Raw genomic sequence first — 72,089 nt, forward strand, 5'->3', positions numbered from 1 at the left:
GGTGCACAGCCAAACAATATAACACATACATACAAAATTTAAAAGTAGAATAAAATCAAATTAAATAATTTTGGCCCCGACAAATTTAAAACCCCAAACTATTTAAAACCAATTTTAAAATTGAATGTATAAAATACTAAAAGATATTTAAAAATTAAAAAACTTTTATAAAACAGGGAGAAAATTAGGCCAGGCCCGCCTGGTGAAATAATAAGGTCTTTAAAGCGCGGCGGAAGGTGCGCAGATCCGGGATCCTCCGTATCTCTGGGGGGAGCTCATTCCAGATAGTAGGTGCCCCCACAGAGAAGGCTCTCCCCCTGGGGGCTGCCAGTCGGCATTGTTTGGCCGACGGCACCCGGAAGAGCCCCTCTCTATGGGAGCATACTGGCCGGTGGGAGGCTATTGGTGGTAGTAGGCGGTCCCGCAAGTACCCAGGTCCTAAGCCATGGAGCACTTTAAAGGCAGTAACCAAAACCAAAACCTTGAAGCGCACCCGGAAGACCACTGGGAGCCAGTGCAGCTCGCGCAGGAGAGGTGTTACATGGGAACGCCATGTCACTCCCATTACCACCCGCGCGGCCGAACTCTGTGCCAGTTGGAGCCCCCGGGTGCTCCTCAAGGGGAGCCCCATGTAGAGAGCGTTGCAATAGTCCAGGCAGGAGGTGATAAGGGCATGAGTGACCGTGTGTAACGAGTCCCGATCCAGAAAGGGACGCAACTGGTGAATCAGGCAAACCTGATGAAAAATCCTCCCGGTCACGGCCGTCAAGTGCTCTTCTAAAGACAGCCGTGAATCCAGGAGGATGCCCAAGTTGCGTGCCCTCTCCGTGGGGGCCAATGATTCGCCCCCAATAGTCAGTGATGCCACCAACTGACTATATCGGGACGTCGGAAACCACAGCCACTCGGTCTTGGATGGGTTGAGCCTGAGCCTATTCCTCCCCATCCAGATCCGCACGGCCTCCAGGCACCGGGACATCACTTCAAGGGCATCGTTGGGGTGGTCTGGGATGGAGATGTACAGCTGGGTGTCGTCAGCGTACTGGTGGTACTTCACCCCAAAACCACGGATGATCTCGCCCAGCGGCTTCACATAAATGTTAAACAGGAGGGGTGAGAGGACCGACCCTTGCGGCACCCCACATATGCAGGGCCTCGGGGTTGACCTCTGCCCCCCTGTCAACACAGACTGCGACCGGTCAGAGAGAAAGGAGGAGAACCACCGCAACACAGTGCCTCCCACCCAGGGCCGGATTTTCCTATAGGCTAACTAGGCTTCAGCCTAGGGCCTCAAGATCAAGAGGGGCCTACACAGTGGTGGGATTCTGGGGGTTCTAGGGGGTTCGGCTGAACCCTTTGTTAAATTGCTGGCTCGCCTGCCCCTCGCCTCCCACCCGCGCGGCGCCAGCCTACCGTAGCCAGGGGTGGGCAATTGTGGCTCTTTTACAACCTGTGGACTTCAACTTCCAGAATTCCTGAGACAACTCCCAATTCTGGGAGTTGAAGGCCACAGGTTGTAAAAGAGCCACAATTGCCCACCCCTTCCCTAGCCTGAGTTCCGCTGCCTGGGATCCACGTGGGCTGCCACATGGTTCCCCACCGGCTCCGGATGCAAGAGAGCAGGATGGAGAAAGCAGCTTCCACGCCTTCACTCACCCTCACTCTCTGCTCTGTTGGATCACCGGCCGTTCGCTTACCCCGCCCACTCCCCATCTATTGCTGCCTCCGATGGCTAGAGGAAAAAAAAAATTCAAATTCTTGCCGTGGAGCTTCAAAGGGCCGGCCTAGAGCCAGTGGTGCAGCCGAACCGTTTGTTAAATTGCTGGCTTGCCCCGCCCCTCCGCACCACTATTTATTGCCAATAAATAGTGGTGGGCGAGGGGCGGGGGAGCCAGCAATTTAACAAAGGGTTCGGTGTTTTTTTTGTAATTTTATTGGCCCACGGAGCTTCAGCATAGGCTAATTGGCCTCCCGGCTCTCAGCTGATTTGTCTCAGCTGTTTTGCTCAGGGCTCTTCTGCTTCCGTGCAAAGAGTGCTGATTTTTTTCCCCCTAGCTATGCTGAGAAACGAAAGTGAAACTGCTTTGCTGTTGCTGCAAGGTTGGAAAATTAGGCAGGCAGAATTCTTTTCTTTTTCCTCACCAAAAAAGGTAGGTGAAAACAATGGGAAATTTAGGGAAAAAGAGGAGAGTTCAGGATTTTAAAACACAAAAGAAAAAAAGCTCTATTTAACTAGGGAATTGTAATAATTGAGATACTATTAATTGTATATTTCTGAAAGCAGAAATGGTTAAGTTGTGGTTTGGAGGAATATATGGGGGAAATTATTTGGTTTATTATTATTGGTAAATATAATTAATGGATTTGTAAGAAATTGGATTGCATGGAAATAATTGGAATATTCATGTTCATATTGATTAATATACAAAAAAGGCAGTTATATAACTAATTGATTTATATTAAAATGTTGAATTTGTATTAAACAACTAATATTACATAATTAACCAATGTGAGGATGGATATAAAAATAGATGACAATGGGAAGGGGTATAATATAGAATAGAAGAGAAAAATTGAATTTGATTAAGATTAGAGATGAGGATGAAGGGTAATATTGGTTTTTTACAAAAATAGATGAGGAATAAATATGGCAAAAAGGAAATATAGAAATTGTAAATTTAATTGAAATGACTAAACACTGTTTAAATTTGTGAACCGGCCAAATACTCTGTTCAAAGAAAATACATTGTATGTTTGTATGTGTGTTTCTAATTATTGTTATTTATTCATATTTGTTCTCTTTTATTCTTTAAAGTTTAACAATTCATTCTTTATCTTAATATCTTTATATTTGTTTGGGGTTGGCTTTCTTCCCTTTCATCTTTTTTATTGTACAGCAATCTTTCTCCTCAAACCTACCACCTCTCTCTTTTCTTTCCTTCTTACTTTCTCTTCCTTCCCCTTTTCTTCTCCTCCCTACTTCCTCTTCCTTTCTCCTTCTCCTCCTCTCTTCCTCCCTCTCTTACCCTCCCTCCTATTCTAATTTCCCTTCCCTTCCTTCATCCCTCTCTATTGCTGTATCCTTTTATGCATATGGACTACTCAGAGGGCTGAAAAAGTTATTTCTGACTGGTCCTCGCACTTTTGACCAGTCCTCGAACTTACGACTGTCCTCACATTTTACGTTTTTGCCCTATCTTGTCACCATGGTGAAGAGAAGCAGTTGTGAAATGAGTGACATGGTTGTTAAGAAAGCTGCATGGGCATAAATGTGAGGATGGTCATAAGTGTGAGGACCGGTCAAAAGTGCGAGGCCCAGTCAGAAATGACTTTTTTCAGCCCTCTGGGTAGTCCTTTTGTGCATATGGACTACTCAGAGGGCTGAAAAAGTTATTTTTGACTGGTCCTCGCACTTTTGACCAGTCCTCGAATTTACGACTGTCCTCACATTTTACGTTTTTGCCCTATCTTGTCACCCTGGTGAAGAGAAGCAGTTGTGAAATGAGTGACATGGTTGTTAAGAAAGCTGCATGGGCATAAGTGTGAGGACCGGTCAAAGTGCGAGGCCCAGTCAGAAATGACTTTTTTCAGCCCTCTGAAAAAAGTCTATGCACATAGCCACGCCCACCCGGTCACATGATGAGCTACCCACGCCTACACAGTCACGTGACCAGCTAGCCACGCCCGCCCAGTCACATGATTGCCAAGCCACACCCCCAACTAAGCCACGCCCACAGAACCTGTTGTTAAAAAAATTGAATCCCACCACTGGTGAAAGGGCCTCATAAGTGGAATAGCCTAGGGCCTCTTTTCATCTAAATCCGGCCCTGCTCCCACCCCTAACTCTTCCAGCCGGTGCAGCATGATACCATGGTCGATGGTATCAAAAGCCGCTGAGAGATCTAACAGGACCAGGACAGAGGAGCATCCCCTATCCCGAGCCCTCCAGAGATCATCTACCAACGCGACCAATGCCGTTTCCGTGCTGTACCCGGGCCTGAAGCCCGACTGGAATGGATCTAGATACGTCGTTTCATCCAGGTGCTGGGGGAGCTGTTGCATGACCACACTCTCAACAACCTTCGCCATGAAGCGAAGGTTGGAGACCGGACGATAATTTACCAACATTGCCGGGTCCAGGGAAGGCTTCTTGAGGAGAGGCCTCACCACCGCCTCTTTCAAGGCGGTGGGAAAGTCACCCTCACCCAGCGAAGCATTTATAATCCCCTGGAGCCAGCCTCGTGTCACTTCCCGGGAAGCCAGTACTAACCAGGAAGGACACGGTCCAATAAACAAGTGGTCGCGTTCAGTCTACATCCTTCTACAACAGAGGTGTCAAGGACCGCGGGCCAGATCTGACCTGCAGGGTGCTTAGATCTGACCCACAGGGCCACCCTGGAAACAGTGACGGAGCTCTGTTTTCACTGGCAGAAGGTTGCAGGAGGCTATCACAGCCGGAAACGGAGCTCGGGAGCCCATTTTTGCTGGCAGAACACTCGGGCTCCCACAACTCCCTTTAACACAAGTGACATCGAGCTGGCCACGCCCACCCTGGCCATGCCCACCCCAGCCCCCCGAGGTCAAACACAACCCTGATGTGGCCCTAAATGAAATCGAGTTTGACACCCTATTCTACAATGTGGTGGAAAAATCAGTTTGAACATTCAGGAGCCACCCCCCTCCAACAACCTGGTCGCATTGCTTTCCGCCTCTGAAATCTATTTCCTGCTCTTTGATAAAAACATCAAAATTTCTCTAAAAGGGAAGGGAAAAGAGTAGTCCAGTGGAGGAATCTGGCTTTGGTTAGGATACCTCAACTGAATGGCTGTCATAATCCCCATCCAGATATATAGCTGATGACATATTGATAGCAATTGCTGGTTTGGAAGGAATAAACAGAAAGCTTAGAAAAAAATCCACAATCTTCAGGGTCAGCCAACTTCATCTGAGCATCAGCACTTCCAGAATCATTTTGCTAGGGAGCCAGGCATGAATAAAAAAGTACCGAGCCTCTGGAGATATTGGAGGGAAGGGCCTTGGCATTGTCTAATGATTTAGGCAGCACTATTTCACACTTCATTTAGTTAAATGATTGAGCCTGGAAACAAAAAGTGAGGGAAATGTGCCAATCTCTTTTTAATGACTTACTGAGTGTAGTTTTATTTTCATCTCCCCCTTCTGGAGCAAGAGCAAGTTTCTAGTGATCTCCAGATCTACAGTACTAGCCCATCTCCATAACCCATTACAGCTAGTTGCTGTTGTTATTTTCCAGTTAGTGTCAGAATATGTCCTTTCAGCACCATTACGAAATGGGTTACATTGTTTTCTAATGAGTAGGTAGCTGTTTTAATCTGTTCAAGGCAGCGTGGTGGTTGCAATACCATGGAAAGCTTCAATGAAAGCTGGAAGGAGCTGAAATCTTATATGTCGCTGCATCTATCAACTCTAGAAGAAAGGGAAGGACTTATAAGGGAAGTGTGGGAAGGACTGCTTCATATACAAGCTCTTCTGTTTTCTGTGGCTTTTGCTAACTACTTCTAAGTGCGAATAAACATGACAATAATTAAGCGCATCTTGCACGATCATAGAAAAGACCCAGGAATGAGTTCAATTTCAGTTAAGTCCTTGTCTCCAATTGCATCCTTTTTAGAGTTGTTCTTCAAAAGCTGCTTAGGATGCCACAAATCCTGATTATGAAGCGGTCTCACATCTTATTCCACCCCTCATGAGGAGGTGGAGATGGACCCTGGAAAAGTGAAAGCCATTTTAGAATGGCAAGCTTCATGGACCCGTAAGCAGCTGCAAAGCTTCCTGGGCCAATTCATCCCCTCCATTGCAAAAATTGTCTTACCAATCACAGAACTATTGAAGACTGGGGGAGGGGGGGAACCCCAGCCCAGACAGCCGCTAAACTGGACTATGGAATGCCAAAAGGCAATTCTGGTGGCCAGGCAGGAGTCGAACCTACAATCTTTTGATCCACATTCAGGTGGGTTTGTCAGCAGGAACGTTGACAACAGGGCTCAGCGAAGTCAGACATGACACTGTTTTCCAAATCATCAAACTGGAGTCCAAACCAAGCCAGATATGAATCATTAGACCTTCCACTTCTTCCGGTTTGCCCATAAAGTACCATCTTTGGGCTCAGTTATACCTCCCTTAAACACTACTGATCGGCTAAGCCTAAACTAAGAGGGCAGTTTCAATCTGCCCATAGAGTAGTAATCAGCAACATGGAACAGGCCAGGCTTGGGGATAGAACATATCTAAAAGATCCAAGTATAATACATTCGTATCTAAAAGTTCCAAGTATAGTATTGACCATTTCCAGGTAAATCAAATCAGTTTGCAAGTATAGAAAAAGACAAGCTGGATAGAATGGACACTGGCTAACAATTGGATCCTGAGGTAACCAGGTAACTATAATATTCTTTCCCAGATGAAATGGAGCTAGAGGAAGGAGAGATCTTGGATTTGAGTTCTGTTTTTCCTCTTCTGATTCTTCTAAGCCAGTTTGACTGTTTATATATTTCTAAGAATTCAAGTGCTTTCTGGATTACCTAGAGAAAGTCTGCATAATTACTTCCAGCAGAAGGCATGACATGAGGTAGCTTAGCAACTGTGAAAACTCTCCACCTTTTCTATGCAGAAATATGGCTGTTCAAGCCATGATCAAAAGGGGGGCAAAGGGGGGCACTTTTAAACAATTCCTTCTATTGCACACACAGCATTGCATCCCAACTTTGTAGAACAGGGATTTCCAGCCTTGGCAACTTTAGGGAATTCTGGGAGTTGAAGTCCGCCAGGCTTAAAGTTGCCAAGGCTGGAGACCCATTGTAGAAGATGGTATACTCCGCCTCTAAGACTTGCCTCAGAATCTGAACAGAGTAAATATCCGAGCTGAGATTCTCTGACGAAATGCAGTCATATGTATTTGATAATATTGCATTTGTCCATCAACACTCACACAGCTCTACTCATGCAAAATCTTCAGATGTCTTATGAAAATGAATATATATATGAAAACCTACAGTTTATTTTTTTTTATTTATTTTAATTTAATTTGTATACTGCCCTTCTCCCAAAAGGGACTCAGGGCGGTGAACAGCCAAAATTAAAATACATACAATACAAAAGTTAAGATAATTAAAAGAGATTAAATAAATCGGCCTCCCAATTTAAAACCCCAAGTCTATAAAATTTAAAAATCCCATTAAAAACCATTTAGGCTAGGCCGGCTTGCTGGAATAAATAAGTCTTCAGGGCCTTACGGAAGGTCTGGAGGTCCGGGATCAGTCGTATTCCAGGAGTAGCTCATTCCACAGGGTGGGTGCCCCCACAGAGAAGGCTCTCCCCCTGGGAGAATTAAAGAAGCTTTTGTGGACTATTATACTAAATTATATGCTAAAGAGGAGGTGCAGAATGGACTTATAGAAAAATATTTAAACGATAAAAGAGTTACAAAAATTACTGATCAACAAAAAGAAAGAATGAATTATCCTATAACAGAGGAGGAGATAATAGTAGCAATTAAACAGTTAAAAACAGCCAAAGCTCCTGGCACGGATGGTTTGACTGCAGTGTATTACAAAACTTTGCAAGCTGAAATGGTGGAACAACTTAGAGATTTATTTTGCAATATTCAGCAAGGGGGTAAAATACCCCCATCGTGGACAACAGCTCATATATCTTTGATACCAAAAGAACAAATTGGTCCTAAAAAACCAGAGAACTATAGACCAATATCTCTTTTGAATACAGATTATAAAATCTTTGCGAAAGTACTAGCCAACAGGTTGATGCCAGTAATTCAAAAGGTGATTCATGATGATCAAGCGGGATTTATCAAGGGCAGATACATGAAGGACAATGTAAGGCAAGTAATAGATTTATTGGAATATCTTGAGAAGAATAAGCAGATTCCTGCAGTGCTGGTCTTCTTGGATGCAGAGAAGGCCTTTGATAGAGTGGATTGGAATTTTCTACTAAAGACTTTAAAAAAGATGGACTTTGGGGATCAATTTATACAGGCGATTTCAGCAATTTATCAAGAGCAAAAGGCACAGATCATTATTAATGGAAGTCTGACAACAGAGTTTAAAATTGAAAAAGGAACAAGACAGGGATGTCCGTTGTCCCCACTTTTATTTATTTTAACACTAGAAGTCTTGTTAAATACAATAAGGGACTCTAATATCTTGAAAGGTATAAAGATTAGGCAAGAGGATTACAGAATAAAGGCATTTGCAGATGATCTGGTTGTTACCCTATCACAACCAATGGAATCAATAATCCTGATGAAGGACATTATACAAGACTATGGTAAAGTTTCAGGTTTTAGACTGAATCCAAAAAAGACTAAAATGATAGTTAAAAACATGACACAAGATCGTAAACATGAGCTTGAAAGGAGGGCAGGTTTTGAGACTGTACCTAAGGTAAAATATCTAGGAGTTCAGGTTGCAGAATCAAACATGAAATTGTTTCAAAATAACTATGAGGTGTTGTGGCGAGAGGTGCAGAAAGACATGGAGACTTGGAAAAAACTGCAGCTGTCTCTACTTGGAAGAATAGCAGCAGTTAAGATGAACATTTTGCCAAGATTTCTTTTTTTGTTTCAAATGATTCCGGTGCTTAAAAGTGATAAACAATTGAAAGTTTGGCAATCTGGAGTGAATAAGTTTGTCTGGAACGAGAAGAAGCCGAGAGTGAAATTGAAAATTATGCAAGATGTTCCAGAAAGAGGAGGTCTTAAACTTCCAAACCTACAGCTATATTATGATGCAGCAGCTTTAACTTTAACAAGTGATTGGTTTGGAAGGAAAAAGACTGGAATATTGAATGCAGAAAGTTTTGATCTTGAATTTGGATGGCATGCTTACTTATTCTACGACGACAAAGTAGATAAAGTATTTAAAAGTCATATACTTAGAGATTCTTTGATGAGAGTTTGGAAGAAGCACCGACTTAAATGGGATTATAAAATACCGCTATGGCTGGATCTTGGTCATACTTTGTGGAATACAAATATAATGTCACTCGGGGGGTTTTTATATAAAGAGGTTCTTTTTACAGATGCGGGCAGATGGCAGCTGAAGACATTGCAGACACTGTTGGATGAAGGGATTAATTTAACTTGGTTACAATATAATCAATTACAACTGAGATGGAAAGAGGACCAAAAAACTGGTATTATGTTGCATGAGGAAGAATTGGTTAGACATATAAGAGAGAAAGGTCCAATGCATATCAAAAGGCTTTATAATGTTTTGCTAGAAAGAGATTCAGAAACTGAATTAGTTAAAGACTGTATGATTAAGTGGGCACAGAATTTTGAAGAACCAGTGATGTTGGAAACATGGGAAAAAATTTGGGTTCAGAATGTTAAATTTACACAGTCGCAGAACCTGAGGGAAAATTTCTACAAAATGTTTTATAGATGGCATTTAGATCCTAAAAAGTTGTCATGTATGTACCCTAATGTTCAGCCAAAATGTTGGAGATGTGAATGTTTGGATGCTACGTATTATCATGTTTGGTGGACCTGTAGGAAAGTTAAGGCTTTTTGGATAAAAATTTGGTGGGTCATGCAGAATGTTTTGAAGAAAAAAATTCAATTTTCTCCACAACTGTTTTTATTGGGTATAGTTAAGGGTTTTACATTGGGTGAAACAAAATTGATATTGTATATGATAACAGCAGCAAGATTGTTGATAGGTAAATACTGGAAGAATGAAGTTTTGCCCACGATTGAGGAATGGACTTTGAAGATGGCCAGTTTTGCAGAGATGGCGAAGATTTCAGCATATTTAAAAGATTGTTCACAAGAGACTTACGAATGGGAATGGAAAAGATGGATAGAATATGTTCAGAACAAATATCAAACTAGAAAGTATCAAATAGCTTTTATTTGAAAATAATGTATTGGATATATTTTAATGTAATGAGGTAAAGAGAAAAACTATACAGGGGAGGGAGGGGTTTAAGTTTATATATAAGTGTTATATTAAGGGTTTTTTATGAGTATGAGTATATTATAGGGAAGTCTGGGGGTTGGGGAGGGTTAGGGGGGGTTAGGGAGGTTGGGAAGTTTGGGGGGGAGGTGGGGGGGGAAAAAGGGGTGAAAATGTAATTGTAAAACTTTTGCAATAAAAATATATATATATATATGAAAACCTACAGTTTATTTTTTTTTATTTATTTTAATTTAATTTGTATACCGCCCTTCTCCCAAAAGGGACTCAGGGCGGTGAACAGCCAAAATTAAAATACATACAATACAAAAGTTAAGATAATTAAAAGAGATTAAATAAATCGGCCTCCCAATTTAAAACCCCAAGTCTATAAAATTTAAAAATCCCATTAAAAACCATTTAGGCTAGGCCGGCTTGCTGGAATAAATAAGTCTTCAGGGCCTTACGGAAGGTCTGGAGGTCCGGGATCAGTCGTATTCCAGGAGTAGCTCATTCCACAGGGTGGGTGCCCCCACAGAGAAGGCTCTCCCCCTGGGGGCCGCCAGCCGACATTGTTTGACCGACGGCACCCTGAGGAGGCCCTCTCTGTGAGAGCATATTGGCCGGTGGGAGGTTATCGGTAGCAGCAGGCGGTCTCGTAAGTACCCTGGACCTAAGCCATGGAGCGCTTTAAAGATGAGAACCAACACCTTAAAGCGCACCTGGAAGACCACCGGGAGCCAGTTCAGCTCGCGCAGGAGAGGTGTTACATGGGAGCGCCATGTTGCTCCCATAAACACCCGCGCGGCCGCATTCTGGACCAGTTGGAGCCTCTGGGTGCTCCTCAAGGGGAGCCCCATGTAGAGAGCGTTGCAGAAGTCCAGGCGAGACGTGACAAGGGCATGGGTGACTGTGCATAAGGAGTCCCGATCCAGAAAGGGGTGCAACTGGCATATCAGGCGAACCTGATAAAAAGCCCCCCTGGCCACAGCCGTCATATGCTCTTCTAAAGACAGCCGTGTGTCCAGGAGGACACCCAAGTTGCGAGCCCCCTCTGTGGGGGTCAATGACTTGCCCCCAATAGCCAGCGATGGCACCAGCTAGCTATATCGGGATGCCAGCATCCATAGCCACTCAGTCTTGGAAGGGTTGAGTCGAAGCCTGTTCCTCCCCATCCAGACCCGCATGGCCTCCAGACACTGGGACATCACTTCGAGGGCATCATTGGGATGGTCTGGGGTGGAGATGAACAGCTGAGTATCATCAGCGTACAGATGGCATCGCACCCCAAAACCACGGATGATCTCACCCAGCAGCTTCACATAAATGTTGAACAGGAGCGGCGAGACGACCGACCCTTGTGGCACCCCGCAAACAAGGGGCCTTGAGGTCGACCTCTGCCCGCCTGCCAACACGGACTGTGACCAGTCAGAGAGATAGGAGGAGAACCACCGCAGCACGGTGCCTCCCACCCCTAATCCCCCCAGCCGGCACAGCATGATACCATGGTCGATGGTATCAAAAGCGCTGAGAGGTCTAACAGGACCAGAACAGAGGAATCTTATTTGGAAATGATTCATAAACATAGAATAAGGCTTTCCTATTTTGGGCAGAGAGAGATGAAGTCATTGTTTTTTATTGTTAAGGAGACTTGGCAGACGTGGTTTTAAAACTGGAAATGATAAAATCACAAATAGCCACTTCCATTTTTAAGAAAAAAACATTCAAAAGACAAAACACACATACACCCCCATTTTACCCTTTTTCTCCATATTCTTTTCCAATATAATGTATCACTAATTATTTCGTATCTTGTCATGTTCTACAGGAGGCTGCCCTTTGAAGACCATCCCGCAGCTATGGTTGGTCCAAAACTTTCTTATTTTATTTATTTATTTATCAAATTTATACCCTGAGTGACTCTGGGCAACTACCATAGCAGTGGTGAAATCCAAATTTTTTTTACTACCGGTTCTGTGGGTGTGGCTTGGTGGGCATGGCAGGGGAAGGATACTGCAAAATCCCCATTCCCACCCCACTCTGGGGCCAGCCAGAGGTGGCATTTGCCGGTTCTCCAAACCACTCAAAATTTCCGCTACCCGTTTTCCAGAAATCCAGTCAGAACCTGCTGTATTTCACCCCTGCACCATAGATAAAAGCCATTAAAACTATAGAAAAAGGCATAGTTAAAAAACAGAATTAAAAGCATAATTAAAAGCAGAGTTAAAAAGGCAGAGGGAGCACCTTCAAACCACCAACCACCCCCAAGGTTGCATACCACTCTTAGATCCTCATTCATTTGGCAGTAACCAGATCTTCATGGTCTTCCAGAAGACCAGAAGAGTCTCCGGTGGGGTGTGTGTGTTCCATAGGACAATGGCAGAGAATGCTCTCTTCCTAAACCTCACCAGTCAAAATTCTTTAACTGACAGGATGTATAACATACCCTCCTTGCCTGACTGGGAGATGGTAGTTTAAATTGCAATGGAGCAGAAGCTATGAGCCTAACTAGTAACACCCATATAACACCATATCATAAACTCTGTTGGCTTCTTATAGACTTCTGGATGCTATTCAGAAATGATGATTGCCACAGATGAAGGCATAGGGCTGGGTTATGTGTACGACCATCTCTCCCCAATGATATTTGCCTGCTTCACACACTCCAATTTAATCTTAAAACATCTGCCTATATTGGATTCGTGAGGGAATTCTTTTGTTCTAGTCATTTTGGCTGAATCACGGCTTTTGATGAGGCTAACAACGTGTTTGCGCACGTTTATGTGGTACGATTTATGTTTAATGTAAACATTTATATCTTCTTTCATCTTTCTTTTACATTCTCCTCATCTTGGGATCCGTAGCCTTTATTTGTATCATACCCAGTACTAGATTTGCTATGATTATAGGTGAGATAACTGAAGGATACACCGGAAGATGATCAATAATATACCAATATGCTTTGATTAGATGTAATTTCACAAATAACTTTCCTCTGATGATGATAGCCGCTCTCGTGACACTGGAGGTGCCCTCTGACATGGATCAGATCATTTTAAAATTATTTTTGTGGTAAGCATCATTAAAGAAGAAAGGCTGTACACCTGGTAAATCTTTGTATAAACATATGTGTCTCTCAACAGATGGGAGAAAGAGCTATCTGCGACTGATCTTTTTAATAATGGCAGTCATACTCTTGAGTGGTAGCACTAATATCTATATATCTGTATCTGTATCTGTATCTGTATCTGTATCTGTATATCTATCTATCTATCTATCTATCTATCTATCTATCTATCTATCTATCATCTATCTAGCTATCATTTATCTATGCAGAGAGTGAAGGGGAAATGGGGAGAGGGAAACAGAGACAGAAACAGAGACAGATTTTTAAATTAAATCCAGGGCTTCTGATTTATTTATGTTTTACCCAAAATGTCAAATAATAATTGCATCTTTTCAGTTTAATTTGACAGTGGCTATGTCTGTGAGATGTAGATTTAAGTACAGTGTAATTTAGTAAACTGCACTGTGCTTTGAAAAGCAATAACAAGGTCAGCTCTTGACAATCAGCTCCAAAAGCATCCTGCTGAATTGAAAATTTGCTTGGTATATCGGTCTTCCATCCACATAGCTAAGGTCCTGTTCTGCCTCAGTAAAGAATATCATTATCTGCTCTCATCCGGCGTTGAAAATCTAGCCTGTCCTATAATAACAATAGAAAGGGAAGAAAATAGTACAGTGGGCAGAATACCTGTTGTGCCATATTTATGAACGCTGAGCATCCCTGTCTTAGCCTACAAAAAGCCCAGTTACACAGATTTGACAGTTGCTGATGGAAGCGCTTCCGTCACCAGGATAAAGAGAACACGATTCCCTTTCCACATTTTCCACAGTGCTCACAAAACACATTGAAAGTTTGTGAGGAAAATTAGCAGTCCCCTGAAGTAAACTTGGACTGGATTGGTGCTCTGGAGAGAGAACGGCATTAGTCTTTGTTCTTAGAATGGCTTTAAATGCAAATCCTCTGCGCTTAAACTCCTGTTTCTTAATCACAATAGCAACCTCTTTGACAAGGACCCATTCTTTCTGTGCTTGCAGGATTCTCTGAGAGTTTACAACAAGTGCTCACTTCCAGGGACAAAGCAATGAAAGATCTGATTTGTTCCCTATAGGTCTATTTTTATCCCATTATGAACCAGCTTCAGCAAGTCGGAACATTATCATTAGGTAATATGCAATATTCACATGACATAATTGTTTGGGATAATCTTGAGCTATCATACCTGTTTAAGTAAAACAAAATCTGATTTTCCAAGAAAGTTTTTTTTTTTTTTTGCTTGTCTCATAATCTTTCAAAATACGGTTGGATTGGACAGTTATGCGGGATCCCAGGAATGCTTAGCAAATTCAGTATCTATCAATGTCAGGACAGAGATTTCTTTAACTTCCTGAATGCTTTGGAGCTTGAATTACCGTTATTCTTCCTGAAATAAAATGCCACGGACAGCATGAATTAAAGGAGAAAATGTAGTGCTGTAGAACATGTCTTGTCTGTTGAGAGGAATTGAAGCAGGTTTAGATACTTAACTTGTTCAGAGGAATAACATACAATGCAGTCTTTAAGATAGTGAGACATTCTGAAGGTAGAGATATTTAAAAACCATTTTCCTCTTCCAGCAAGTACATTTCATTCCATGTAACAATGATTGTGCTTCTAAGAATAGCAATATTAGAACATTAAAGAGCTGAACTTCTGAGGTATTATAGAGGGAGTTAAAGTTACTCTATTATGCTTCCTGAGTACAGTATTCTCAGATGCAGTGGCTTAAAGACACTGGAGACGGTCTTTGCTCTGGCGGTTCGAATCCTAACACCGGCAGAGTGAGCTCCTGTCACTTACCTAGGCTTCTGCCCACCTAGCAGTTAGAAAGCATGCTACATGCTAGTAGATAAATAGGTACCACTTCGGTGGGAAAATAACAGTGTTTTGTATCGTAGTGTGAATCCAGCTGGTGCTGGATCTTCCCCAATGCGACTCCGGAGTGAGAGGTGACATTAGTGGAGGGACAAGCTCCAGATGACCCTGTAGAAAGCCACTAAACCTTTCTGAGTGTGGAGCTAGTCCGCCACCTGTGGAGTATCCTGGATAGCATGCAAGCATGAACTGAACACATTAGCAATTGTCAGTAGCCAAACAAATACTTTTTACTAATACTGCAGTCTCCTGGCTAACGTAACATCACCATACACTAAACAAACAAATAAACAAACAAGTAAATAAATAAATAAATAAATAAATAAATAAATAAGTACAGTTGCTTCAATAATGACTATATTGTTTCAGTAAAGGCCAATTAAAACTTCCATCCCAATTAAAATGCACTAAAATCACCAATACAATTCAAATCAAACTAAAAATTGGTGATAGTCCAAAATTAGAGCACATTTCTATTACCATCTAAACAAAATAATAATTATTGCTAATAGTTGCTTATTATTATTTCCAGGGAGAAAAGGATATTCTGTAATAAAAGCCAATTTTAAAAAGGGGGGGAGGGAAAGTAAGAGTAGGGTGGGGGACTTAGGAAAAAGCACAGTTGTGAAAATATTACACTAATTGTGCAGAAGTAAATATGAACATATAATTAAGAAGAAAAAAGATAAAGAGGTCTAATGGTCTGAATATAACTCAAAGAAATAAAAATATTAGAAATATATTAATATAATATATAATTATTACATGCATTTTATAATACTAAATTATAGTTAATCATAATTATAAATACAATATTAATATAATTATTTTTGTAAACAATAATAATTAATCTCCTCTTCTGTTAACAGGAATTTGAAGAATAAAATGTTTTCCGCTTCCATTTGATAATAAAATGATTTCTGTGTACCATTTGATAATTTCAGAACACAGAGAGAGTGGTGGTTGCTCCCGGTTTGGTCCGGTTCTATAGAACTGGTAGTAAAACCAGTGGGAGGCTCCACCCACCACGACATCATCATGGGTGATCTGCACATGCACAGAAGCACATGTGTGCACTCCCGCTGCGAATCGGTAGTAAAGGTAAGTGGAACCCACCCCACACAGACCAACAGAAACCTCATAAAATGTTGAAGATTCTTCTCTTGAGTTACATTTATTACGTTAATTTAACATTTTGCTGCACTGTTGAATGGTTTCAGTAAAACTGGATAAATAAAATATGAGACTTTTCATCAGATGCAGAGATTGGGGTATGTTTAAAATTTCATTCCTCATGACAAATCTAAGGAACTGCGCCATAAATGTGCAGAATTCATCAGAAACACCAAACAAATGGTTGGAAACTTTGGAATATTTTCAACCTTAATCTTACAATCACCTGGCAAAGCCACCATTTCCAAGATCAAAGCTTCAATAAAACAAATGGTCTAGTTTTTCTCAGTTTCTTCCAGAATTTCTAAGATCTGTACATTAGCTTGGCAGGAATGAGATTCCAAAGACCTTATCTTCATCATCTTTAGTAAATCAGTTGTAAATATTTCCACCCATGGCTTTTCAACAGAGATACTCTGTTCTTAACTGCATCTATGCTGGAATCTATAATATTAACTGTGTCCTTAATGTCTGTTATAACCTCACTAATCTCAAGGAGAGCAGTCGGCTTTCTCAGTAGCTGTCAACATTATGGCTTCACCAGGGGAAGAAAATGGCAGAACTTTCTTGGACGCTATCCAAGCACATAACAAATTCTCTCTGATAAAACATACTATTATCACCATTGTATGATCCCAACAGTAGCAAGTAATACATTAAATAAGCAATGATAAATATAATATCAATTGTAGCAGCATGTTAGTCCCACAAGGTAGACCAGATTAGGAAATCAATTCCATGGAAAGGCTAAAAGTATTTTTTTTTTTACTGAGAGTGGTTAAATATTTCTCAACTTACAGCCACAATTGGGATCAGAGTTTCAGTTGCTAAGCAAGGCAGTTGTTAAAGGGATCACACCTAATTTTATGACCTTTTTTGATCAGCAAATCACTGCAGCTGCTAAGTGAATCATCCAGTCATTAAACTAATTTGGCTTCCCCCAATGACTTTGCTTGTCGGAAGTCAACTGGGAAGTTGCAAATGACAATCATGTGACCTCGGGATCCTGCAAAACTGTCATACATACCAATTACCAACTGTCCAGATTTTGATCACATGACTGTGGGAAAGCTGCATTGGCCTTAAGTTTAGGGATCAGTCGTAAGCAGTGGTGGGATGCTGCCGGTTCAGACTGGTTTGAGCGAACTGGTAGTTCCGATGATCAGATGGCCCCACCCACTCGCCCCCACCCTATCCTGTCCTATATTTCCTTCTTTCTGGCTCAGCTGGTTCACACGGCACAGCTGATTTCTGTGCTGCTGCTGTTTCACTTACCGGGGCTGCCTTAGAAGCTAAGCAGCTGAGCTTCAAATTGCTGTATTTTGAACGCTGCATGCAAGCACGCTAGGTGCGCGCACTCACAGAACCAGTTGTTAAACTGGTTGCAGCTCACCACTGGTCGTAAGCCACTTTTTTCAATGCCACTGTAACTTTTAATTGTCACTAAAAGAATGGTTGTAAGTTGAGGATTCCCTGTAACAGAATCTTGCAAGTCAAACCATGTTGTATCTTCTTCTCCTTCTTAAAGTTCAACGAAAGAGGGAGATATTTGTCTGAGTTACTTCCAAAGGTTATCTCATAGTTTTTAGCTTTAAAAAAAATGTTTAAAAAAATGTTTTATTTAGGCAATGGTTCCTGCCTATCTCTATCAAGGCCGTCACAGTACGACCTTTTTTGTTATTTTTTTCCTTCATGGTTTATGGTGGGTGGGGCTGTTCTTTTGGACATAATTTGCATATGAAATGGATGGAGGGGATTTATGCTTTTTTCCCCCTTGCTCATTGTTTTCAATATTAATAGGATCAAATGAGAGTATAATATGGCATAATATAAAATTATCAAACTCAATTTCATTGAGGGCTGCATCAGGGTTATGTTTGACCTTGGGGGCCCTGGAGTGGGTGTGGCTTGAGTGGGCGTGTCCACCTTGATGTCACTCGTGTTGTGGGCGCCTGTGGTGGCCCGAGCGCTCTGCCAGAGAAAACGGGCTCCCGAGTTCCGTTTTCGGCTGTGACGACCTCCTGCAACCCTCTACCAGCAAAAACAGAGCTCAGGAGGGCCGCTCACTGGCAGAGGCACCACGGGCCAATCCTTTCTGTTTCCAGGGCAGTCCTATGGATCAGATCTAACCACCCCATGGGTCAGATCCGGCCCCCTGGGCCTTGAGTTTGACACCCCTGTAATATGGGGTTTTGATTACCGGCTATGTGAGGCAAATTAAGTGAAATGGCTTTTCCTCAAAGACTTTTATTTTGCCCCATGACAAAATACATTTAAAAAAAATACTTTTTTTTTTACAGAAAACCTGTGTAGGTGAGGTTTATGTAAGCGACAATTCTTTTGGCATTAACAATTAGTTGATGATCTAAAGGGATAGTTGAAAGAAAAGTATCAGATGGAGAAGGTTGCTTCTTAAAACCTATTGTCAGATTGGGTAATGAACATTTAGCATTCCTAAATGTAGATGGTCCAATTACAGTTCCTTCTGATTGAATACATAATGACTTTCAACATTTGCATATGAAGTCAATGGACCATATAATAGGTGCAGGTGACTTGAATATAACTTTGGATCATTTTTTTTTTTAGATTGTAACACCTACCACTTCAGTTGTATGCTCCGATTCATAATGTTTTGTTAGATTAATTTAATTTAATGATAATTGCTAGAATTTAATTTATTGTCTTTTAGCTCTTTTTTAGTCATTCCCAATGGAAAGCATGGTTTCTTAACTGACTTTTTGGAATAACGAGCTTCAGTGTCCTATACTGCTAAAGTAATGGAAAATTACATTAAACAATGGAAATTAATTTCCTATGCTGTCCAAGCAACAAATATTTTGTGTATGCTGGATACCTCAGAGAATGTTTAATAAGGGATGGCTGCAATTCCCTTGTTACTGGGGCATGTAACTGGACAGTTAGAATATTAAGCAATTGGTCTTATCCTTATATTGTTGCATTTTGGGCTGACAAAGCCTGGATCAATCATGGAATATTAATGAATGAATAAATGAAAATATCAAGAATTATGGATTTTTCAGGCACATAAATTGACTAAAATTATTATTCTTCCAACATCAGGAAATCACACCTGATTTGTCTTAATAGATACCTGATATATGTTGATTATCCACATTTGAGAATTAGTCTTTTTTCTTTCTATAAAGAAGCATAGAAGACAACTTTTAAGTAATACAATAAATATTTCTGTGTTTTTCTGTTGATGAGTTGCACTGTTTATACTTCATTTTTTTTCCTTTTGTGTTGGTCTTTTAATGTTATGGTATACATTTGTATCTTCAAAATTAGCTTGCAATGGACAGCAACCAGACAAATAATCACACCTGCCTGTTTAAAGACATCTGCAATTTTGACTAGGTTTCTATCTATAGATCTTTTCTTCAACTTGCAAAAATAGGAAGGAAGGAAGGAAGGAAGGAAGGAAGGGAGGAAGGAAGGAAGGAAGGAAGGAAGGAAGGAAGGAAGGAAGGAAGGAAAGAAGGAAGGAATAGCTATGTGAATGAAGCAGCTCACATAACCACCAGTGGCAAGAGTTAAAGCTGAAGCTCCATAAAAGTTTATTTTTTCTATCTTGGCTAGTTTGGAACTCTGGGGTGGGGCAGGGAGAAAGATCAGTACAGGTCATGGACAAACTTCAAGGCAGTCCATAGACATTTTTCATAGTGCTTCATATTGTGTTCACTGGCATTCAAGCTCATTTGCTTTTCTCACACTCTCATAAATCACCATGGCATAGTTCAGGTGCAGCAGAAACAGACGTGCCTTTTTCATTTGCAAGTCACATCATACTGGAGCGATCACCTGTATCGCCAAGCTTTAGCCTATCTACTCCAAATGCAATAGCTACATATTGGATGCATGCACTGGAGGTTTAGGGAACTTTCCCACAACAGAAGAATGGATGGAAAAAGTGATGGAACTAGCAGAAATGAAAAGATCAACTGCTTTAATTAGAGAAAAGAACATATCCAGCGTGTTTCTGCTTGGAAACCGCTTCTGGACTTTGTGCTCAAAACAGAAAATTCTTGAGTTTGATTTTTGATGATTAAAATAGATCAGGGGTGTCAAACTCAATTTCTTTGAGGGCTGCATCAGGGTTGTGTTTGACCTTGGCATGCCGGGGTGCTATGGCCAGTCACTCGTGTCGGGGTTGCCTGTGGTGGCTTGAGAGCTCTGCCAGCGAAAACAGGCTCCCGAGCTCTGTTTTCAGCTGCAATGGCCTCTTTCAGCCCACTGCCATGAAAAATGGAGCTCTGGGGTGGGGTGGGGGGACGCAGGCAGCAGGCCTTCTGCAGCTCTCTACCAGTGCCCCCCCCCGAGATCCATTTTCACTGGCAGAGGCACCACAGGGCAGTCCTTCGCTGTTTCCAGGGTGGCCCTGTGGGCCAGATCTAAATACCCCATGGGTTGAATTCAGCTCATGGGCCTTGAGTTTGACATCCCTCAACTAAATGGTTGTTATAGCTTGGAGGGCTAACAGCAATCAACAACCAGTAATGTAATGTTGGGACGCTTGTCTGTATATTGTTGACCTGCAGAGGCCAGAAATTCGTTGGCTGCCTTGCCCTTTAGAGCAAGTGAGCCGTGAGAACAGTGAAAAGATGGAACAGGATCCTCGACTCGTTCTTCTCTTTCTCTTGGGCAAAAGAATGAATTGCAAAAACAAGAACGAAAGATGGCGAGATCCATTGAGATCCACTGCCTGAAGCCTGCATGAACTAGTTCATCCCAAAGAACAAGTCTCCCAAAGCTCTGATTTATTAGAAAGAAGGTTATAATGCAATTGTACCAAGTACTTTACTTTCAAATGAAAAACCAAAATATAGGCTAATGAGGATGGCAAAATTTCAATTTCTTTGTTTCAGTTTTCTTTTTTCAAGTTTGTTGGTGATGAAGGGGAGGAGCAGTCTGCATCTGTTGATTGTTGTCAAAATGGCTATCGTATTTGTTATGTTCCGTAAGCTTTTTGAAATCCTGGTGGGGAGAAGAATCCACAGTCTTCAACTATAACTTGCAACACCTTGGCACCTGATTTCCAACAACCTTCTTTCTGATAGCATTGTGTTATATATAATGTTGAGAAGGCCTCTGTTGTGTTCGGCGGCCCCGGCAACTGGGGACGCCACCCTGTGATTGGCCAAGAGGCGTGGCCTCCCTAAAGCGGGAGTATCTGTGGTTGCTGATTGGTTATCGTTTGACAAGCTAAGGAGTATAAATAGGCTGTCAGTTCTCCTCAGCCTGGTTTGTGTTTTCTCAATGCCTGTTGCTGTTTAATAAAGTGTTCTGTTTAAACGCAACCTCGGCCTAGTTCATGCCTGAACAAACTATTTAACACTGGCGACGAGGAAGAGGAAGAATTCCAATGGCTCCACCAACTTTTGCCCCTTTTGACCCATCCACTGAGGTCTGGGAAGCTTACATGGAACGCTTCGAATGTTTCTTAGAGGCAAACGACTTCACCGACCTTTCTGGAGGTAAAAAGAGAGCTCATTTCTTGAATTCTTGTGGCCCTGAGGTTTTCGCGACCGCTCGGGTTTTGTTTGCCCCTACCCCGGTGCACACAGTTGCCTGGGATGTCCTGCGCCTTAAGTTAAAAGACCACTACTCCCCTGCAACTTCCCGATTTGCCCGTCGGTTTCAACTGCGACAGGTGTTACAAGAGGAGGGGGAGTCTATCAATTGTTATGTGGCTCGTTTGAGGACAGCTGCCCTCGATTGTGAATACCGCGACCTTGATGACGCACTGGTGGAACAACTGGTGTGTGGCGTTAAAGACATCCGTCTGCAAAGACGTTTACTGGCCAAAAAGAATTTAGATCTCCCGACTGCGATCGAGGAGGCACAGGCGGCTGAAATGTTGGACAAATCTACTGCTGACATTAGAAAGTTCTACCCTTCCAGGGGGTTGTCATCTACTACTGTTAACCTGCAAGACGTTGCCTCTGACGAGTCTACGGATGAGGAGGCCGATATTAGTCGTCTACAAGCTTCTAAGCCTAGACCGAAGAACAAACGTTGGCCAATTAAACCTCAGCCCTCTCTATGCTTCAGCTGCAGTGAACAGCATCCAAGGGCGACCTGTCGATTTAGATCTGCAACTTGCCGCCATTGTGGGAAACTGGGCCACATTGCTCGAGCATGCCAATCTCTGCCCAAACCTGCTGTTTTACCGAAGTCTCACCGTCCTAAAAAGGAGGAATGTTTCTCGATTTCGCACGACTGCCGTATCACTGAAGTGACTTCCCTTTCCAGACTACCCAGTAACAACAAACTTTCAATGACAGTGCTCATCGAAGGTGCCTCCAGTTTGGTGTGAACGTAGCCCCGGGCCTCTTTCAAAATTTAATGGAGCGTCTTTTGCAGGGCCTGCCGGGGGTAGTGCCTTACTTTGACGATGTGCTTGTCTCCGCTTCATGTTGGGGCGAGCTCATCGAACGAGTAAGGGCTGTCCTCCTCCGTTTCCGTGAATCAGGCTTAAAATTAAACAAGAGCAAGTGCAAAATTGGTGTTTCCCAAATTGAATTCTTAGGCTACTTAGTGGATGGTAAGGGGATCCGTCCCACCCCATCAGACGCTGGGGACAGAAGAGACCCAAGCGTAGTCCTACAAGATGCAACACCACCCAGATATGCCCCGGTGGCTGTCACACTTCCTCCTACCCCCCGGGGGCCGAGTCTCGCCCTAGACTTACCAGCACTTCTGGATGTCCCCATTGGCTATGACGGCTCGCCGGCCATGCCAGCTCCTGACACTGATCTGCCCCCCTCCGCCGCTGCAGCCGTGCTGGCGCTGAGACGTTCATCTCGTCTGCGCAGGCGCCCAGAGTACCTTAAAGACTACGTCTGTTCAAGCCAGGGGTGAAGGAGTGTTGTGTTCGGCGGCCCCGGCAACTGGGGACGCCACCCTGTGATTGGCCAAGAGGCGTGGCCTCCCTAAAGCGGGAGTATCTGTGGTTGCTGATTGGTTATCGTTTAACAAGCTAAGGAGTATAAATAGGCTGTCAGTTCTCCTCAGCCTGGTTCGTGTTTTCTCAATGCCTGTTGCTGTTTAATAAAGTGTTCTGTTTAAACGCAACCTCGGCCTAGTTCATGCCTGAACAAACTATTTAACAGCCTCTGATTGAGGGGGCTTTTCCATGAGAGCAGGATGAAAACCAGGATGATTTTTCAAGTTTTATCTCAATATCAGGGGTGTCTAGAGGGGGGAATTGTAAGAGTCAAAATGGCCACAACTACTTAATTGAAGCCTCTCCCTTTTTCCAACTGTGCATCCCAGAAAGGTGGGGCTTCAAACACGCTTTTGTTAAATGCCATCAGGAATGTGGACATCCACTCCATATCCCACCTTCCCATGTTCGTGCTCAGTACATGGATACTGGGCTTAGAAAAGACACAAGGATATAATGAAACCATATCATCCTTCACCCTTCACAGCTGGAATGAAATGAAGCATGAAAGGGTTAAGGAGACAGGAGGCTCTTTCTTCAACATTAGCCTGAGCGTCTTTATAGATTATCCCTGCCTTTTTTCTTCTTTCAATTGATCCATTGATAGTGCTATGGACAATTTATTGCATGACAGCCTTACTGTAAGTCACTGTAGCGCACAAATCAAATATTCTGATAAATAAATCAGAACAAGGGGGAAGTAATATCCTTGGGGGGGGGAGGGAAGACAAGCCTTAAAGAGGCTTTGTCTTTCTCTCAGGTGATATATGAGGCATAATCAAGAGGGTACAGCAGCCTTCTCCATCTTAATGTCCTCCAGAAACCTTGGACTTCGGTTCCCTGTATTCATCCCCAACCTGGCCACTGAATTAACATAAAGACAAAAGCAAAACCTCTAAAAATGCATGTTTATGATATTGCTGCAATTACTCTGTTGCATTTTGCAGTCCTTCACATTTTTGAAAAATGTTGCGTATAAATCCTTTCCACTCTAGACCACGGGTGTCAAACTCGATCGCGTCACGAGATGCATCGTGACGTATCATGATTTTTTTTGCCTTTGCAGTGCCGGGGTGGGCATGGCCTGTGCATGACGCATCTGGCCCGCGGGCCACCAGTTTGACACCCCAGCTACAGCAATGTTGTTGTGATCTAGGTCCAAGTAGTTATTACCAGACACAATCAGTCCTAAACAAACATATTTTATTAGAACAGCTGAGAATTACTTCATTCTCAGCTTAGTTCAAATTAAGTCCAAAACAAATCCTTCATAAACAGTCCTTCGGCCTTATCACAAACCTTTGTCTTCTTTGGCACCCTACTAAAGGCTTTTCTTGGCAAAAACCCAAGAAGTTCAGAAGCCAGAGATGCCGACAAGAAACAAATGTAGCAACATTGCTTTCCTATAAAGATCCCAAGAGCCGTTGCTGCTCTTTTAAGCCTTCTGGCAGGGGCCAATCATCTCCTGGCCTTATTCCCAAGTTGTCCTTTTTGTTTTAGCTGCTCTTGCCTTCTGGCAGCTCTTCGCATGCGTGCACTAGGAAAAGGCTTCTCCTGTTCCTCTGCCTCTCTGCTGTCTGCCTCTGGAGGCTCCAGAGTCCGTGCATCGTTCCCAGATGGCCCTGGCCCCATCTCTGCCTCTGATGCAGAGCCCTTGTCCAGGCCTTCCCCTGACTCCAGGACTGGCCCGTTGTCCTCTCCAGCCTCCTCACTGTCCGACTCCGCTGCCAGCTCTGCAAACTGCTGGTGGACCACAACAAATGTTTCTCAACCTTAGCAGTCTGAAGATTTGTGGACGTCAACTCCCAGAATTCATGCTGCCTGGGAATTCTGGGAGATGAAGTCCACACATCTTCACTTATAAAGGTTCAGAAATTTTCAACTAAGGGCTTGCTCAGCTCTGCACTATATTAAAGGTAACGAGCTATGAATGGGTCCAAATTAGGCAGCTGTATATCCATATAGAGTCAATTTGGTCTAATGGTTAACCTGGATAGAAAGCAGAGGACTGTGAGTTCAGGAGTTAGGGGTGGGGGGAGTTAGAGGAGTTAGGGGTGGGGGACACAGTCCTACGGTGGTTCTCCTCCTTTCTCTCTGACCGGTCGCAGTCCGTGTTGACAGGGGGGCAGAGGTCGACCCCGAGGCCCCTTGTATATGGGGTGCCACAAGGGTCAGTCCTGTCGCCCCTTCTGTTCAACATTTATGTGAAGCCGCTGGGTGAGATCATCCGTGGTTTCGGGGTGAAGTACCATCAGTACGCTGATGATACTCAGCTGTACATCTCCACACCGGACCACCCCAACGATGCCCTCGAAGTGATGTCCCGGTGCCTGGAGGCCGTGCGGATCTGGATGGGGAGAAACAGACTCAGGCTCAACCCATCCAAGACCGAGTGGCTGTGGTTTCCGACATCCCGATATAGTCAGTTGGTGCCATCACTGACTATTGGGGGTGAGTCATTGGCCCCCACAGAGAGGGTTCGCAACTTGGGTGTCCTCCTGGACCTACGGCTGTCTTTAGAAGAGCACATGACGGCCGTGGCCATCTGATTCACCAGTTGCGTCCCTTTCTGGATCGGGACTCGTTAAATACGGTCACTCATGCTCTCGTTACTTCCCGCTTGGACTACTGCAATGCTCTCTACATGGGGCTCCCCTTGAGGAGCACCCGGAGGCTCCAGCTGATCCAGAATGTGGCCGCGCGGCTGGTTATGAGAGCGACGTGGCGCTCCCATGTGAACCCCCTCCTGCACGAGCTGCACTGGCTCCCCGTGGTCTTTTGGGTGCGCTTCAAGGTTTTGGTTACCACCTTTAGAGCGCTCCATGGCATCGGACCGGGGTATTTACGAGACCGCCTTCTGCTACCAATACTGCTCTCACCGACCAGTACGCTCCCATAGAGAGGGGCTCCTCAGGGTGCCATCGGCCAAACAGTGTCGACTGGCGGCCCCCAGGGGGAGAGCCTTCTCTGTGGGGGCACCTACCATCTGGAACGAGTTCCCCCCAGAGACACGGAGGATCCCGGACCTGCGCACGTTTCGCCGTGCTCTCAAAACTTTTCTATTTCAGCAGGCTGGCCTGGCCTAACTCTCCTCTTTTAAATTTTTTAATTCGTGATTTTATAAATTGGGTGTTTTAATTTGTGTTTTGGCCAAAATATTTAATAATTTTAAGGGACTTTTTAATGTTTGTATTATCTGTATTTTATCTTGGCTGTTCACCGCCCTGAGTCCTTCGGGAGTAGGGCGGTATAGAAATTTGATCAATAAATAAATAAAATAAATAAGTCCCAATTTAGCCAGGAAAGCCAGCTGGGTGAAATTGGGCCATTCACTTCCTCTCAGCCCAACACACCTCACGGGGTTACTGTTGTGGGGAAAATAAGGCTGAGGAAAATATGTTGGATATGTTTACCACCTTGAGTTATTTGTAAAAATAATAAAGACAGGATATAAATAAAAATAAATATCACTTGGATTGAGTAAGGAAGGGCAGTGAAGCAAGTTTGATTAAAAAAAAGTAATACAAGAATGTAATAATGTATCATGCACAAACTGGCTAAAGATTTTCTTTTGTTTAGTTATTTTTACTCTCTCTAAAAAAAATGGCAAATGGAAGTTATTACTTGACATTTTTGTCAATTTTGGAAAGTAGTTTGATAGAAGACCTGAATTACCACTCCTCTCTTGACATACATCTGAATTAAGTTACTCCTTGCTCAAATGAAAGTGACTGGCTGTTTTTCATACAAAATGCCAAGGCTGGCATTTCAATTTTTATTTTTATTTTTTTGCTATTTGTGGTGGAAACCTTGAACAGTCCAAGTAGATTCAATTATCTACCAGAGCAGTTAAAACATTATCTTTTGATTTAAGACAACCCAACCACACCAATATGGGATAACGAGAGACATGTTAAAGTGGATACTTAGCAAAACTTTTTATCAAATACTTGTCATCTTTTTCTTTTGGCACATTTTGTAAAAACAACATCCTGTATCCTGACTGGGAAACAAAAAATGTGGTTTGATTCTCTCCTTCAAACCCAACATTTAAATACTAAATCTCAATTAAAGCTATGGTCATAGACCACAATCTAGAGCAGTGATGGCTAACCTTTTTGCCATCGCATGCCAGGACGGGGGGGCGGAGGGTTGTGCGCATGCATGCCCACACCAATAATTTTATGCGCCCCGCCTCCATGCATGCACGCCCCGCCCCCGCTCCTGGCACACGATGGCCCGTTAGGCCCATTTTTCTCTCTCACCTGGCTCCAGAACCTCTCTATGAGTCTGGGGAGGGCTAAAACAGTCTTCCCCACCCCCCCGCAGGCCCTCTGGAGGCAGGAAACAGCCTGTTTCCCTACTTCTGGTAGGCCCAGAAGGCCCGAAAATCAGCTGGCCGGTGCGCACATGCACACCAGAGCTGAGTTCACGTGCCCACTGATATGGGACAGGTGGCACGCGTGCCATAGGTTCACCATCACAGACCTAGAGCATTCTATGCTGTTAAAGTGCTGTGAAAGATTTTACTCCAAATATATTAGATTTTGAACCCATTATTTGGAAAAATAGACAATACTCTTAACATAACTCTTGCTTTCTCCTTGTATAGGACACCTTTATGTCATGACTATAATATTTTAAGTTCTCCTCAGTTTGGTGTATTGATTAAGAAATCTGGCAAGACCTGGGAGATCCCAAGTCCCAATCTTGATTTGGCTATGACTATTTGGGTATCAGTTCTTTGAGATATACCAGACAAAAAACCCAAAACTTTGAATAATACTTTTATTATAAGATTACAGTAAAAGATTTTTTTTGCAAGTCTGAATATGGTTACCACTCCCCTTCCTTTATCTTTGTGATAATTAGAGAAGGTCTTATATGAGACACTTTCTCAGGTTACATTTCTGCATGACGCTCAGATTTCTTTTTCCTGCCTAGTGTCTTGATTGTGACTCTTCCTCCTGTTCCTCAAGGTTATTTCTTCTTCCCATTATACTAGGTGACCATGGTCCAGTCTCTCTCAGCCCTAGAAAGCAGGCAATGAAAAACCTTGCCAAAAACCCATGCAGTTCTCAGAAGTCAATAGTGAACTGAATTTGTTTTACATTACACTGATACAGGGGTGAAATCCAGCAGGTTCTGACAGGTTTTGGAGAACCGGTAACGGAAATTTTAAGCAGTTCGGAGAACCAGTAGCGGAAATTTTGAGTAGTTTGGAAAACTGGCAAATACCACCTCTGGCTGGCTCCAAAGTGGGGTGGGAATGGAGATCTTGCAATATCCTTCCCCCAGGAGTGGGGTGGGAATGGGGATTTTGCAGTATCCTTCCCCTGGAGTGGGGTGGGAATGGAGATTTTGCAGTATCCTTCTCCTGCCACGCCCACCAAACCATGCCCACCAAGCAACACCACGCCCACGAAGCAACACCCGCAAAACTGGTAGTAAAAAAATTTGGATTTCACCACTGGAAGAACCTTTGTATTGGTCAAGTCGCCACTAACAAGGAACACCAGACTTGCCACACAGAAAATCCATGGCTGAATCCCCAGAATGTCTATTTAAAGTATCAGGAAGGAAGTGATACAAAAAAAGGCATTTTATTGGACTCTGGAGAGCTGCTATCAACTTGAAAAGAGGTCATCATCTGCTGTAGTGGGAGACAACTTCTGGTTGTTTCCATTTGTATTTTTATGCTTGAAATACTAGAAAGTATTTCTTCTGAACAGGACTGTATTGAAGCATGCAAAAAAGTTGAGAAACTTATTTCCCCAATGCTTTATATGATATGCTCTGTGGACCAATATCATTCTATTGCACATTTTCAGCTCTATCGCAGCTTGCACAGCACTGACAATACAATGAAATTCTGACCTGAAACAGGCAATTCCAAGACAGAAGACATTTATGGAGAAAAGCCGATATGGTATAACTGCTCCTCGGTGTGCCATTAGTATGCAGCGTGCACGTTTTTGCAGGCTGACACTTTGACAAGATATGGAAAGATGCTTGTCTGACCCTCTTCTTCTCCCTCTCCCCCCCGCCCCACTAAGATGGATGAAATGAGCCAGAGCTAGAGCAATTACATCTTCCGACTGCAACAAATTAAATCAATCCCAGATTTACTGTCTTCTAAAATACCAAGTTAGATGTTGCATTCTTGAGAAAAACATAGATAGCCTGGGGGATGTGTTTAGAAATGCAGTTTCTGAACTGGCATTTCTCAAAATTTTAAATGGATCTGTTTTGCCCTGGAAATTTGCATTGAACTGCAGAAGTTTCCCAAAACAATACACAGGAGAGGCTAGATCTTTAGTCTTCAATTCCTTAAATCCTTAGCAATCCACATTAGTTAGGAAGTCTTGGAGAAGTCTACCTCATCAAGACACGAGATTAGGAAAGGCTGATATGTAGACAATATACTTCTCCGTTTAGCTTTGTTTTCTTTTTGTAATGTGGTGGGCTGTTCAAGGAAAGATTGAAGGCAAACGAGGTCCAGGCAGAAGAAGAACATCATGGCTTCAAAATCTAAGGGACTGGTTTGGACAAAACTCAGCAGCACTTTTTCGTGTGGCTGCTGATAAAAATAGGATCGCTAACATGATTGCCGACGTCTGATGACAGATATGGCAGACAAAGAAGAAGAAAAAAGAAGAAGAAGGAGGAGAAGGAGAAGGAGAAGGAGAAGGAGGAGAAGGAGAAGAAGGGCTGTTCAGAAGAAGGGAGCTGGCCTTTAAATACTCTGAAAGGTCTCTATGTTTTAGAAACATTTTCGGTGTGCTTGACGTGTCTGAGATGACCAACATGTTGAGGCATGGATGGAAGAAATCTAGAAAGCTAGACTCTTGCCAAAAGCCCATGATAAAATTATATTTGGGGGTGAGGCTTTACACGCACTTATGAAATGCTGCCCACTTTGAAGTACGGTGGAAACCAAACCTTTTTTGAAAGGCCCTGTTCATGTGAGGCCTTTGTATTTCCTCAAGTGGAAGCTTTGAACATGTTTGTTATCGGCATTTCGATGTGTTTGGACTCTCTTGTTCCCCAGATGTGTTTATCATCTACCCTGAGTAGTTTTGAACTTTTTTTTTTCGTAGATATTTCTTCCTTTGCTTGGAAAGTCGGTCCTGTCACCCAACAATTTGACGGGGTTGCAGTGTAATGACTCAGCCGCAATGCTGCACTGCTATTTTGGGAAATTACCTAGGAGGTTTGCATGAATAAATAGTCAGCTTCAGAAGCTATCAATTTTAGAGTTTTTCAGGGTTTTTTTTTTTTAATGGCCAACCTATATACTATTATGAAAAAGAAAAGGAACTGAATTATTTAGGTTATCTCACTCCCTGCCTGCAATACTAATGTGTGAGGGGACAGACACACGTGCACACCCATTTTACCGAGTATTGCTTCTATTGTTCTTTGTGGACAATTGTATTGTAATTTAAGTTTAAATCATATTTAAGACTGTTGAAGAATCATTGGCAGACAATTAAAGAAAGAATGGAGTGAGCAAGTTTCCAGCTAATAAATTCTCAGGGGAAAAAAATGATAGGAACGGGTTTAAAAATAAAAGTTTTGTACTACAAGTTGACTTTTTTTTAACATATATTTTTCTGCAGAATAGAACACCCATATTTTGCCAGGATCTTATTAATTCAGCATTAATTCAGGAAAAAAAAATCATTTCTTATATACCCCTAAAGCAAAAAGTTTGCAATGCATAAGAGAATTGAATGGTAAAATCGCTCCCCAACCCCCAATTCTCTTTCTTTTTAGACTATAATAGCAATAGCAATTAAAGCACTCTCTGTAATATCAACATATTGCCCCCAACAATCTGGGTCCTCATTTTATCGACCTTGGAAGGATGGAAGGCTTGAGCCAGTCAGGATCAAACTGCTGGCAGTTGGCAGTTTGCATTTTAAGCTTTAAGTCCTATCTTTAGGCATAAACTTTCTATTGGAGGAAGATACTTTATGGTTAGAATATTGCTTACATCCTTAGGAAATCATTGTAGCTTAGTGACTAAGATTATGAATAAGGTTCAGTAAGTTACGTGCATGCATTGAGTTAAGGAGATCCATCTTGGACAGAACTCCAAATATTAGAGGGCATCACAGTTTTGCCAGCTGTCCTTGGTTACTTCATTGAGTTTCTGCAATAATTTACACACAGAGACATACAGAGTCCTTAGCAGACACTTAGGAAAACTTTTCTTATTTCCCTTCCAACATACTTATTTTGATCATAGTAATGTAGATGCTAGATTATGATGTAGTAATGTAGATCCTAGATTATGATCAACCTGATGGTAATCTTTCACTTGAGAACAATGCAGAAGATTTTCACTGCTCTAATCTGTTCTTTAAAGACTTTGGTGGCAAACCAGGGAAGCCACAGAAATGGGACTGGTGATGTCTCAAGGAAAATAACATTTCTTTAACAGTTTCTCAAAGCCTATCTCAAATCAGGGGTCAAGGGGTCCTATCTCAACTCAGATAAGGAGAACAACTAGGAGGACTTGCATTTCCAGGTCCTTCCATGCCGTGTTAGCAGCAAATTGCTTTCTTTGCCCTGCACTCAGCAGACTGTGATGTACACTAGGATCCCTCTCCACCTGGTCCTTGAGAAGACCATCATCTTAAGGGTAAAATATTAGAAAATATTCTTAACTAATCAAACTCTTATCTACAAAAATCCCTGACATTTGACTTGATTTGCTTCTCTGGATATTATTTCTTAGTATATTTTTCCTTTAGATGTCCTGACCTTGGCTTGAAGTTATGAAAGTAACTTGATGGATTTAATGTGCAGATAACAAATTGCAGAGTAAACAGATACTGTAAGAACGATATAAGTCAGCCTGATTCCAGAGGCCAAGCCAACAGGGAGAGCTAAAATGAATTAGGTAAGGAGTTCAAGAAGAAAAAAAGAGAGAAGAGTGACTAGAGAAGCCGTATGTGCTGATGAATTGTATTTTGAGGTATGAGAGGTGAGAAGGTCATATCCTAAGTACTTACTAATTGAAACTATGAGGAACTGCCATTAACCTTTTTCCCTCAAAGTCAAGAGTTTGTGCTTGACTAATGTAAGAACCAAAGAAATCTAATAGAATGACTAGCTTTTACCAGATTATATCAACTGAAGGTGACTTTTTGATTAAAAAAAAAAGCAGAAAGAAAACAGGATTGCCCTGTCCATTAAAAAAAAAAAATCATTCCAGCTCAGAAATCCAGAAAAAAAAAGAAAAGAACCTCAAACGCTACCTTGCAATGCTGTGGAAAGCATCTGGGTTAAAAGAAGAGGAAGGACAAATCAAATCATAACCAAGGAGTAAATGCAGATAATGCCTTCCAAAAAGAAATTACAGATCATTAAAACATGCAAGAAGTCATAGATAGTGATTGAAAGATAAAGCAGGCATTTTCTCCATGAAGTTCTTGAGCGATGATCTGTCCCCGTCCACACACACACACACAAACACAGCCAGCCGAGGGTTAAGGAAGCACTTGGCACACACCCAGGTCTTTATCTCCAACTTGGCAGCGATATACACACCGTCTGCCAAGTGCTTTTATTTCCACAGAAACAGAAAGATAATATACTCAGCGTACAAGAGTCCGACTGAAATAATATTCCTCTCAGCAGTTTCGGACGATGCTCTAGTGACTATCCAAGGTTTATTTTTGTTCGTCACAGGGATCACTGGCCACCACCCTCTATTATATAGTCTCTGGGGTGTGGTCCAGTGACTCAGTTCTAATCCCTAGCACGCCTCCTGAGCTGCTGCAATCATTTATCATGCCTTCGGTGGCGTGCGTCCAGGAATGACGTCTCTCCTTCACTCTCATCTGAGACACCTGTTTCCCGGCTAATCTCCTCTCCCTCGGCCGGCTCCTGAGACAGTGCCAGAGGGGAGGGGCCTGGAGAGGGAGGCCTGGCTGACTCCTCTTCCTCATGCTCGGAGCTTTCTTCCTCCGATGGGATAGGCTCAGAGGGCGGGGCCACAACAAGCTGTCATGCTGACAGCCGCCTTCTTCATAAGTGGAATAAAGTCCAAGGAGGATCAACTATTCTTGAGTTGACATTCATCAGTGGGAACATCTTGGTCGAGAAGGAGGAGAAGCAGGAATATTAAGGGAAAGTTCTGATAAAATGCTAGAGTTCATGATTTTAAGAGGCACTAAAACAGTCAAACACAAGTCTTGAATCTCAGGAAAGATTTTAATAAACTCAAAGCAATGATAAATAGAGTCCCTTGGTAGGAGTAGCTAAAAGGATAAGGAGCTCAAGATGGATGAGAATTCCTAAAGAAGGAGATATTAAAAGAACAACTGGAACCCAAGGAGAAAAGCAAAGAAAAAAAACGACAACCCAATATAGCTACACAAATAGATCAGTGAAGTTCTGAAAACAAAACAAAACAAAAAAACAAAATGAAAAAGGGCACAAAGGAAGAATGCCAACAGGTAGCCTGGTACTGTGGAAAATGGTATTGGGAAACGAAAAGTTCAGAATGGACTGAAGCTAGAGAAGGATGCTAAGAATAACATAAAGAGCTTTTTTTAGACATTTTAAAGAAAATATGTTCTTCAGACATATTTAAGAAAAAAGGACGTATTTTAAATAAAAGAAAAAGGAAACACTATACTAAGCAACAGGTGAAGAACAGAAAATGCTAACAGGTAAGAAAGAAGAGGCAGAGCTATTTAACTCCTGTTTTTGGTTCATTCTTCTCCAATGAGAGGTAATATATCCCACCAGAAAATTGCGAAGAGCAGTATGAAAGGACAGGCTTGAGAGTGATCAAACATCACATTTCAGTATTGGTATTTTCTTCATGGGGGTGGGGGAAGGGAGGAGACTTTTTCTTCTGTTTCTTGGTTCTAGATCAGGGGTGTCAAACTCAATTTCATTGAGGGCCACATCATGGTTGTGTTTGACCTGGGGGGCCGGGGTGGTTATGGCCAGGGTGGGCATGGCCAGCTCGACATCACTTATATTGGGGGCACCTGTGGTGGCCCGAACACTCTTCCAGCGAAAATGGCCTCCCAAGCTCCATTTTCTACTGCCACGGCCTCCTGCAACCCTCTGCCAGTGAAAATGGAGCTCGGAAGGGCCGCATACAAGCTCCGTTTTCACTGGCAGAAGCACCACAGGCCAGTCCTTCACTGTTTCCAGGGCAGCCCCGCCAGTCAGATCTAAGTACCCCACTGGCCAGATCCGGTCCCCGGGCCTTGAGTTTAACACCCCTGTTTTAGATAGATTTTCTAAAAAAATATTTGTTAATTTTCTTTAGTATTTTGTTGTACTTTTTGTATTCTGTTTAATTCTTCCAATACTGTTTAAAGATCCCGTTAAAAACAAATTTGGAAGAAATCACCAAGGAAAGTTTGTTTACTTTGAGTGAATTGAACTGGTCAGGGGCCACTTCATGTGGCATCCTAGAATACTGAAGAAAGTATCTTAAAAAAAAAAGGGAGGGGAAGAAAAACCTTCAGCAAGCTACTGATCAATAAGCTTAACATTAATATCTGGGAAGATTCTAGAGAAGGTCATAAAAAGTTCCTTGGAAACAAGTATTTATTGTCAGAAAGTATGAGTGGGTGAAGAACAAATATTGCCAATTTTTGTTTTAATTGGTTCGTTAACTTCCTTAATAGATTGTGGGAAAGCTATAGACATAATATATCGGGACTTTAGCAGAGTGTATAGCAAAGAGTAAGGTTTGATGTTCCATGCTTATGTCCATAAGTTCTGAAGCTTTTTTTTTTTTTTGCTTTCAAACCAACACACAGATGGTGAGAAATAGCTATTTTAAGATCTCAAAGGATATCTAACCATGTTTCTATCTTTAACAACCTTTATGAATGGAAATTGTAGTCCATTTTCTTGGCACTTTCTGATTAGAGCAGTCCTAGCCTGCATTTTTATTTGTTTACATTTGGATATTAAAGCCGAGACAGTCACTGCCTGAGAAACTCATTTCCTAGTTGGCTATAGAGGATGCAATTTCCCCATCTCTCTGGCAAAAGGAATAAGAGCCGTTCTCGCTTTATGCTCTCCTTTTTATTTTCTGAGCTCTTCACCCGTGTGCTCTGGCATTGACACGAGCCCTTAAGCTCTCTCTGCTTGTATAAAATGCCCAATTCCACTTCTACTAGATTCCTTTCCAGTATTTTGGAAGAACCATCAGGAACTGGAATACAACAGATGGGTAACGATACCATCACAGCTATAGGCGGAGGTATATAAAATAAAATTGTAGTCTATACAATGTATAAATTGCTGCAATGGACACAAGTCTGCAGTTTGGAAAATGTGCAGAAGGAACGTAGATGACCCAACATCTGCCCATCCTTGCACCCAAATTCATTTCGAAATCATTTGGCTATCACGTCACTTATTCGTTTATCATTTGTTTTGCTCGCCTGTGATAGCACTTCTAAAAGAAGGCATGCAATTGTGCATCAAAGCTAACGTTCAAAACTAACTGTCTACAAAGGCAGCACGAGACTGATTTTCCCTCCTCTTGAATACAATGACTGCAAGTGCAAAGCATTCTGAAAGAAGGAAAAAAAAAAAAAAAGAGCCAGTCAGAGGGCTGTAATACAACTTCTATAAGTTATTGTTTGTTTTCACTGGCTCTCAATCAATCTTCCGGGAGACTTTGGTTGATTTGTGCTTTTATCCTTCTGGTGTTCCGTTCAAATGGTTCATTCGTCTTTTTGTGGACTCAATCGATCCCTTTTGACAAACCCACTGCAAACTGCTACTGTCTCTTCTTATTTTTGTCTATCATTTTTTCCCATTCTCTTTTGTCCTGAATGTGTGTTTGCTGATTTACCAGGACAGGCTCCAAAGTTTCTCTTCTGCTCAGCAGAAACAATGCAGCAATATGGCAGCGCTATCAAAGGAATCACTTTTGAAAACACTCCATATTGTTGTGCTAAAGGATACAAGAGTGGCGGCTGCCCCCGACTCTGTTGATGGGGTTCATTGACTCGTACAGGGTAAAATGGAAATAAAGACAGTCAGAAATCCTATGAAAATCCCTAAGACTCCAAAGGGTGATTTCAGCAGCTAGAATCCGTTTAGAAATAAGATAAATCGGTCTAAGGTTTGTGGGATCTATTTTATTTTTCAAAAAAGAAATTTTGAAAACTACAATCATACACTGGCTGGGGTGAGAAATAAGCATGTACAGTTGACATTTTAATTCAGGGTTGAACTGTGGGCTCCTTGGTGCTCCCTGAAGTTGGTTGTTTTCTTGCAGACATTTTATTACCTAGCTAGGAAGCATCATCAGTGCTAGATGGGGATTGCCCCATTCCAGGGGTGGGTTCTACTTACCTTTACTACTGGTTCGCAGCAGGGCCACATGTGTGTGTGAGCGAAGCAAGCACACATGCGTGCTCTTCTGCACATGCACAGAAGCATTTTGATGATGTTGAGGTCGGTGGGTGGAGCCTCCCGCCGGTTTTACTACCGGTTCTATAGAACCGGTGTGAACCCGGGGCAACCCACCACTGCCCCATTCCCTTCTAGCACTGATGATGTTATCTAGTTGGGTAAAGAGACTTGGTGGCACAGCAGACTAAAGTGCTGTTAAATAGCACCAGCTGCCTGCAATTACTGCAAGTTCAACTCTCACCAGGCTCAAGGTTGACTCAGCCTTCCATCCTTCTGAGGTAGGTAAAATGAGGACCCGGATTGTGGGGGCAATAAGTTTTGTATAAAAAAGAACACCGCTTGGGGGAGGGGCGAAAGCCCTACTAAGCAGGTATATACAAAAGTATGAAGGCTATTGCTTAACGCATTGTAAGCCGCCCTGAGTCTCCGGAGAAGGGCGGCATATAAATCGAACCAATACATAAATAAATAAATAATGAAATATCTGCAAAAAAACCAGTCAAGCTCAGAGAGCACCAAGGACTCCACTTACAGCTGAACTCCAGAATTGATCCAAGCTTACAGGTTCCACACAAATACTGTGTATCACCTTGTTTTATGCTAGCTTTTCTTCATTTCTTCTGTCTAGTTTAGCAATTGATGGCCAGAAAATGACTGTAAATTATATAGCAATAGTCAGAATTGCAGAACAATTATACACTGAAACATACACAGTGAAATACTGTCATCACAAGAAGTAAATGAGGCAAACATTGGGCGGTCTTAAAAAAATACACAGACAACTCCCATATTCATTTTGTAGTAGCTTAGATTTTTGTATTGTCTCTACTGCTTGGGATGGATTTTATTCATCAGAAATTGTATTTACTATAAGCAGGTAAAATCCGATAGTGGTTCATCTGGCAATTAACGATGTCCTGAAGCTTTTCCTTTCTGATAAACCTTGCTGTAGATGTCTAAAAAGGTTTTTGATATAATGAAGGCATCACTTTGAGTGGCTTCTCTCTCCTCTGTGTTTTGCCACAGAGGGGTGTTTTGTGGAAGAGATAATAAAGCTGTGTAAATCAGCCAAGGACTGCCTCATAGGGAGAAGGGGTGAAATGGTGAGTTGCGAGGTCACTTGAGCGAAATAGGAAAAACATGGCTCTTTAGTCTGCAAACAGATTTTTCTCCTTTGAAAATAGGGAAATATTTTCTAATGGTGTTTTTAAAAATAAAAACAACAGGAAAGTAACAACAGGCAGGGAAAGGAAGAGAAAATAGCTATTTATTTCATTTTCATTTATGGGTAGTTTGAAGGTTTTCTATTTTTTTTTCACCATACTACACTTATAGCAGTGATGGCTAACCTTTTTGCTGTCGCATGCCAAAAGCGGGGGAGCACAGAGGGGTTGCGCGCGTGCGTGCCCACACCCATAATTCAATGCGCCCCGCCCCCTGAGCATGCACACATGATCCGCTAGTGCAACCTCCGCTTTTGGTATGTGATGGTCCAGTGGGCCCGGTAGACCTGTTTTTCGCTCTTCCAAGGGTCCAGAGGCTTTCTTGGAGTCTGGGGAGGGCAAAAACTGCCTTCCCCACCCCTCCGGAGGCTGGAAACGGCCTGTTTCCTGACTTCTGGTGGGCCTAGAAGGCCCCAAAATCAGCTGGCCGATGCGCTCTGGAGCTGAGCTAGGGCAATGCTCGCATGCCCACAGATATGGCTCCGTGTGCCACCTGTGGCACCCGTGCCATAGGTTCGCCATCACGGACTTATAGCAACTGGCAACACCATCAACCTTAACTGATCTCCAAAACGCTAAACATGGTCAGACAGACCAAGCTAGTGCTCAGATGGGAGACGACTAGCAAATTCCAGATCTATAGGCTAAATTGGGAACTTGGAGAAAAAATGCTCAGATGAAGGTAATGGCAAATATCTATCTTAGTGTCAAGAAGACTCATCGGGGATCAAGGAGACTTCGAGGGATCGCTTCACCTTTGACTTTCTACTGTGGTGCAAACCTTTTTCTTTAAGATGCATTCTTAGGATGCCCAGTGGGCATCACAGCTGTCTTGTTCCTAAGGCTTGCTGCTGGGAAGTGGTGCACAAAATCTTGTGTTATGTGCTATCTTTGGCTATGTCTAACCTTCTTCTACTGCAGAGGTGCCCAAATGCTTCAGCTCATGGACCCCTTAATGAATTTCAGCTTGACCCCCCACAAACATTCAGGATATAAAAATAATTTAATAAATACTACTTTGATTAATATTACAAACAAAATTAAAAATTAAATTAAAAAATTAAGTACTACAAACAGTAATAATAGCAATAGCACTTAGACTTATGTACTGCTTCACAGTGCTTTTACAGTCCTCTCTAAGCGGTTCACAGAGTCAGTATATTGCCCCCAACAAACTGGGTCCTCATTTTACCCACCTCAGAAAGAGGGAAGGCTGAGATTTGGTGAGATTCGATCTGCCAAATTGCAGGCAGTTAGCAGTCAGCAGAATTAGCCTGCAATACTGCATTCTAACCACTGTGCTACTATGTTTCTTATAATAATAATAACATCAACCCCTTGGATACATGTAGTCCTCAATTTACAACAATTCATTTAACAACTGAACAACAACAGCACTGAAAAAAGTGACCTAGGTACTGTTGTGGCCTGTACGCGGTCTGTGCAGCTAGTAGCTGATTCCGACAGCGAGGAGGCTGGTGTGGTGCCAGAGGTGGGGATTCAGCCAGGGCCTTCAGAACCTCCAGAAGCTCCCTTAAGTTAAGAGGATGAAGAGGAGGAGCCTCTTCTCGATGCACGGGCGCGCAGAGCTGCCAAAAGGCAGGAGTGGCTCCTCAGGAGGAGGTCTCCTCAAGAGTAAGGCTTGGGGCTAATTGGCCACTCCCTTAGCCTATTTAAGGAGGAATGCCGACTGAAGCAATTTGCAGGGAACAACTTAGTTCACATACCTTCCTGTCTTGTCTTGCTTATCTTGTCAGCTTCCTGCAAATTGCTTCTGGGCATTCTGCCAACCATAGTAAGTTTTTAGTTATTATTCTTTGAATTCTTGGCAGCTGTTAAAGCAATTAATTAACAGCCGTTGTTGTAAAAGACTGGTTTATTCAGTAAACTAAGGTTTGAACGGACTTTGTGCGTGCTGCATTCTTTGGGGTTCGTAGCTGGGGCAAAACAGGTACTCACACATTACAAGTGCCGCAGCATCCCCATGGTTACATAATCAAAATTCAGGCATTTGGCAACCAGCATGTTTTTATGACAGGTGCACCGTCCCAGGGTCACATGGTTGCCATTTGTGACCATTCCATGGGGCTTCTGACCAGCAAAGACAATGGGGAAAGCTGGGTTGTCTTAATGACTATTAATGGCTGTGGCAAAAAGGTCACAAAATTAGGCACAACTTATTTAACAACTGCATTACTTAGTGATGGAAGTTCCAGTCCCAACTGTAGTTATAAGTCAAGAATGACATGTAGTCTCATTGCCTCTTGGGGGTCAATACTGGTAACTTTGGGGAACTCTGTATGGGAGGGTTGCAATATAGGGAGAAAGGAAGGAAGGAAGGAAGGAAGGAAGGAAGGAAGGAAGGAAGGAAGGAAGGAAGGAAGGGAGGAAGGAAGGAAGGACTGATTGACTAACCTTGTTGCAGGATTCAATGTGGGAAATATGGGACTATCTGGGAAATGTTCTCTTCCCCCAAATAATATTTGAAAGAGTTAGCATTTCACCCGTACCCACCAAATAAATGACAGAATGCTTCCTTGAGGTAGTGACAGGTATATTCAGAGAAACATTCAAAGCTACTTTGAGAAACTAAATAGAGTATGTTTGTTCCATCAAGGCAAATACATAGAGATAAGAGACAGACAGATAGATAGATATGAACACAGACTCACAAAAGGAAGCTATTTTCCACTCCGCATTAAGGCCATGTTTCCAATAATTGGCTTTGTTAAATTAAATACCAGTTCTCAACACATGAGGGCACATTCACACAAAATATTTTCTATGGTCGTATCACCTTGTAGTATCTTTCTAATTGCAAGATGAGTTTTGCATGTCAGGCCTTCCCCAGACAATCATCCCACTAAAATCCCACTGCCACAGGGCATCATTGCTTCTGTTGAGGGCTGAAGACCCACCAGTTTCATAACTGATGGTCATCTCCAGATTCACAATGACAGCTTTTGAACACACAGCAGGTTAAAGGGGTAGACTCAAAACCCTAAAACTCAAATGCAAGTCTGTTGCATCATCAGATATTTGGAAAAAAAAAAGAGATTTCATACAGACAACTACTGATGTGAAAAATTCATTTCTATTTTCTTGTCTCCCAAAAACAAAAACAACCCCCTTTTCCATGTTTCAGACTCATTGCATTAACAAATTTAATGTTCCCTCAGTTTATTTTGTTATTCAACAAAATGTTACCTTTTTCTATTATATATAATGGATAAGCACTTTAGTCATACAAAAATGTACCCATAAAGATTTTATTTTTCTTCTTACCTTTTAAAAAAAATATCCATATCACTGACATGGTGGAAGATTTCACATTTATGGAAATTACAGTGAAGATGTGGTGGCAAGGGGGTTTGTATATTTACAAAATTCCTATTTAAGAGCCAAGGTGGCGCAGTGGTTAGAGTGCTGTACTGCAGCTACTTCAGCTGACTGCTAGTTCAGCAGATCAGCGGATCAAATCTCACCAGCTCAAGGTTGACTCAGCCTTCCATCCTTCGGAGGTGGGTAAAATGAGGACCCAGATTGTTGGGGGCAATATGCTATTTAGTATACTGTCTTTGGTGTAAACTGCCCAGAGTCCTCAGAGAGTGGGCGGCATAGAAATACGACTAATAAAATAAATAAAATAAATTTATAGTATAACATTATATAAAACCATAAAGTATAAGGGTTGGAAATAACTATCCATTCACTTCCATCCACTTAGACTTATATACCACTTTATAGTTCTTAACAGCCCTCTCTAAGAGGCTTACAAAGTCAGAATATTGCTCCCAAAAATCTGGATCCTCATTTTACCAAAAAAGGAAGGATGGAAGGCTGAGTCAACCCTGAGGCATTCAGGGTTGCAATACTACATTCTAACCACTGTACCACCACGCTTCCTGGAGGTCATGTAGTCCATCCCAGTACAGAAAGCCATTGCTGTAGCTTTCCTAGCAGATGGTCATCTAGCCTCTATAAATGAAGGTCCAGTCCTCCTCAAACAGTCTGTTCTCATGTCAAAAGCAGGGAGCAACTTACTGCTTTCCGCCGTGAGTACTTTATCACTAAATGTTAGATATATCATCTCATTCCAAAAATGCATCCCTCACAATGCCAAATAGAGGAGAGATCACCCTTACTTTCCATCTAAATCCTGCTGCATACATAAAGAGGTTAAGGCTGGAATAACTCAAAATTCCTCTTTGGAAATGTCTCTGCTAATTGCCTACAATATACTTTCCAGTGGCCCTTTAAAACAGACAGACATAAAGATAATGGTTGCTTATTCTTCATGCTTTTCTCTGCCTTATTTTATCTATTTTACCAGTTAACAGTTTTGTTGTTGGCTAATGTCTAATAAATAAATGCATTGAGTGGGATACGACTTTGCTCTGATCTTGATGCTGGCTTTGACAGGAATATGTTGGGTAGAAACTAAACTGGAAATTAACCACAGGTAATTTTTCTAATACTAATTTTTAAATTTTGTGCATTATTTCCTGCAGCAGAAATAATCGTTTGAAATGGGAATTCAAATAACTCTAGCTGGGTATAAATTTAATTAATGCCATTATATTTCAGGGAATATTCCAGTCATAATTATGAATAATTGAAAATGTAATTCTGCTTGCTCAGCATCTAACTGTAAATAGAAATTATGGCCACCTTAGCTTTTTAAACATAACCATAAAGGAGAATATAGCCAAGATGAGACACTAACATTTAAAAGATACAGATAACTAATTCCCAGGAAGCCTACCTACAATTTTTGTTAAAAAAGAATCACATCCTTTTAATAAGCGTGTAGATGAAATGCCACATCATAAATGACGTCCTCATTAAATTCAACTGGAGACACACACTGATCAATTCTGTGATTCATATGTACCATATAAATAGTTTCATAACAAAATTTCCAACAAGAGCACAAAATTCAATAAAATAAGAATGATTAAATATGATCAAGAACAGAATTCAAGCATCTCTAGCTTTCAGTGAGGAATTCTGGCAAATTGGTATCTCCATAGGAATGGAGAGACATGGTTTTCAAACAATTATCTTCAATCTAGATAAGTATATCTCTCCTCATATTGACCTAGGCCCTCACTTCATCTCAATCCTTTTATTAAAACCATATTTGGGGATTATTTATTTTATTCTGTGTTGTGGGCACAATTATTTATTAATGAGGGCAGGAATATTATCTGCCGGGATGGATGTGTTTGTATGTCTAGTATTATGAATGGGGGAGGGAGAGAGGGGAATGTATGGTTTTTGTTGTTATGTACAATCGATGTTTTTGTCTTATGTTGATTTTAACTTGGAAAATTTAATAAAATTTATTTTTAAAAAAAGGAATGGAGAGACATGAGCAGGGGGTTGGACTAGAAGACCTCCAAGGTCCCTTCCAATTCTGTTGTTTTGTTATTGTTATGGCCAGCAATGCTGATTGAAGAACTGAAATCTTCCTGTATCAAGAGAGATTGTGAAATAACCCTCAAACTTTTTCAGATTACACAAATAAATAAGAGCCTTTAAGGATTTAAAGATTCAAATATTTTTTGCAAAAAAATTAACAAAAACAAGATTTAAGAAACTTTAAAAAAGAGATAAAGAGGAACAGTTAATTTCCTTTTTTTTTCCTTTTTACTATTTTCATTCTTGAGACAAGTACTTTGGCATAAATTTGAAGTAAGCTAGTCAAAGAGACCAGACCTTTGTGGCAATAGTATACTAGTATAGTATACTATAATATAGTATAGTAAAATAGAGATTTTACCAAAGACTTTTTCAGTTTATTGTGAAGGAAATCTAGGGAGTGAAAGGAAATCTAGATATTTTAGATACAGATTAAATGAAACATTGCCATGGAAAGAAGCAATTGTTGAAGACTGTAAAAACAAATTAAGAGTTTTTTAAAAATTAATTTAAATAAAGGCATGAATATAATAATGGTTTGGGATGCAAGTAAAGTCTTTATTAAAAGTTACCTGATCAACATAATTCTGATTTTAAGAAGAAGAGAAAATACAAAATATTTTGGATAAAATGGAAAGAAGAATCATTAAAACATTTATCATATACAAGCATCTCTCAATAAATTAAGATTTTTCAGCAACAGTGATCCCATGTGAATTCTTGGGAAATTCTTGGTTGGCATATACTGTAAATTGTGAAAAGAAAGAAAAAAGAAACCAATATTGAAATTACAAGAGGGAGATACTATATTAATGGATAACATGGTTATACCCAAAAAAATATCAGTAGTATTCTAATTTGCATGAAGGACATAATATAGGTCTAGGAAGAGAAACTTTTCTGCTGTTACCTCTGCTTTGCAGAACATCCTGCCTCCAGAGGTGAAGAAAACCCCCAGTCTTTTGGCCTTCTGCAAAGGTCTTAAAATTTGGCTCTGTGGCCTTGTATGGCAGGCACAGAAGACCAGGACACCGTTGGGCTGACTAGTGAGGGCCCCCACCTTAATGATCTGATATTAAATGGCCATTTTAGGGTTTTTCCCCTTTTGATGTTTGTCATTATTCCATAATTTATAAAATGTTAACCCTAATTTAATTTTTAATGTTACTTTTTATATATTGCTTTATTTATTGGTTATATTATATTGTGCACCACCCAGAATCCATCTTTGAGGGAGATGGGTGGTTTAGAAATGTGTATAAACAAACAAACAAACAAACAAACAAACAAACAAACAAACAAACAAACAATCCATTGGAAAATAGAAATTAATGCAGTATGTAAGAAAACAAAATTTACCAAGGATTACAGAATAACAAAGGCAACTTATAACTGAAGGAACTTATTACAATAAGGAAATTTTCAGAAACCACAAAAAAAGATAAACCAAGAAAGATGCCTGGGCCAAATGGACTATCACGTTTGTGGTATAAGAGCTTGAGGATGAACTGTCCATTGTCTTCTCTCTTGTTTATTTTAGATCTTGAAATGCTGATAAGAAACATAAGGCAAGACCAGAAGATTGTGGGTGTAAAGATTTTAAAAAGTGACACATAAATTAAGAGCTTTTGTAGATGATTTGGTGTTTGTTCTGGAAGATCCTTTAAAGAGAATTGAATGAATAATGTGTAAATGAAAAGAATTTAGTACATTAGCAGGTTTTAAGATTAATAAACAAAAGACAAAGATGATAACAAAAATATGAAAATACAAGATCAAACATTTATTTATTTATTAAATATTATCTATCTATCTATCTATTACATTTTTATGCCACCTATCTCCCCTATATGTTGAACCCGAGTGGCTTAATAATTGATGAATAAAATGGTTTTTTAGGTTGAGAAGAAGGTAAAATATTTGAACCGTGTGCTGTTTCAAAATAATTATGTTAAGATGTGGAATGAAGTAAAAAAAGATACATTAAGATTACTTGGTCTGTGTGGATGTTTGGGTGGTTTACGGGTGGGGAATTTGTGGTGGGTGGGGGTGTGTTTGGGGATTGTTATGTGTGTTGGACCTGGTCTTTGGGTGTTAAGTGAATTTCGTTGTATGGGTATACTGTGTATACACATACAATGACAATAAAGTTTTTTTTTATTATTATTATTATTATTATTATTATTATTATTATTATTATTATTATTATTTATTAATTATTATTATTATTATCATCAAAGTACTATTATCATTCTTGGGGAAAATTTCTGTGATTAATATGGATGTTTTAACGAGAATGTTATCTTTGTTTCAGACAATATCTGAATTGTCTGAAACAGGATTTCACAAATGATGGACCATTTAAACAATAGCAGAAAGATATACTGCACATATATTTGTAAAGTAAAGGTAAAGGTTCCGCTCGCACATATATGCTAGTCATTCCTGACTCTAGGGAGCGGTGCTCATCTGTGTTTCAAAGCCGAAGAGCCAGCGCTGTCCGAAGACGTCTCTGTGGTCATGTGGCCGGCATGACTAAACGCCAAAGGCGCATGGAACACTGTTACCTTCCCACCAAAGGTGGTCCCTATTTTTCTACTTGCATTTTTTATGTGCTTTTGAACTGCTAGGTTCGCAGAAGCTGGGACAAGTAACGGGAGCTCACCCTGTTACGCGGTGCTAGGGATTCGAACCGCTGAACTGCTGATCTTTCGATTGACTAGCTCAGTGTCTTAGCCACTGAGCCACCACATCCCCATAATATATATTTGTATGGCAGGGCAAAAAAACACAAGTTAAACATAAGATATTACAAGATGGAGAGGTAAGAAGAGGATTGGGCCTACCTGATTTAAAATTGAAGATGATTGAACTCAGAGATGGTTAGACTGACTCTTTTGATTACTGAAAAGATAATATCTCTGCTTAGAACTGACTGGAAATTTATTATAGACTTTTTGCTTGAAACAAAAAAAATTGAACATGATTCGTGGTTTTGATAATTAGAAAAAAATCTAGATAATAGAAAAAAGATTTTTGTAGCCACAAAGAGACAATTTTGTAGTTATACTTTTCTTTTGCACTTTTATCTTTCTTTTTCTCTTCCCTCCTCTCACTCTTTTATTTTGTATTCTTTGTTATCTTCTTGTAAACACACACACACACACACACACACACACACACACACACACACACACTGCAAGCATCTGTTTTACAGCTAAAAAATTTTCTCGGTTCAGAATGCATTCACATAATTACAATTCTACAGATGGCTACTTAACAGTACTTCCCCTCACAGCCAAAGTACTCAGATCTGATAATGCACAGAATTTTAATCACAGTTTTGGTCAATACATTAGTTTACATTGTTGTGTAATACCACTTACCATACTGATAGCAGGATCAGGCCAAATTTCTTCACAGATCTGCCATATGGGTTCAACCACAGATTAAATGATAATCTCCAGCAGAGTCTTTTGTTCAGAAGTACATAGTCTGAAATTAGATGACATTTTTTTTAGTTGTTTTACAAGACAACAATATTAAAACTTTAGGACAGTGTTTATTTTGAGAAATCCTTTTCAAAACAGTATGTAAGGAGCTTATACTGAAGTTACATTTGGGGTTTTTTATTCCATTCATACAGACTATAATGTTGATTACCCCCAAAGGGCTACAGAATCTAGAGAAGAAATAAGGAATAATAAGCCAAAATTGAAAAGCCTGAGAAGAAAGATAACCAAACCAAACCCAAAAATAGTCAGGACAAAGGATGACAGTGGGGCAAAACCAACAAGATAGGGCTGATGTTGAAACACTTTTTGTTGCCTCTGTGTTTTGCTAATATTGTAGAATTGAAACTGAAATGCAAATACAGTATAGTGCATATTCCATTTTAACGATTTTAATGCATTGGTAGTGGAATGTAAATCCGCTATAATAGAAGGCACTGAGTGACATAAACTCCTTATGAATTTGGACATCTGATCCTACATTATCTGATTTTCTCTGAATGCTTTAAAAAAGGTGTTTTCTATTTGCAGTCTGAATCTGCACAGCCAATCAATTGATGGATTATAGCAGACTGTCATACTTCAAGAACAAAACACCTTATCATTAATTTGATCATTAATGATCATTAATCATTAAAACTGAATGTGAACCAACTGGTTTTTGGCTTAAACCTGTCACCAATGTATGCATTTTCTATGGAGAATTTTCAGCTATCTCTAATATGGGATCCACGAACAACTGTTTGTAGACCTTTAATTTAATAATATTTGCTCCTTTTGGAGTTTTTGCCTATCTTTGCTGGAGAACATTATCAGAGTTTTATGATTCCTACTGCTATACAAAGGGAGCATAGATATTTCCATTTGTGTAGCAGACGCTTCTTGAAACTGGTGTGCAGTTTCTTATATTCTACATAAGAATTTTGGTCCACTATTCCATGGAGATCTGCTTCAACTTACATTTTCTAGAATAAACCAATTTGAACCAGTTTGGCATAATGGTGGTACTGATCTACAAACTAGTAGACTACGGCAGGGAATGACTTTCAGCTAGTCATATTCTCTTAGTCCAACCCACTTCACAGTGGTGTTGCTATGGGAAAAACAGAAGGTGACAGCATTAGATTAAGTATATAGTAGCCTTGAGTTGATGAGATAGATGATAGATATATAGTCAGATAGAGAACATGAAAATCTAACAAAAGCAGCAAATAATAATAGTAATAAGTGGAGCACCCAGTTAGCTGCTGTAAGATCATACAGATTTGCCTACAAACAAGAACTGGGTGGGACCACGAAACAGACAAAGTAATAGAAAATGAAAAAGCTAAAATACTCCAGCGCTTTAGAATTCAAAAAGACAGGCACCTGCCACATAACATGCAAGACTTAACAATTGTCAATAAAGACAAAAAAGTCTTGCAAAGACATCACAATACCTGCAGACAGCAGAACACAAGGAAAAGAACTGGAGAAAATCCCAAAATATAAAGACCTGCGAATACAAATGGAAGAACTGTGGCAAAAGAAAGCAAAGTATTACTATTACTATTACCAATAGTAATGGGTGCCTTGGATGCAATTTCAAAACATCTGGAACACCACTTGAAGAGCATAGGCACTGACAAAATCACTATCAGTAAATTGCAAAAGACAGTTTTACTTGGAATAGCTTACATCCTGAGATGATAACTTTAATATTATTAAACAACATCTGCTTATCCCGGGTCCTTAGGCCTAATCCAATCTAAACATCTAGCTGACTGTGTGACTAAAAATAATAATAACTGTTCAGGAACTGACACAATATTTTTGTAGGGTTTGGTTCTGAGTTCTGACTTGGCTATTCCCAACTTCTGAATTTCTTCTTGGTGTCATAGAAAGTTAGAACCCACCCTTCCTAGAAGGATGATATATTTTAGGAAATATTAAAAATGCAGAATATTATATTTCCCCTAAAAGAGATATAGAAATCTTAAGGAAACTCAGAAACTCAGAGTCACAGTTCCCTGCCCCCAAGCAGATACTAAATTGAGGCCAGCTTTTAGAAATGCAGATTTGGTAATCCATTCAAGACAGGATATTTTGAACCTTTGGCAGAATTAGGTAGAATGGTAAGATCAGCACTCATTCAAGATCCAAACCAGGAAAGCCATTAAATCACAATAGGAATGGCCCAACACCCTTTCAGGACACAAGCCTTCTCATTACATCATCTCAGAGAGTCCAAGCTTCAATCAAACTTAACTCAGACAACCTAAAAAGTTAGCTATGACCCCTACAGCAACCAATAGAATACAGGCTCTTGCCACAGGAACAGGAAACTCAAGGGCAAGATCCAAGAGACGGTATAAATAACCCCCACTCTCCACTGCCTATGGTCAACTAACCAGAATCATATATGCTTGGTGGTTCTGCTTCACCATTAAACCATCTTTCCAGTCAGCCTCCATATTTCCAGTGTCTTTCTCCCCACTTGGAACTGAACCAGTTCCAACAGTGTTTCCTTTAAGGAGATAAAGTTGTTCAGATCCTAAAGTGGCAAATCATCCCCAAGGCATAACATTATCCCTGACAGTGGATAGGAAGTTTCTATTATGGAATCCCTTGCTTGGTTTTCCCTGGGTATTATAACACCATATAGCCCCAATATATTTCCCCCAAATTCTGGTGGATCATCCAGTTGCTTTCTCAGGGCAAGCTTGAGGTAAACCTCAATTTTCTTGATAGTGATCCATGATTTTTGCCTTGCCGTTTTCTTTTGATTTTCATTTTTATCCAATGATTTAATGGCGATATAGCCAAGGCAAAAGAGGACTGCAGATCTATGGCTGTCTCAATACTGTGTGGATGGGTGAAGCTGCAGAAGTTTAGAAAATGTTTTATAACCTTTCCAGACTGAAAGACATCAATGACTATTTAACAGAGGTCTCTGGAAATTTATTTGGAGTGAGGAATTACATGCTTGAAATATAGGTAGCGAGAACACTTTGATGAAGGGTATCAAAGTTTGTTGGATTTATATACAGCAGGGCTGACTCAAATCAGCCATCTTTAATACAGTGTCTAGTTACTGCTGTAATTGAATTGATTGAGAGGGGATTGATTTTACAGACTGGTACATCACATATTGGATGGTTATCTGATCAATCAAATGAAACAAGGACAAAATGTGGCCATTATTTGTTCCCTCAGCCTCCCTTTATTTATCTGCACCTCCCTTTATTTATCTGCAGGATCCGTGTGAGGCTGCAATAATATTCAGGAGCAAAGAGATGCAGAAATATGCAGATTTTTTTTTTTAAAAAGGGGCAAATACAATTCCATTCTGCTACCTCAGCAAATGGAAGATTCTTCATCAGCTAGTGAATGCTGACGAAGCAGAATATAGTATTCTTATTTGTCATGAAGCATTGATGGAGGCATCATAGCATTTATTTCAGTAACAACCAAGTGTGTGGCCGAATAACCAGCAGTTCCAGAAGTTTCCCCTATCCTGAATGCTATTTACCTCAGATATTCTCCCTACTCACCATGAATTCTCTGAATACAATATCGCATATCAATTTTTCAGATGCATTGAATATTAATTAGGTACCCATCTTGGTACTTTTATCTTTCCTGATACGAACGAAGTAGGAATGCATTTCTGGCTACTTTCCAACCCACAGCTAAATTAAATCACTTTCTCATCACCAACCAGGATTTTATGTCCTAACAGAATTTCTCCCTTCTGCCTGAGAGAGCTGTGCAAGCAGTGTTTGAAAATGATCGCACTGTATGCGTGAGATGCATTTAAGATTGTATTAAGAGTCAAATGAAAGGAGACAATGAGTAGAAATACAGTTAACTTTAATTAAAATTTAAATCCAATAAAATGGCAATCAGGAAAAAAGAAACAACTCCTCCTTATACTCTCCACCCCCCCACTCTTCAGCTGAAGTCAAAATTCATCCTGAACAATCCCCTCTTATCCTTTCCCAGTCTTAAAGAAGAACACTACTTTAAATTGTTGAGAAATGAAGAAAGGACTGTGTGGGCTGAACAGCTTTCCAATGCTAATATTTAAAAGGAGTCATTGTGGAAAGGTCATTGAATTTCCTTTCCAGGAAATGGTGGTGTTTTCTCCTCTCAGTTTCAGAGGAAGATGCTAACACTGGAGCACCAGGACAGTCATATTTATAACATTTTTAATGAGCAGGGGTGTTAAACTCAAGGCCCGCGGGCCAGATCTGCCCTCTGGGATGCTTAGATCTGGCCCAGAGGGCTGTCCTGGAAACAGGGTGCTCCTGTAGCCCTCTGCCAGCGAAAATGGAGATCAGGGGGGCAGTGTGCAGCCCCCCAAGCTCAGCTTTCATTGGCAGAGGGCTGCAGGAGGCCATTGTGGCCAAAAAGAGAGCTCGCGAGGGCCACACGTGCCCCCCCCAGAGCTCAGTTTTCACTGGCAGAGGGTTGCAGGAGGCTGTTGCAGCCAAAAACAGAGCTCCGGAGCCTGTTTTTGCTGGCAGAAGTGCCCCCAACATGAATGATGTCAAGGTGGCCATGCCTATCCTGGCCATGCCTCCCCCGAGGTCAAATACAAACCTGATGCAGCCCACAATGAAATCGAGTTTGACACCCCTGAGTTAGAGGGGTATGAAAATTGGCTATAGATCTAGAGATCACATGTGAGAATATTTCTTATCATCATCATCATCATCATCATCATCATCATCATCATCATCTCATTATCATCACAGATGAGAGCTAGGATGAAAAGGGCCAAATGAATGGTTAAAAATTAATGTGCTTTGTGAAAGACCTGAGGAGAAAGAGAGAGAACTGATTTGTATCTAATGGATTTCAATTTTGTTTTTTTCAGGAGAAACTAGATGAATCAATGCTATTAATGTATGTGGGAAAATGTAAGATTCAGGTAGTCCAATGGCTTTTCTCAGTCTGTTTCTAAAAAGCAAAGAATTGTCCACACAGACATATTTGGATTTTTAGTGGAATTAAACACAAGGCCAGATATTTTGCTGAGATCTGAGTCTCAGCTGGTCCTTTGCAATTCCCAGGTATTTATAGGGCCCTGCCTTGCTATACAACAATTTATTTTGTTAAAAATTGATATTATTAATTGAACAAATTCTAATTTATAGTACTTTTTAAATATGAATTCTTTAGGCTCTAGATGAGAAAATTAAAGGTTTAGAAGGTATCTGGATTATGTTGATTAAAATCCCCAATGAGCTCAGTATCATATAACATTCTTTAGGATAATAACGCAGATAGGTATATATGAGGCAATTTTCTTCATTCTGTTTTGTCTCTATATTCCATCTCTATGATTATTTGTTATCTTAACACAATAAGAGAGTTGAAACCGATCTTGTTAAAGGACCTGTACTAAACACTGCTATGTTGCTCATTTAAACCTATTTCCATATCTACAATTTTCTATTAATCTCTATCAACATGATGGTATCCTAATGGTCTTTTATAATGTCTTTACTTCATTTCTTAAAATCTAAAACAGGATTTCATCAACTGCCTAATGGCAAATGGTCTTTAAATCTTGCCCCACTTATAGAAATGGTTTGGGGAAAGCTGAAAATTGTGTTAGAGGTTTTCCATCAAAATGAAAAGGTATCATATGGCTGGGTTCACACGTGATACGATTTGTGGAATAAGACATGATGACTTGGTACATTCACGGATAATGGTTAACAAATGATAATTAAGACTAACTGTTTATTTATTTTATACACACACACACACACACACACACACACACACACACACACACACACACACACACACACACACACACATATATATATATATATATATATATATATATATATATATATATATATATATATATATATATTCCTTTTTCCAGGAGTGCAAGATGGAATGCAAAGATTTTGGTTCTTCACATTTTTTTCACAACAACTTTGTGAGGTTGGACTAAGAAATAGTGAATAGCCTAAAGATGTCCACTGCGTTTCTATGAATAAGGATATATTTGAGCCTGGATCATATAAAGAGGCTTCATATCTAGTAAATGAAGGCCCATCCTTGAGAGGGCACTGCAGTGGTCCAGAATGGTTCTTTTGAAAACCTACAAACAAATTGAAAACATGACTAGTTTTCCACATGCATGATAGGGTTCTCTAAGAATTAAAATTCCACCTTACTGGGACTTTTCTATTGAAGCAGTTTAAGATTGCTGTCTTAGAACAAATTGGAATCTATTGAACCTTTTAAACTGAATGCCTAGAGGAAGAGTTTTACTTCTGAGAGTTTTACTTCATACTTCCAATATGCTCTAGAGTCTCCTTTGGCTAAAAAAAAAGGGAGCCAATGAAAAAGTGTTCATCAGAATAGACTGCAGCAATTTTTTGTGGGTCAAGAGCTACACTTCACAATTTGAAGGGGACAAGGGCCATAAAGTGGGTTGAGAAATTCACAAAGATAAATTGGGCTGGATTTTTGTAGGATGTGTGTTTGTATCTTAATCTGGGATCCCCTTTCTTTCGCATGTACTCTGCAGGTTTCATGTAAGTCTTTCATCAGAATACTAGGAAAGGATGCCCTCCATTTGCAACAATCAAGGGAACCCAACATTGCATATGATACTGAGACTATAGGCTATTCACCCCAAATTAGCCAATTGCTAAATACATTTAAGATGTGACAAGTTTGCTGTGCTCGACATCTCACTGATTTTAAGAGAAGCAGAGCTCATCAAATTATGACTGGATTCCTTCCAGCTTCTATAGCATGATGATGAGAAGAGAATAACATTTAAGACTATATATAGCATCCTTGATATGCAGATGATACCACTCTAATGGCAGAAAGTGAAGAGGAACTAAAGAGCCTTTTGATGCGGGTGAAGAAGGAGAGTGCAAAAGTTGGCTTGAAACTCAACATTAAGAAAACTAAGATCATGGCATCCGCCCCTCTCAATTCCTGGCAAATAGATGGGGAAGAAATGGAGGTAGTGACAGATTTTATTTTCCTGGGCTCTAAGATCACTGCAGATGGCAACTATGGCCAAGAAATTAAAAGACGCTTGCTCCTGGGGAGGAAAGATATAGCAAATCTAGATAGCTTACTAAAAAGCAGAGACATCACTCTGCCAACAAAAGTGTGTATAGTCAAGGCTATGGTTTTTCCAGTTGCAATATATGGCTATGAAAGTTGGACCATAAGGAAGGCTGAGTGCCAAAGAATTGAGGCCTTTGAACTATGGTGCTGGAGAAAATTCCTGCGAGTCCCTTGGACTGTAAGGCGATCAAACCGGTCAGTCCTAGAGGAGATCAACTCTGACTGCTCTTTAGAAGGCCAGATCCTGAAGATGAAACTCAAATACTTTGGCCACCTAATGAGAAGGAAGGACTCACTGGAGAAGGGCCTAATGCTGGGAAAGATTGAGGGCAAAAGAAGAAGGGGACGGCAGAGAATGAGGTGGCTGTTTGGAGTCACTGAAACAGTCGACGTGAGCTTAAATGGATTCCAGAGGATGGTAGAGGACAGGAAGGCCTGGAGGAATGTTGTCCATGGGTCACGATGGGTCGGACATGACTTTGCAACTAACAACAAATAGCATCCTTATGCCTTCCACTATTTTTTTCACTCTACCTACCCTCCCCAGGTTTAGGATGTCCCTAATCTAAATTAGGCTTCTCCTCCAATTGGGTTAAACTATGATTCTAATAAACTGCTGGCAGTTTGCCCAATTATTCCCTATTTTAGCTCAACTTGAAGGGAATTGCAACCCAACGAGTCTCAAGGCCACTAGATTAAAGAAAGTTTGGTCTACATTTTTTTTCTTTTTCTGAACATTTGGGGAGATTAATAATTGTTTGAAAATGGTTGGCAATCCAAAATAGAACCCAAGAATAACAAGAGCAAAACCAAGTACAAAAGACCCACAGGAGAAATCTTTGTAAAGTAAATCTTCATAATAGCTCATGATGATTCATTATGAATCTGGGTAGCAGGTTTAGATTTTAATTACCAGACTTTAATTACCAAATTTTCTCCTCTCCTCGGTTTCTTTTTCTTTCTTGGTGTTTAATCATATGTTGACTGATTAACTTTCAATGAGATGATCTATAAGAAATTGACAAATATCCAAATGCAATCAGTGTCTATAACAAACCCATCAGTAATTTCCCCATTGCTAATAATAGTGTTATTTTATTCCTAAGTAAGACTTGCAAATGAGATCAGTTTTATGAACATTTTAATTGACACAATATATGAGCAAAATTATAGGGAGATAAAACCAATGGTGCATGAGAGACCCATGTTGGCATTTCTGATCCTGTCCACTGGTTTCAGAACTAGCACAGTGATCTACAGATCTTGTGGCTAATTTAGTACACATGGACAGGATCTACTTGCCTACTTCCAAATCAAGATGATGTTCTGGTGATAGTGCAATTTTTTCATTGCCTACAAAGTTATTGCAACTATTACTTGGTGTTTACGCTACGGAGATTCTCAGCCATCCAGGTCATGGTTGTCCCAAAGGTGCTTTTTCAAAAGGCAACTAGACTGTCTGGTTTTTCTTCGAAGACATTTTGCTTCTCATCCAAGAAGCTTCTTCAGTTCAGAGCTGAAGAAGTTTCTTGGATGAGAAGCGAAACGTCTTCAAACAAAAACCAGAAAGTCCAGCTGCCTCTTGAAAAAGCATCTTTGGGACTACAAAGTTATTGTTAAACATTCTTTTTACAATAGATCTCATAGCAGAGATAGGAACACAGTTATATAGCCTTGTACCAATTCTATTTCTATATATATATATTGTTCCAGTATTTAAGAATATTAGCCACAATATTTGAGGTTCATTCATTTGCTGATCTTTCAATGTCACATACTATATGCCGTCAACTGTCAATACCCTTCTACAAACTTTGTAAGACATGTATACTGGTATCTATGCAAAAAAGAAATTGATGCAAAGTTAAAATAAAAAAAATTGTGATATTAGAAGAACCAGTGAGGACTATGTCTTCCTATCCATGAAATTCTGCTGTTGATCTGAACCTTCCTATTTTCATAGAACTTGAAAGTGAGACTGTAATGTGAAATTTAGTCAGTACAATTTATTAAAAAGTGGACATTTATTATCCATGACTTGGATCAGAAATATGTTATCATACTACACTTATTTAACTTACCAACAGCAGGATATTTGTGATATCCTAGCTAACACTACTTTATAACTCATCCCTGTTAATAAAGTCATTATCATTGCCCACTCTTTTTTCATTTCATTTTTGTTGGCATGCCAGTCATGTTAATAAACCTGCAAGTTAAGATAAGCTGATGCATCTAATGAAGTGGACTCTTGCTGAAAGCTCTTTGTGTCATAATAAAACTCCTTATCTTTAGAAAATGGGTTATAAGTTACAAAATATTATGCCACAATCAATTCATTAGACTACAAGTAAAGATGCTCTGGAAGGATTGTCTGACAGGTACATTCCTGCTTCATTCTTGCTCCAGACCAGGGGTGTCAAACTTGCATCGTCACATTGTCATCATGTGATGTATCATGACTTTCCCCTCCTTCACTAAAATGGGAGTGGGCGTGGCCAGTGCATGTTGCATCTGGCCTGTGGACCATGAGTTTCACACCTCTGCTCCAGACTTAGGCCTCTTTTATTTATCTGTTGCTTTGGTTGCAGCTCTTCCACCTGCTTCCTAAGGCTATTCCCCCTACTCTCTACATCCTGTAAATGAAGAGGGTCTGGAGCAGAAGGGGCAGAAGTCCAAATTTACAACTTCCACTGCAAGCCACCACCTCTATCCCCCCCCCTTGTGTGAGGACAGCAACTCTGCAAGTCCCATTTTGTTGCAGAATCGTGGTAAGAAGAACATTGTGAGGGCAGACGTTTTCACAATTACATACCTTTCTTCTATCTCAGGGACTAAAGGAAAACTCATCTATTGGACTTACATTACTCAGGTTGGGGAAGACAAGACCTATATAGCACTTCATGAAAGCAGGCAATCTGTTATCCATCTGATAGCCTGAGATTCTTGAAAGTTTCAAAGGCAAAGGCACATACACGCTGCTTTACAATCTACATCCATCACAGTGTTGTTGTTTTTTTTTTGAAGGAACCAAGGGATATTCATAACACATATTATAGGTAACAATAACCATTCTGGAGTTTTAGGGATCAACCTGAAGCTTCAGATTCTCCAGCTGAGAGAACCTTTACTAGGCTGGTCTTCAGCCTGCAGAACAGGAATTGGCTGAAAAGAGCACAGCCGATAACATGCAGATGCAGGATGAATCAGTCATCCCAGAGCTGTAGGCTCTGCAACACACTACAAATGAAGGTGAGCAAAGGAAATCGAGCCACCTCTATGCAATCTCTTTGATTCAGCTGGTTGAAAAGGCTATATCAGGGGTGTCAAACTCGCGTCATCACGGCGTCATCATGTGACGTATCATGACTTTTCCCCCTTTGCTAAACTGAGCGTGGGTGTGGCCAGCATCTGACGCATCCGACCCACGGTTCGGGAGTTTGCCAGCCCTGGGCTACATCAATGAAATTGCTACTTGAGCAGTTCTTTGTGGCCATCAATCTTGATAGCCGCAACACTTAGACTTATATACCGCTTCACGGTGTTTTATAGCCCTCTCTAAGCAATTTACAGAGTCAGCATATATGAAATTTACAAAATATACAAAATTCCAATTTTGTATTGGAAGGGACCATTTTTGGATTCTTTGTAAACTGGGAGTTTGTCTCTTTGGACTATCTGGGGGGGGAGGGGGGAAGCTTTTCTGTTGTCAATCCCTAAGTAGAATATTTGCAGCTTGCATCGTGTTTATGTTATTACAGTTTAGGATTTATGAGTTCAATAAATGCTTTGAGTTTGTTGCTGGCTGTGTGTGCATAATTGGCAGCACAGAGCAGCATCTGAAAGTGGATGATTTCTTATAATAACCCTCTCTTTCTCAAGAAATGAGATAAAAGGACAGATATAGCCTTGATAATAGACATAGATTTGTTTTAATCTCTTTGTCTCTCATAAATTTTTATGCTAAGCTGATATATTCTCTGGGACATAGCCAGGCCCCATGGTCAAATATAACATTTTCAGAACAAGTTGTGACCACCCACAAAAATTCTTACTTTGGGAAGGACTTGCCAATTCCCAAATGGCAATTGTAAGCACATTAAAAAAAAATCCTCAATGTTAAACTGGTTGATCTCTCCATAATATCTAGCCTCATAACAAAAGCAATAGCACTATACCGCTTCACAATGCTTTACAGCCCCAAATGATTTACAGAGTCAGCATATTGTCCCCAACAATCTGGGTCCTCATTTTACCAACCTTGGAAGGATGGAAGGCTGAGTCAACCTTGAGCCAGTGAGAACTCAATGGCCGAACTTCAGTCAGCAGAGGTAGCTTGGACTACTGCATTCTAACCACTGCGCCACCAAGGGTTATAGGCTATTCATCATTAACCTCTAGCTTTCCTTTTGGTTAACTTGACAAAAATGAACAAAACGAAACTTGAGGTGCAATCAACCACTGTTTGACATTTAAAGACATAATTATTAACCAAGATGATTTGGAGACTTGGCTTTACAACATAGTTGGTTCTTGATCTTTTAAAGAAATGTCAATAATTTTTAAGATTAATTGGGTTCAATTTGGAAGTCCAGGATGAGGCAATTAAAATACAACTTTCATATTGGTATTTGACTTATGATATACTGGTAATTGGCCTGGCCAATTACCAGTACAGGGACAGGATTTAGGGAAAGATAATATAGAAGGCATTTTTGCATAAATAATCATGCTTTTGTGCATTGGTCAATATTATGATACATTGTATTGGATTACCCTGTTTTCCCCAAAATAAGACATCCCCTGATAATAAGCCCAATTGGGCTTATTGTCAAGTCCAAGCAATTATTTCAGGGTTCAAAAAATATATAAGACAGGGTCTTATTTTCAGAGAAACACAGTACTCTGTTTTGTTTTGTTTTGTTTTGTTTTGTTTTTCTTTCCCAGGATTATTAATGATTTCTTAGATTTATATTTCCCTTTCTAGCCCCAAAATCAGAAGCATTTCAGGGAAGCTTTATAACGTACAAGATGCTGGACATGGTATTATGACTGAAGTCCCAACTTTTTTGTAAGTGCATCTGAGTTACACATACATTTAACAGGAGCAGCCCTGGCATCACAATGCCATGCCTGACATCTTGCTGATTTTGATACAAATGCCCTTATGCAGACTCGACTTTACAGTCTTCTGAGTTACTTGATGGTGATTGAGATTTTTATAGTTAAATTGATAACAGAGCTTGCTAATGCTTTACAAGAATATCTCTATCTCTATCTCTATCTCTATCTCTATCTCTATCTCTATCTCTATCTCTATCTCTATCTCTATCTATCTATCTATCTATCTATCTATCTATCTATCTATCTATATACCTATATATATCTATATCTATATCTATCTATATCTATCTATCTATCTATCTATCTATCTATCTATCTATCTATCTATCTATCAGTGGTGAAATCCAAATTTTTTTTACTACTGGTTCTGTGGGCGTGGCTTGGTGGGTGTGGTGTGGCTTGGTAGGCGTGGCTTGGTGGGCGTGGCAGGGGAAGGATACTGGAAAATCCCCATTCCCACCCCACTGTGGGGCCAGCCAGAGGTGGTATTTGCCGGTTCGCCGAACTACTCAAAATTTCCGCTACCGGTTCGCTGAATTACTCAAAATTTCCGCTACCAGTTCTCCGAACTACTCAAAATTTCCGTTACCGGTTCTCCAGAACCTGTCAGAACCTGCTGGATTTCACCCCTGATATATATGGTGCAGTGTCTTATCACCAACATACAATACAAATCCCAAGCAAAAATGAAAGAAAATGCTTAAGCTACATGGACAAAATGATAGAATGAAGTACTTCTTCCCCTCTGCCCCACTCCAGTATTTATAGATGACACTTTAAGCCCAATTAAGATTTGTATGAAAGAGGCCTGACATTGTTAGAATGATCAATCACCATCCAAGGTGTGAATAACATATTCTGAGTGACAATACAGGCAGTCCTCGACTTATGACCACAATTGAGTCCAACATTTCCATTGCTGAGCAAGACATTTATTAAGTGAGCTTTGCCCCATTTTACGACTTTTCTTGCCACAGTTGTTAAGTGCAGTGGATGTTAGTAATTCAGTTGTTAAATGAATCTGGCTCTCCCATCAACTTTGCTTGTCAGAAGGTCACAAATGGTAATCGCATGACCCTGGGACAACCCAACTATCATAAATATGAGCCAGTTGCCAAGCATCTGAATTTTGATCACGTGATCATGGGGATCCGGCAAAAGGTCGTAACTGTGAAAAACGGTCGTAAGTCAACAATTTTTCAGTGTTGTTGTAATTTTGAACAGTAGCTAAATGAACTGTTGTAAGTTGAGGATTACATGTACCCAGCCTGGGATCCCAACAAGTTGCATCAAGGCAATTCAGTCACTGAAATTCATTGCATTTATACAAGGGCAGGGAACTTTTTACGGTTGGTTGACATGCCTTATTGATTTAGGAATCCCCTTGCAGGGCTTCCTAAATCAATCCAAAGTTGACAGAATATTCAAATCAAGCAAACCCCTAGCAGTGCATTGTCAAGGTTCCAAGTAATACACCGATAGTAAACAGAACTCCGAGGCAAGCAGGTTCCTCAAAGAACAGGTTTATTGGACATATCATATTAGCACAGACTGTTGAAAACCGACTCTAAAAGTTCCCACGGTTTTCACCTAATTAAAAGTAAAAGTTTCCCCCCTTTCCCAAACAATCAGTCATATGGTCCAATCAAGGTGCTGTCCGGTTGCTTGGAAACTTCACTCCTCCTCTCTTCAGCCATCTGTGGGAATGTCCTTGGTTCTTAGGGAAAACTATTTTGTTTTGGCTACAAAATCCCAGCTATCTCTATTCCCCTCTCCCTATCTCTCAGCATCATAGTGGCAATACTGAAGTCCCTAAGATGGCCTCAGTCAGGCCAGCTTCAGAGTTGACAGCAATAGGCAGGAAGAGAGCACAGGAGGCTTAGCTGATTAGCAAAGGAACCTCAGAGGGAGACCCAGCAAATAGCCACCTTGTGGAAGGACCAGGGCAAAGGGTGTCACCCTCAGTGAAAACAAAGTACTAAGGAAGCATCTGATGCAATCCTTCTTCCTCTCCTGGATGGGGGAGTGAAAAATGTTCCAGTTGCCATAATGGAAACCCATTCAGCTTTATTGATTTTCAGTGTTTCCCAGGATGCTTAGCTCAAAGGTCTGAAATGGGACAGGTACATGATAGATGAAGTATACGATCCGTGCACAGGATTTTTGTGCATACAATTAATTATTTTTGGATGAAAGATTAGTGGTCTGCGACTAAGTGCTTACTCATTTCACGTCTGATAAAAATTACCTAAATCATTCTCTGGGTTATGATGAATTTTGCAGTACAACAGCAAGATTTCTTTTCTTTTCTTTTCTTTTTTTTAAAGGCTGTTCGTTTGAGTCTCCAAACCTGCTTTCTTTCCCATTCAATCTTCTGTCAGTGTAAATTTTTTTCTCCATTAGTTTTTCCTGCCTCAAAATCAATGATCCGCTAACCAGGAGTGTACAGGAAGGGAGCCTCGAAATATTACTATTGGAATATGTTTTACCTGATTAGTCTTACTGCCTTGAAATGAAAATATTGATCCACCCGACCTTTTAAAATCCTTACGTCTCACAGGGGTCACCTTTGGAGTGACTGCAGCAGGGAGTTAAGAGAAAGTAGAAAAGTAGGAATATTTGTATGGGGGTTTTCAAAGCGGAATGTCATTAGCCTTTCCCTCAGGACAAAGAAAATATCAAGAACATCCTCTGCATATTTCATAGACCTTACAATCATGTCTAAAACAAAACTGATTGGTTTGGGATACAAGTAGTCCTTGACTTACAACCACTCATTCATGTAACTCATTTGGAGTTACAACAGCACTGAAAAAAGTGACTTATGAGCATTTTTCACACTTCGACTGTTGCAGCATCATTTCCCAAAATTTGGATGTTTGGCAACTAGCATGTATTTATGACACCGGTTACAGTGTCCTGGGGTCATGTGATCACCTTTTGCAACTCTCTGGCAAGCAAGTCAATGAAGAAGCTAAATTCACTTAACAACAGTGTTAACTAACTTAACAGCTGCGGTGATTCACTTAACAATTGTGGCAAGCAAGGTTGTAAAATGGGGCAAAACTCACTTAACAACTGTCTTGCTTAGCCATGGAAAATTTGGGCTTGATTGCAGTCATAAGTCAAGGACCATCTTTACTGGAAAATCAAACATTTTATGATGAACAGGGAAAAAGAAGAAATGGAGGACTTCAATATTTCAGTGCTATAGTGGTGAATAAGAAGTTTAGAGCTTTATTCTACAAACTCGCCCTCAGAGATCAGTTGGGGGCCAACTCCCATGATTGCTAGTGGTCAAAATGAAAGCTCCCCCCCCAAAAAAAAAGTTTGGGAAGAAGACATAAGATTAGATGTAGAAAATAACAGAAAGGAAGATGGAAGTGAAATAGAAGGATCTGTTGTTTTTCAGAGGAATTTTTCTTTCAGAAGCCAGTCTTTCTCTGCTATGTAGATGATTCTTCTTATACAAAGGAACCTCAAAGGTGCACAGACAAAAGAGATGACTGACTTTGGGAAAAGTATTTGTTTACTCACATTAAATCATTTTTTCTTTCCTATCTACCTACATGAAGTGTTCATCACCATCATCATCGCCGCTATTAGTTAAATTTAAGCCATAGCATCATTGTGGCTCTTCTGGAGTTGGCTTTTGCTGACACAAAACTGAATGCATGGCTTGAAGCATCATTTGGTAGAACACGATGATGCAGTTTTAATGTTCTAAACAATGAAATGAACATTTGAAGCCCTGCAGTCATTGCAGTAGGGAAAAAATGAACTGGATGTTATATATGCCACCTGGTGTAATAATAGGAAGGAAGGGAGAGAGGAAGGGAGGGAGGGAGGGAGGGAGGAAGGAAGGAAGGCACTTCTGCACTTCCCCCAGGTGTGAGGTGATCCCTGCCTTGCTTTGGTTGACATTGTGCCTTGACTTGGACTTATTTTGATTGGGAAACTTTCAAGTGCCTTGTGGACTCATTGGCCATTGCTCTGTGGACTAGCATTGATCTGCTTGTGGTTGGATTTAATTGGGAGAGTTCTGGGTTTTTGGTGAAGGGAGTTGCAGGGAAATATTAATAAACCTACTCTAACCACAGGTGTGTGCGTGTGTGAGAGAGTGTGAGCAGGACAGCACATGCAGTGACCAGTACTGAATATATATTAAATAAGAGTTTTATCATATTTTACAGTCTCATAAACATTTTCTTAAAAGTTTGTCTGCCTACAATTGCAGCTCTTTTAAATGTACTTATTTCCGTTTTTCAGATATTGCCTGCGTGGAGTGAATTAAGAGGCAATTTTTGCCTCGCGTTGCAGTCATTCTGTTTTTGTTTTATCATTTCTACAGGCAATCTGTATTGGGTCCATATCTCTTTATTTTGTAGCTAGTTCCAATTCCCAACTAAAATGCAATTTGCAGCTCTGGCAGACTTCAAACTAAGGACAAAAGAGATGGGTAGAAATAACTTTGTGATCTTTAAGTATGTTTTTTGTTTCATGACTGAAGAGAAAAATAGCTTTTATCCCAAAGAAGCCTCAGCTGGCCATTTTACACCAGACCCTAAATCCCTCCTAAATCCAAATCTGTGAGCCATTATCACACTGAGGGCTCTTTGAAAATCCAAACTAATTTACTGATGCAACCACAACACTTAGCCTATTATTGAGTTTTTAATTAATAAATCATTATAATTCCACAGTTGCAGCAAATAAGAATAAACCGCAGTGAAGGATGAAAAAGAAAGTATTTAAATGTTCATTAAAGGAAATCCCAAAACCTAATTAAAAAGTATTTGGGGATTTTTTTCCTGGAGTCAAAGGTCATGGGTGATTCAATATATCTTACATATTTGAGAAAGACACATTCACAGAAGAAAGCAGACTGACTCATGTTTTTCTCCCATACAAACATTCTCCTGATAGAATCTAAGAGCTTTTATATACCTGACACGACGTTCTGCATTGGAAAGGAAAGCGTGCAACATTTTTATCTGTAATGAATTGAGAAGGTTCATTAACTCTGAAGTATTGTTCTTGTGAGTTATATTCTTGGCAAATAAAATTTATTTCTATAGTACAATAACTTTATCCTTTACTATATTTCACATCAGGCACTCATTGTGCCAAAGACCAAAGGCAACAAGTAATGGAGCTACAATTAACTTTATAGAAGAGTAATTAAGTTGATTTCATTGCACTATCTTTACTCAACATATTTCTTTTCTGTAAATGACATTTTCATACTGTGGCAGAAGAAAAAAAACCAAAATGTGCTCTAATTAAAAAGTAGGCATAACATAATATCAGTGTTGTGACCCAGGCCCAAGTAAATAGTAGGAAAATCAGTCAGTGAAAAAACAAACAAACTTTATTCGAACAGCTGAGAATTACTTCATTCCCAGCGTCATTCAACTAAATTAAAGCAAATTCCTCCCAACACAAATTCCTCAGTCCTATCGCAAATCTTGGTCCAATTAGGCAAACTGCCAAAGGCCTTTCTTGGCAAATGTTCAGAAGTCACAGATAGAAAAATAAATGCAAGACGTAGACGAAGAAGAAGATGAAGCTACCAACGTTGTTTTCTGGCAAAACCCAAATGCCATTGCTAGTCTGTTTTAAGCCTTATGGGAGGGGCCAATCATCTCTTGGCCCTACTCCCGAGTTGTCCTCTTTGCTTGAGTTGCTCTTGCCTTCTGTCAGCTCTTCTCATACGTGCATTAGGAACAGGCCCCTCCTGTTCCTCTGCCTCACTCATATCAGGCTCTGGAGCCTCTGGAGTCTGCACCTCACTCCCCGATGGCCCTGGCCCCATCTCTGCCTCTGATGCAGAGCCCTCATCCAGGCCTTCCCCAGCCTCCAGGACTGGCCCATGTTCTTCCTCAGCCTCATTGCTGTCCAACTCCGCTGCCAGCTCCGCAACAATCAGATGCTTTCCATTAGTGGATGAAGAACTAGGGGCTCTTGACCAGAGGTGTCAAATTCAAGGCCTGCGAGCTGGATCCAGCCTGCGATGTGGTTGGATCTGGCCCGCAGGGCCATCTTGGAAAATGTAAGAGTCCAGCCTGCATCACTTTGACCCGGTCTACCTACGTCACTTTGGCCCGGTCTACCCAATGCGAAGAGGAAACATTGGGCATGGCTTCGGCCCAGTCTACCCAATGTACATTGGGCCAGCGTGGCTTCAGCCCAGTCTACCCACATCGCTTCAGCCTGGTCTACCCAATGCAAAGAGGAAACATGCCAGCAGTTTGGGAGTGGGATCACGCTGGCCACGCCCACCCAGCTGGCAATGCCCACCCAGTTGGCCACGCCCGGCCGGCCCCCCGCGGTCAACCACAGCCATGATGTGGCCCTCAATGAAATTGAGTTTGACATCCCTGCTGTCAGTGTCATTCATTGTTGTTCAGTTGTCTGGGGCTGGAATTTAGCCATTGGTACTCCATTCTATGGTGTTGGGTACAAGTTAGTTCACAGAAATAAAATCTAGAGGCTTTTTATATCAAACTGATGAAAAGGCAAAGACCCTACCATTTCCCTATTTGCTCCAGTATTTTCTAAGGCCACAAGTAGGCATTGCCTGTCTTTTGAAAAGGTCTATCTGATAAAACTATAGAATTTCCCCCTATAATTTGACAGAAACCTTGTCAGATTTTTCCTTGCTATATAACAGGGCTGTCAAACTCCTGGCCCGCGGGCTGAATGTGTCATGCACTGACGATGCCCATAACCGGTTTAGCAATGGGAGGAAAGTCCCAATACATCACATGATGCCGCTGTGATGATGTGAGTTTGACACCCCTATATATAGGATACCAGAATAGCTCCAAGATGTTGATAACACAAGGACTTAGTTCTAGAAACTTCCAGAAACTGCAGATGAATGCTGAAATGTAAACATGTGATCTAACTTTTCTTCCCAGAAGCATGACCATTATATGTCATGGAGATTCAAAACAGTTAATGGGGAAGGTGTTCTCATTTCTCAAAACAATCTTTAAGGATTAGGTTAGCACTACACCAAGAATGCCCCAGCGCTCCCACCACTGTCATCACTTGGAAGCAGGGGAAATTTCTAGAAACATCACTTGTTATATTCATTATTCTATTGTATAAACCAAAATAACAAAGATTAGCCTAGCTATATAATTATTATTCTTATGAAATCTTTCCCCATTAATTTCTCCTGATGCACTTCTAATGAAATCCCTTTCATGGAAAACAACATTTCTCCTTACTCCTTGAATACTACCTTCTCCTCTGATTGATTGTAAGTGTATTCCTAGATTATAAAATAGGATTCTTAAGGGATTTCTAAGTGAAAACTTTACTATATAGTATAGTATATACTATAAGTCAAGGAAAGCTGCAACTCCCGTGGCTCTCCTAATAACATATAAATTGGCTCCATTACTCACATGTACAAAAAAAACCAAAACCCTCCACTGGCAAATTATTTGAAAGATGAAAGACTTGCCTCAAAGGATGTCTTTACTATAATAGGCTAATTTTTAGTATTGTCCCTTCACTTCCAATGGAAGGGAACCTCAGTTCTCAGTTCAGTGATGGACAACCTCTTGAGGCCTGAGAGCTGCATTTAGTCTTTTGGGGTGGATCAATGATGCAAAATAGATGTGTGAGATTTCTCTCATTCATTGTACATTTTTGGGGTGCGGGGAGTGGGCGATAGGGAGGCAGTCTTTTAAAAATATATCATGTTTATTCTAGGACTCACAGAAACAATACCTAATCAAGAAACAGCCAAACAAACACAACTTGCAGGGCAAGCTATCATATATAAAACCATTTCCCATGCACTGCTATTGCCTAACCTTGTAATGAAACATCTGCAGGAAAGCCACCAAGCTCAGAGAATACCGATATAAGCTCGACAAGATTGACATTACAACTATTATTCTGTTTTTCCACCTAACAATGGCAGGAACTACACAATTACAACATTATGATTCAATGATGCAGACAGAGGGGAGTTGGAGACATCAAAAATGGGTGGCCGAAACCACATCCAATTCCAAGAAGAAGACATTGTCATCCCAAGGAGGGCAATGAATTAGTTGGCTGCTTCGGATCCCCAGGAGTTAAAAACTCCTGATGTGGGAGGGCAGCAATTTTGTTAAACTATTGTGGGTAAATATGCTTTTCTTTACTAAATCCTAATAACATATGGTTTGAGTTAAGACAGCCTTTTAGCTAACCAGTTTTCTCTGGCAATTAAAAATACATGTCTGTATTTTATAAGACAGTCTCTCTGTGCTATTTGGAACTTCACCTTGGTTGGATTAGTGTTGGATTCTTTGGCTGAATGCTTGCTCTGCCACCATATGCAGCAGGGTCCCATGCTTGAAGCGACATAAGCTTCTTGCATGTTCTCACAGTCACAATAAAATCTGTTTCGCTTTTATAATTTTTCTCTGCTTTGAAAATCTGTGCTGGTGCAAAGTCGCAGCACGCTTATCTCTGCCACTTAAGCTCAGTCAACATTCACATTTACATGGACGTTTAAATAAGCCTTCCTAGTCTATGAAAATATAGTATTCTAAAACAGATTGAGGTCAATGGAAGTTTAATCATACTTAGAATCGTACTTAGAAATCATTAGATTTTTTAAAAGTTATTTTGGGCTAACTTTTTTTTTTTAATTTGATTTATATGCCGCCCTTCTCCGAAGACTCAGGGCGGCTTACAATGCGTTAAGCAATAGCCTTCATACTTTTGTATATTTATTCAAAGTCAGCTTATTGCCCCCACAATCTGGGTCCTCATTTTACCTACCTTAGAAAGGATGGAAGGCTGAGTCAACCTTGATCCTGGTGAGATTTGAACTTGCAGTAATTGCAGGCAGCTGATGTTAATAACAGTGCTTTAGTCTGCTGTGCTACCAGGGCTCCTCTTAAGATTCATACTTGTAAGCCTGACTAAAACTGGATCTGTTCTGTCCCCGTCTCACACACGCACACAAACAGACAGCCGGGGGTTAAATAAACTGGCAGACAACCAATTCTTTCGATAAGAGGATTGGCAGCAATCCAGTAGCTGCTTGCCAAGACTTTACTCATAAACAAAATACACACAGTTCAAGAATTGTCAAGTCCAGTCCATAATTAAATCCAAGGCAGATAATGTTGTTTCCAAAGATGCAATGTGACTCGATAGTAGTTAGTTTTGTCCGTCACAGAATCTGAATGGCCACCTCACCCCCTTTTATACCCTGTGGGGTGTGGTCCAGTGACTCAGCTTAATCTCTGGCACGCTTCTTCTTCTGTTGCGCGCGCTTATCGATGCGACACTGCTGAGGATCCAGCCAAGACTCATCTCCCTCATTACTGTCCACCTGTGGCTGCGTGGACGTGCTTGGCCCTGGGCCTATCTCTTGACCTTCAGCGGACACCGAAGGCATTGCCAGAAAGGAGGGTCCTGGAGAGGGAGGCTTTGCCAACTCCTCTCCTTCACTCTCGGAGTCCTCTCCTGCCGATGACACAGGCTCAGGTAACGGAGCCACAACAGGATCCAATCCTGTATATTATAAAGCTTGCTTTTAATTGGCTTAGTAAAGCATATCCAAATTAAGGACCCTGGATTGTTTTGCTCTGTAAGAGAACAAGTCTTATTAAAATGTATTCAATGCCATACATATTTTTTTTTTTAGAATTTTAATATGCATCTCCCTTTACCCTAATGTGATTTGGACACAACTGGTTGCTACTCAAGCTGCTCTGCTGCATAAAATATAAAATGCTGGTAATTATGTATACAGAAACTGGCAAATAAAGAACATTATCCACCAGCCTGCATATTGAGAGCTTTATGTCGGCCTGATCTGAAATTAAAATGCAATATTCACAAGAAAGGAACCATTTCTTGTCTTTTACCAAATCATTAGTTGCTCCAAGTTATCAATAAAATATCAAATAGTCTCCCCGGAAATGCTGAAACTCAGCTCAACTCAAATAACAGAGTTTTATTTACCCAAATAACCTTATAAATCACATAAATAAAAGTCCAGCATGCATTTAACATGTTCTCCTAATAATCAATTTCCTTCATTTTGGGTACTGTTTACAAATTGTGCAATTATACACCTCAGAAAAAACGCCAAGATGTTTTTTCTAAGGAGGCTTCACCAAAGGGTACCAGAGGTAGAGTTAAATCACATGTCCTTGTAGCTGGGGCGCAAAGACGGTTACTTCCTGGATGCTGGAAGGACATGTCCTTGTGATGTTGCCTCCATCTCATTCCCAGCCTGTTGCTGAGACAGCCTAGAACCATCTTTAACTGTACTGGTTTGGAAATGCTATTTTCCTTCCTCTCCCAATATAAAGACCCCATGAAAACAATCTAGGGTGCTTAGGAGAATACCCCTAGGGATCATGACATCAGGGTTAACATCATTGCCCAGAGGATCATTGGTTGCCCTCTCCCCTCCTTGGAAGAGCTTTATAGCTCCGGCTGCCTTAAGAAAGTTCGAAACATTCTTAAAGATCCATCTCATCCTGGGCACCCTTTTTTTTTGAACTATTACCATCTGGAAGGCGGTACAGGACAATAAAGACAAGGACAAATAGGCTGAAAAACAGCTTCTATCCCAGGGTAGTATCTATATTGAATTCTACTGTATAGTGCAATATTAATGCAATATCAGGTTTTCAGTTCAATTGTATAGAATGTGAAGGATGTGTGTTTTTGTTTTATTTTTTATAGTTTTCTTATGTGTAATGTACACTGAAGATGGCATTTAATTTTGTTGTATGAGTGCAATGACAATAAAGTACTACTACTAAAGTACTACTACTACTATTATTGGGGTCAGTGGTCTGTTCAGTCCCTACTGGCCTAGAAAATCTGCGGAGGAAACACCACTTCCCTGATCATTGTTCACTTCGGTCATTTTGGTTTTGGGTGTGAAAAAAACCCCCAAACACTTGACTTCCACAGAGTGGTGGAATAGTGGGATAATTTTTCAAAAATACTTTAAAAACCTTCCAACTGTCAGGAGACATTTCAAATGAAAGGTACAAGACCAAAAAAACAAAGATGATTTGCCAAGATTGTCTGGTTGCACATCAGCAATTAAAGTGTGAAACTTAGCGAAGTTTTCTTGACTGAGAAGCCATTTTGGGAGATTGGCTGCTTATTTTTTCAGATCCCTTCTTTTTAAGGCAACAAAAATGCGATGTATGAGAGTTTATGTGTGTTTTAAGTCATTCATGAAGCAGCCTGCCTCCGTTTTGGTTTAATAATTAGAAAGGGAGGTTAAAAGTTCATTACTAGCATTGGAGACACAATTAAACTCCAAAGTCACAACCTTCAGGGCTGGCTTGCATCCATGTAGAATGTTTCCTCTTTTTACCGTTTTTTTTGGGGGGGGTGTTCAATGGCAGAAAAAGAAACTTATCAGACAAGGAGAGGAAAGGGAGAAAAGGAGGGAAAGAGGGATAAGTCAGGAAAGTGAGAGAGTCCATGCTACATACTGCATTGCATTGCAACCAAGTGTTTGGCAAAATGGTGCTGCAGAGTCTAGAAGAGTGCAGATCACGTCTGGTGATTAAGACACAGAATTAAGGAAGATGACCAGAAAACCCTGAGACTCAAGAACCAGCAGTAAAACAGGCAATACAGTAGTGGCCAAAATTGTGGAACTCTTTTGGGAAAAGTGTATTTTTGAGGTTTGATGGCAAATAACACCACTTTTTGTGGGGAGTTTCAAGATGATCATATTCCACTGCTGGAATGGCCTGGGAATAACCCAGACCTTAACCCAATTGAAAATCTATGGAGCCAACTAAAGAAACTTGTTAGTCAGAAGCGACCCAGCAATAAAACCCAGTTAATAGAAGCAATCATTCAATCTTGTTTTCACATTATAACAGCTGCAGAACTAAAAGACTTGGTTCACTCCATGGGAAGATGTTGTAAGGCCGGAATTCATGCTTAATACTTACCCAACTAAGTATTAACTGACATGGTGATAATTTTTGTATATCTCATTTTTTTCTACGTGTTTCACTTTTCTTCTTTATACTGTAACTGCTATTCTAATAGCAAATCCTTCATAAAAGTTATTGCATTACATTCTTGATTAAATTATCTTTCCATTGATATATAATTTTATGGTACTACTCCAAAAAGAGTGGTGTTATTAGCTAGTTTTAGAAAATACACTTTTTCCAAAAGGTTTCCACAATTTTGGCCACTACTGTACAGATAGACTCAGCTGTAGTTACAGATACCTGAACATTATAGCTGTTGAAGAGAGCTTGCTTTGACTTAAACAGGAAGAACTAGTGGGAGGAATTAAGGGGACGATATTTCCAACTTGTCAGGGTTTTTTTTTTAACATTATTTGGTGGGCATATAGTATTCCATGGGTATATTAATCTATCAGTTTTCCAAAACAGCAAACGATAGATTGATAAAAATTAAATTCAGAACCCAAAACTTTCAGCTCAGAGATGACTGATAACAGGGAAACTCCAACCCATAAAATGGATTTTTCCAACATAGCTGGAAGCAGCTGGGAACTTCAGCAAAGATGGCTCTTTTATGAGAGTGGAAAAATACATCCCAAATGGAATAGGACTGAATAGCTTCCCTATAATAGAATGCTTTTGTGTAGCATGTTGTTATTTTAACCATTCAATCGTATCTGGCTCTTGGTGACTTTATAGGCAAGTGTTCTCCTATAAAGTAGCATAACAAAACTATTCTTTGTATTATCATAGTGGTATATTGCCATTCTTTATTTCTTTTTGTGTTGATTTTTCACTGCCCAGTATAATGTATTTAACATGGCTAACCATACAAAATTTCTAAATATATCATAAAATAAAATAAAATAATAAAATGAAATATATATTTTACAATACTGCTTAGCACAGGGCTGTCAAACTTCCAGCCCGCAGCCTGGATGTGTCATGCACTGGCCATGCTCACACCCAATTTAGCAAATGGGGAAAAAAGTCCCGATACGGCACATGATGCCGCCATGATGACGTGAATTTGACACCCCTGGTTTAGAAGTGTACTAAAAATCTTACAAATAAATGTAGTGAAAGTGGACAGAGAGAAAAAAGGGGAATTGAATAGTGGGAGAAAGATAAAAGAAATATGCACTGATTTTAGAAATAATAAACTACTTCATTGTGATATATAGTAAAAGATCAGAACTTGTTCTTCTTTTCCATCTATTAAAAATAAACA

The sequence above is a fragment of the Pituophis catenifer genome, unplaced genomic scaffold (assembly GCF_029215685.1).
Source record: "Pituophis catenifer annectens isolate HBS135680 unplaced genomic scaffold, rPitCat1.0.hap2 SCAF_1, whole genome shotgun sequence".
NCBI classification, from domain to species: domain Eukaryota; kingdom Metazoa; phylum Chordata; class Lepidosauria; order Squamata; family Colubridae; genus Pituophis; species Pituophis catenifer.